The sequence below is a fragment of the Muntiacus reevesi genome, chromosome 7, assembly GCF_963930625.1.
Source record: "Muntiacus reevesi chromosome 7, mMunRee1.1, whole genome shotgun sequence".
NCBI classification, from domain to species: domain Eukaryota; kingdom Metazoa; phylum Chordata; class Mammalia; order Artiodactyla; family Cervidae; genus Muntiacus; species Muntiacus reevesi.
In genome coordinates this window covers 198262-270115 of record NC_089255.1, presented here as the reverse complement: position 1 = coordinate 270115, position 71854 = coordinate 198262, and the positions used below count along the sequence as shown (strand labels likewise).

Sequence of the window (71854 nt, the reverse complement as noted above, 5' to 3'; positions counted from 1 at the left end):
TTCTTCTTGTTTGTGTAAATCACAATCTGTTAATCCATCCTTCTACTCACGGGCACTTGGGTAGTCTTCACTTTGGGTTTATTGGAAATAATCATACTCAGTGAGTCCCACATTTTCCCAAGGGAGCACACAAGTGACAGGACCAGAGGGCGCAGTGTCTCCTGCTTGCCGCCTCCCCTGCGTCCCAGCCCTTCACGTTTCGCTGGTCGGACTCTTAAAGGAAAGGGAACCAGAGGACCCTTGGCATCCACCTTCTATCTGATTTTACACTGTGTGTTTTGGTATTTTTACTCCTTGGATACTCTGTATAGGTTTACCTTTTTGAGTATGCTGAATGTAGGAAGTCTAATTTTAATTTATTCTTTATATACAATATTAAAACAATTAATAAACATTTCAAAGTTGAAAATATCAATTTAGTATACAGAAAAGATCATTGGACTTTGAATTCTGGAAAAGTAGATTTAATTTCTATCTCAGGGACTTTGTTTCAAAAAAACCATCTTCAAGACTAAAATTTGCAATCTGCGTGATGGAGCTATATTCCTGCTGCAGAAACTTTTAATTGTGCAGATGTTACATTTGTGAATGCCTTTGGTAATCCTAAGGGGAGTACACAAATATTGGTCATTATTAGGGATAAACTTGCAAAGAAAGTGGGTGCTAAGTCTGAGTGTTCATAATAGCTGAAACAAATCTAAGGTCGAATTTGTTGAGATTTTCTTCATTTAATTTTCTTTTCTGTGTGTGTGTGTGTGTGTGTGTGTGTATGAATGTACTTTTAGGTCTACTTTTATTTACTTAGACAAGAGAGTGAAAGAAAAAGAGAGAAGGGAACGCTATCCAGGAAAAATGAAGCTTAAAATTCTTGCCACAAACTAGACAGGCTCCCCACAGAGTGAGGTGTTACGGTTATGGACATCCGTTGCCCCCTCTCTTGGGACTCATAAACTGGCTAGATGTCCTCCAATTTCTACCCCAGACATAAAACAGCTCGGGTGCATTGTCAGCAGTGATTACACCCTCCCCAAGGGACCTGAAGTTTCAAGCACCCACTCCTAATCTCCCTGCTACAACAGAAGTCCCCTGCAATCAGACAAATTTGTAGGTCAATGAGTTGAAAATTGGTTGTCTTTAACTTTCTGATTTTTAAATACATTTTGTACAAATTGGTTCCAAGGAAAAATACGATGGGATGGTGAAAAATAAGAGCTGCCACCTTGCATTAATATTCACAATATTGTCGTCTACTTACTTTTGGTTTCTGGATTAATGTAGCTCTGACTTGGCTCCTGTCTCTGTCAGTAATAAAAAGATAATAAAATGGGTAAATGGAAACCAGAGAATTTGCAAGCTGTATGATAAGTGTGGTTTTTCATGTTTAAAAAAAAATGTTCATCTGGGAACAAACTAACTTAAAGATTTTAAAAGCCAATTTCAGCTTAGCGGCTGGGGTTTGTTTGAAATCTTAACCACTGACTGAGGTGTGACACTTACATTTGATACAGTAAATCTTGTCGACTGTTATTTTAAAGGACTGAAATGTGCTTTTATTGCAAAATCGTCTCAGATAAAAAATGCATTTTTACAATCTCACTCTGTCATAAACTTTCATGTCAGGTTTTGGCTCCGCAATGCATGCGGGGGAAGCATTATACAGAAATAAGAAGGAGACATGTATAATATTTTATTTTCCATTTTAAGAGAGGAACAGAGATGGTCTTATACCATTCTTGTTATCAAAATACTAAATATTACATACTTGATCGGAAATGATCTGTAAGCATATCTCAAGTCATAAGACTATTGCTTATTGTTGCAGAATCGTTTTCTTAGTTTGATATACTATAATGTCATATATATAAGAAGTTCTGTGAAATGTGTTTATACTTTCTCTCACTTATCATATTTCCTGAAATAATTATTAAAAACTCCAGGCCAAAATTCTACAGGAGAGGGGAGCTTGATTTATATGATTCTCACACTAACATTTCAAAAAATTGAGTTTCTCAAAAAAAGTTTTCAATGAATTGTGTTGTAATTACTTAAACTGTAGATTTCTCACTATTATAAGTCCTATGATTTCAAGTTTAAAAGTACTTGAAAAGATTCCATTTATATGAATAAAACGTCTACTCAAGTCTGTGTTTGAGAATGGAAGGATACAAATTTGAAATGACATTGATTAGCACAACCATTGGCATATTTGTCAATAGATATCAATGATAGAAAACAAACTGGCAAGCAGTTTTTGTCTCAGGGCCATTTCTTTTTAGAATATATTATTTGTTTATTGACCTTAGAAATCTGGGCACACATTAAAGCTTTTAAACATAAAATAATGATGGTGGGAAAATTAATTACAAGGCATTGCTCACATGTTTCAAAACACCAAAATGCTATAATTCTCAAAGAGAAGTCCTCTGCCCTTAGCCTTAGGATTTTAGGGCTTCAGTGTATTTATATATAGGCATACCTCAGAGATTCTGTAGGTTCAGTTTCAGACCACTGCAGTAAAGCAAATATGATAAAGTGAGTCACATGAATTTTTTTGGTCTCTTGAGTGCACAAAAAAGTTATGCTTACACTATACTGTAGTCTAGTGTGCAACAGTATTATGTCTAAAAAAGTACATACCTCAGTTGAAAATACTTTATTGCTAAAAAATGCTAACCATCATTTGACAACGCAGTCTTGCCACAAACCTTCAATATGTGAAAACCACAATGTATGTGAAGCTTGATAAACTAAGCACAGTCAAATGAGGTATGCTTGTATCTGTATATTCACAAATAAAGAGGGTTGTTCATATTGTTCCTTCCCTTACACTGGCACTAGAAAATGCTCTTAGGGTAATTCAAACAGGATAAGGAATGTTAAAGTGCTTTGCAAGCTAAAAAAAAAAAAAAAAAGCTTTGACTCCTGTGCCACCCCCGTGAGTTTGGTATACTCTTCACATCTGTTGACTTTTAGAATGACTTTTGTGATTATTTTTGCTTGACATGAGAGTCTCAAGTGAGCTGTGATTTCCACTTGATATGTGGGTGTTGAGCGCTTCCTTGGTGGCCCAGCAGTGAAGAACCCACTGATAATGCAGGAGACACGGCAGGAGCTGAAGGTTCAGTCCCTGGGTCGGGAAGATCTCCTGGAGAAGGAAATGACAGCACAATCCAGTGTACTTGCCTGAAAAATCCCATGGGCAGAGGAACCTGGTGGTATCTCTAAACAGTTCAACATGACTTAGCGACTAAATAGCAACAACAGCAGCAGAGGCCAACTCGTTCATAAGATTTCTGACACCAGATGTCTGGGATTTTTCCCACGCTGAATCTCCAACACCAGCTTGATATCCTTTATTCAGTTCTGACACTAACCAGCGGTAGCATAGAGGCTGCTGGTTAAGGGTTGTGAGACTGCCCCTCCCCCAACCCCTAACTTCAGATACTAATCACTAGTAGTAGATCCTCGGGTTGCCTAAAATTTCTGACCAACTTGGCTGCAAATTGGAGGTTCCCACAGTACCCTCCCTGGATTCAGTAATTTGATCGAGCAGCTCATAGAGCTCAGGAAAACAGTTCACTGATTTTATATTTTATAAAGGTTACAAATGAAAAGCTGGATGAAGACATACGTAGGATGAGGTCTGGAAAGGTCTTGAGTGCAAGAGTCTACCTTTTATAATTGAAATGCGCTGTCCTCCACGCACGTAGGTGTGTTCACTAACGGGGAAATACTCTGAACCCAGTACTTTTAGGGTTTTTATGGAGGATTCCTAATGTTAGCATGATCACAAACTGCACTTCCAACCTTTTCCCCTCCTGGAGAATAGGAGATGGGACCAAAAGTCCCAAAGTTCTGCTCCCAGCTTGCTCTTTCTGGTGACCATCCTCCATCCAAGAGAACAGAAAGATATTCCTATCACCTAGGAAATCACAGAGGACTTAGGAGCTCTGTGTCAGATGGTCCCATCACTCAGTAAATTAACGAAAGTCTCAAGAGCTTTGTGTCAGGAACTTGGGTCAAAGAGTAATGATAGTATCTCCCTCTACAAGTCCAAGAGATCTGTGTCAGACACTGGGGCCCTGACCAATATATATGCATATATATAATGTTTGTTTCTTATTTTACAGAGGGTCTACACTGCTGAAGAATGAGACAGCTAGGCTTTTAATCTAGGCTTCCATGATAAACTCAGGGCACTGAGTTTTCTATCACATTAAAAATTCTAAGGAGATACTAGCATCATTAAAATCTTATTTAATTATACTTTTTATTAAGAAGTGTTAATGTGGTTACCGAGTGCTGCTGGATTGTTAATAAATAATCTTTCCAACAAGAATTTTATGATCATGATATACTAAATAGAAAAGCTCTTTAGATTTATCCATGTTATGATTTTGAAAAGTAGTCAAGTTAGGTATTTCTGATGTCAGAAACCCAGTAAGAGTAAGCTGCTGAATTCAAGTTAGTAAAGATATTGAGCCATTTCTTATCTGTATGAACAGCAAGAATCTGAAAGCATAATTCCAGCAAATACACTCTTTGAGAATCAGCCCATATGTCACTAGAAGTCTTAATATTTAAGGTGAACTAGAAAATAAGACCAGAAAGATTTCATTTACTTCCAATCTAATTCAACAAACACTTATTGAACTCTTATTAAAGGAAGGTTCTGTTTCAGAGACTGTGCATATATAGATGAATAAAACGAAAACAAACAGAAAAAGCCGACTCTTGCCGACCTCATCCGCAGCGTTTATGGTGGTTGAGCTTGCGCTACGTAAAGCCTGTTTCCTCTGGTCTGCCTTACTTAGACCAGGACAGAGACTCTGGGTACCTGCATGTTCCCAGTGAAGATTAAGACCTCTGCAGGAAGAGTCGAAAATGATTTGCAGACCTGCTCAATCATTTCCTGCTGATTGCTATTGAAATTCCTTGGAGACTGACACTGGCTTACACATAGCTATCGCTATAGTCCCTACACACTTGTTGCTCAAAGTATGGCCTGTGGGCTAACAGTGTTTGAGTCTACTTGAAAAGTATAGATGACAACTTTTCTCTGTTTGGTAGAATTCACCTGTAAAAGCTATCTAGTCTTGGCATTTTGTTTTGGGTGCAGTTTTTAAATTATCTGTTCTGTTTCATTACTGGCAATTGGCCTGTTCCTATTTTGTATTTCTTCCTGACTCAGACTTGGGAAAATGTGCTTTTCTAAGAATTAGTTCAGCACAGAGGGCCTTGAGACAACTCAAACTCTTTATTTAGTACTGAATTATGATTGGGTAAGTGTGTATGTTTCATGCTTAAGTGATTTTTATCCCACTTGTGTGTTCTTTTGGAGTTTAGATACCTAAATGTATTAATGCAGACCAGGTTATGTCCTGTACATTCTAGGTAAGCATTGTGATGTGTGTTTACTGAAAATGCCCAGTGCAGTCAGTGAGTTAGAATGCTGTCTCCTGCAGTAGCTGGTCTCTGTTAGGGTTCCATAACCAGTCCCAGCTGCAGCTTCTCTCAGAGTCACTCTGTCTGACGCTTCTGGAGACGCCGTGTGGAAACAGAGCTTCGGGCGCTGAGCTGTGTCTCCTGTGCGTCGTGGGCTCAGTTTTGTCCAGCTCTCTGTGGCCCCGTGGAGCGCTGAGTTTCACATGGTCTCAGTCCTTCCTCCTCAGATCGAGTGTGTTGTTTTATTTAAGATCGATGAAACATATCTCATTCCTGTCATCTATTATTTCCATTATGTAAGATACTTGAAATTTCACTTTTGTATTTCCTCCCGCAAGTGGTTAATTCTATATTTATGTATGCATTAACTTCTGAAAGATTTGCCTTCTTACAACTAGAATACAAGTCCCATGTATTTAGAGAACATTCGCTTTGTTAACCATTATGCACCAGTTCCAAAAACTTGACTCAACCTATAGTAGTTATTAAAACATATTTATTAAAAAAAATTTTTTTTAAACATATTTATTGAATAAATAAGTACATTCCCATACTGTCAAATACCTTTAAACCTCTTTTAGGAGTAGATTACTTATCATATTATGAATGATTTAGTTCAAAGCCCTTCTACATGTTCCTCTGTTTTTCTCTTTAAAATGCTGTCTTTATAAAATGTGGCAAATTTTACTGCTTCTCTAGGCTGATATGATCCTCTGAGTTTCATTTTTCCATTTTAGATAATTTCTACACTAATTAGAAAGCAATGAAAAACATACTATTATTTTTAGTCTCTAAAGCATGAGACTGTAGTGCATTTGTTCTTCCACTATAGTTATTTTTAAAATAAAAGGCAGTGTTTCAGTTTCATAGGTTTCTCTTAACTGCCTGGTGAATGCAGTCATTCTTTTGGGAGGTACTTTCTGACATATACTTGGAGAGTAGAGTATAAGAGCCTGTCTTTAAAAACTCACTGTCCAATAGAATATAAAAATCTTAAGGGGTGTGCCAACAGCCCCTAAAGATCAACAGAAAATCCTGAATCCAGTAAAGCTAAATTTATTTGACATATTGCAATAAGGGAAAATACACTATAGCTGTCACACTCTTGGTAACATCTCTGAAGGGGAAAACCGGGGAGGTGGGGAATAGTTGCATGGTTTTAGAATTTTAGAGAGTAATTTTCAGGTGAATCTTGCAAGAGAGGGAACCAGCTGGGACCGGGCAGAGTTTATGCTGTAACTGCTTTGGGTTGGCACGTACAGGGAAGTGAGGGTTTTGAAGTGCGGTGTGACAAGTAAGTCTCGTCTCCACAAGTCAACTGCTCTTATTTGCTCAGCCTTCTCTTCTAGGAGGGAGTATTCCCTGGAGCAAAAACCTAATTTTACTTTGCTTATTCTCAGTATTGTTTAACATAGTCAGAGGAAGTTTGCTCAGTCTCTGTATTGTTTAACACAGGAAGAGAAAATTATTTTGGCATCAGGTTTCAGTCCTTCGTTTTTGTGATTTATCAGCTTTGGCTGAAGAAGACTATTATCATCTGATCACATGATAAATTATATATGTATCACTGTTTGAGCTATCCAGCTCTTTGGGAAAGACCCTGATGCTGAGAAGGACTGAGTACCGGAGGAGTAGGAGACCAGAGAGGATGAGACAGTTGAACGGCGTCACCAGTTCAAGGAGTCTGAGCAGACTCTGGGCGATAGTGAAGAGCAGGGAAGCATTCTGCGGTCCTTCAGGGCACAAAGAGTAGGACATGATTGAACGACTAAACACCAGCAGCACTGTTTGATGTTATGGCTGCATATAAAGTTTCTGATAATAATCACTGCAGCTGTTTAAGATTTTCTTCTCTATTGGGGGGCAGGTAATTTATTATATACATATTGTTTGATGGAATTGCAGCCATGAAACAATATTTAAGACTGAAGATTAAACAATTGAGCACTACAACACAGACACATACTAATATGAATTATTATCATCAGAACTGTGGTTCACTTCTAAGCCAGAAATAGTCCTCATTCTTGAGAATAGATCAAATCCCACACCCACATTATCTCAAATTATGTATGGGTATTTCTTGTGTTTGTCCAGTTTTGGCATCAGGGTAAATTGAAATAATAGAATGAGTTGAGAAGTATTCTGTCCTCTTCTGTTTTTTAGAAGACTGTGTAAGGAATTGGTCGTGTTTTCATTAACTGTTTGACCATAAAATTCTTTGGAATTCAGCCTCAAAGCAATCTGTACACTGCATTTTTAAAAAATTGTTCATCAACTCACAAATCTACAAGTTATCTGAAAAGTTTATCTGTAAAACTCTACCTTTCCGTAGCTTCATCACATACTATGGATATTACCTTAGCACTTTATGGAGCAGTGTCACATACAAAACAAATCCCCTCTTCTTTTTCCTGAACGTAAAGTATTGTTGATTTGTTACATTGAACTCATAGTGAGCAGCACTATAAGTCATGCTTGAATGAAGCTTATCTAACACACATTTTTTCCTAAGAAGCACATCACAGCCGTCTTGTGCTTGTAGACAGCACTTCACTACACTTGAGGCCATTTAAAATAGCAAAATCACAAAAAAAAGCACGAGAACATGAAAAACTTGACACTAAGTATACGTCAGAAAAGAAACTTGTTCCGTGTGAGAGCTGAAATGACAGGGCAGTGTGTTGCCTGATTTGACCTCAGTTAGAACATGTTTTGGGTGACTCAGATGATTCATTACTTTTTATATAAGTTTGTAAATGACTGTGAACTTGCGCTGAGTGTCCGTTTGGGGGGTTACAAACACATTTTGCAAGTCGTCAAATTTGCAAATGCAGAATCCATGAAGAATGGATCCGTACGTTAGTATGCTCAATAGTGTCCTACATTTCTCCAAGGCTCTCTTCATTGTTCCTCATTCTTATTTTTTTTCTGCTCTCAGATTCTGTGATCTCTATCAGCCTGTCTTCGTGTTTACTGGTTTATTCTTCTCCTAACTCCCATTTCCTGTTGACCCCTGAAGCAGAATTTTTGTTTGGTTATTGGGCTTTTTGAACTCCAGAATTTCCTTTTGGTTCAACTTATCATTTCTATTTTTCATTGATCTTTTCTAATAGATGAGACATTATCATCATATCTTCCTTTAATTCTGTAAGTGTGACTTTCTTTAGTTCTTTGAAGGTATTTGTAATAGCTACTTTAGAGTTTCTCTCCTCAAAGTACATTTGGGCTCTCTAAAATGCAGTTTCCTTTGCCTGTTCTTTTAAATCCTGAAACTATGCTTTCTTGTTTATTTGCCTTTCTCATAGTTGGTACTTTTTTAGTTCCAAACTGGATATTTGATAATACATTGTAGCAGTTCTGATACTAACTCCCTATTTCTAGGGCTATCATTGTTAACTAGTCTACTTGTTTGTTGGCATTTATTTTCTAGTTAGTTGCTTGTTTTAGCTGAGTGAAATTAGTTTTTCCCCAAATGTGCAACCCTTAATGTTGAGCTTAGAGAGTGCAGGCTTGAGTATGACTCCTCCTACCCCACTGGGTTAAAATGGTTTTATCTCTGTCCTCTTTGATTATCTCTTTCAGTGAACTCCCTTTGAGGATACTGCTTTAGTTGCAGATGGCATATCTGCATTGGTATCAGATGCCACAGTTAGCCTATGCTAATTTCTAGCTGATTGCTCTATTGTTTTGACAACACCCTGGTAAATAAATTACTCTGAAGTCTGATCTGATTCTGCTTGAACAGAAACAATCTGATTCCAGTGCTTCTACAACTTCTGTAGGAGTTGTCTTTGAGGTCACATTTTAAGGCTTCCGCCACCCCCAGGAGGACCCTGCTACTTCTTTCCTCAGTTATTTCTACTAACCTTCTAGCTGTTCTGCCTTTTCTCGTATTGCTGTTACAGAGCTATAAGCCCCAACTAATTTACTTATCACCAAAATCACCACTGGTGATTCCAGTGTCCTTAGGCTTGAACTTCTCCACACTCCATTCAATATAAGATGAGTCCTCTTAAGGAGAAGTATGGAGTGCTCTGTGCTTTTAGGCTTCCTCTTCTTCCCGGGCAGAATGTACCTACTACTGCTTCAGAGTTTAAGGTGAGGACAGCACCCTGTTTCTCTTGCAGAGACACCCATGTTCTATGAGCAGAGTTCTAGGCAAAGATACTGTATGGTCGTCTTGGCTTTCTCCTCCTAACATGGAACCTCAGCTATACTCGTGAACTAAGACGAGGATGCTTAAGGTCTAGTATTCTCAGCCTGTCATGGCTGCTGTGGAACTTTTGTCCTACAACAAGGCCCAGGTAGAGGAAGAGAGCCTCTACCTTCTCAGTCATTTTTGCCTGAAATAGAGCTTTAGCCACATGAAGCTGGGAGAGGAAGGGATGAGAAATAGGTGGTCTGCTCCTCTTGGCAGATACCATAACCCTAGGCTTGGACTGTCATGAAAGACTTACTCCATCTTCTTAACTTCCCAAGCCTAGATTAGACCTCCTGTCACTATACCTGGGAAAGGAAGGGGGCAAGGCATGGTTCAGATGGCACTGACTCTGTTCTTCTAAAAGTTAGCAGATTTTCTTGAATAAGTATTTCTCCATTTGTTATATGACCTTAGGATGGCTTCCAGACATATTTAAATTGTTTTCCATACTTTGATCATTTGTTTTTTATTGGGAAGAGGATCCACAGAGTTCCTCACATCACTATTCTAGAAGTGCTTCTGACTTGACTTTTCTGGGATGTGTCACTGTTTATAACATCTTTGCATGAACAGTTCCCTTGATATCTCTAATTTTCTTGAAGAGATCTCTAGTCTTTCCCATTCTATTGTTTTCCTCTATTTATTTGCATTGATCACTGAGGAAGGTTTTCTTATCTCTCCTTGCTATTCTTTGGAATTCTGTATTCAAATGGGGATATCTTTCCTTTTCTCCTTTGTCTTTCACTTCTTTTCATAGCTGTTTGTAAGGCCTTCCTAGACAGCCATTTTGCCTTTTGCGTTTTTTTCTTGTTGATGTTCTTGATCACTGCCTTCCCTGCAATGTCACAGACCTCTATCCATAGTTCTACAGCCACTATCAGATCGAATCCCTTGAATCTATTTGTCACTTCCACTATATAATTCTAAGGGATTTTATTTAGGTCACACCTGGATGGTCTAGTGGTTTTTCCTACTTTGTCCAATTTCAGTCTGAACTTGGCAATAAGGAGTTCATGATCTGTGCCAGAGTCAGCTGCTGGTCTTGTTTTTGCTGACTGTATAGAGCTTCTCCATCTTTGGCTGTGAAGAATATAATCAGTCTGATTTTGGTATTGACCATCTGGTGAAGTCCATGGGTAGAGGCTTCTCTTGTGTTGTTTGAAGAGGGTGTTTGCTCTGACCAGTGTGTTCTCTTGGCAAAGCTCTGTTAGCCTTTGCCCTGTTTCATTCTGTACTCCAAGGCCAAATTAGCCCAGAGACTTTGAAAGATGGGGCCTGACTGTTCTCTAATTGTGATATACATCTATCATCACCGTGGTGGTTTGTGAACTTGATAACAGCTGTGAAGTTTGGCACTTCCTCACAGTTAATACATGCCGGTATCTGAAATTTGTTTGTTCTGTTGTGGGATAGGCATTATTTAATTAAATAACTGTAATGTATGGATGTGAGAGTTGGACTGTAAAGAAAGTTGAGTGCAGAAGAACTGATGCTTTTGAACTGTGGTGTTGGAGAAGACTCTTGAGAGTCCCTTGGACTGCAAGGAGATCCAACCAGTCCATCCTAAAGGAGATCAGTCCTGGGTGTCCTTTGGAAGGACTGATGTTGAAGCTGAAACGCCAATACTTTGGCCACCTCATGCGAAGAGCTGACTCATTTGAAAAGACCCTGATGCTGGGAAAGACTGAGGGCAGGAGGAGAAGGGGACGACAGAGGATGAGATGGTTGGATGGCATCACCAACTCGATGGACATGGGTTGGGGTGGACTCTGGGAGTTGGTGATGGACAGGGAGGCCTGGCGTGCTGCAGTCCATGGGATTGCAAAGAATCGGACATGACTGAGCGACTGAACTGAACTGAACTGAACTGAAATTCATGCATGAGCAAACTGTTCAGAGTGAGAACTGCCTGTATAGCATATGTTGAGTAATGTCCCATGGTAAGAAACAAATACCTAGAGGCCTGTAGGATGAGAATTTGTATCTTGTTATGAGGAAGTCTTTCTCTAAGCGGAGTGTGAAATTGAGATATAAAGGAAAAAGAGAGTTGCTTTGACTTCAGAAAAATGAAAGAATTCTGCATAGCAAAAGGCAACCCAAATAGAGTTAAAGATAACTGGCAAACTTGGAAACATAAACATTTGATGATGTCTTTGGCCAGCAATTCCCTTTTTTCACCGTAGAATGAGGGGGAAATCTCAGTGAGCCAAACCTCATGAATCAATAGATAAGAGGTTAGACTAAATTTCTCATATGGTGTGGATTTAATTTTATGTAATGCAAAGTATCTTCCTGTAGGAAACACGGAGTATTAGCAGTCTTATCCAAATCCTTAGCAGTGCACGCAGGTAAACCTTGCGTAACTGTGTGATGGGTGAGTCTCTTTTCTGTTCTATAAGAGAGAGAGAACAATGAGCAGAATGTGTGTTTCTCCAGGGCCGAATTCTAGTATTGTCTCTGGACCACTGAGCTTTTCAAAAAATCGAAACGCACAGTCTCTCGCCAATCACTCTGAAACAATCAAGAGGGAAAGAAATGGAAAGGTTGATGAACTTGCCAGTCACCGTTGTGGTCCTGACTCCTGAAAATAGTGATGATGGGGAGGATGAGATGTCACATATCTGAAACTTACAGGGCATGAAGATTCAGATGTCCAGGGTGTAGATTCACATGGAGTAGGGAAGAATGCCTCTCATAACCTACCTCAGCTGAATTACTTATTGGGAATTGTTGATTAAGAAATGAGAGGATACAGGCAGGAGCAACTCCTGAAATAGTGCCTAAATAACTCAAATATTCCTAAGGAATCCTGCGGACAACTGTGTCAGAGAGGAACTGACAAATGGAATATAATAAGCACAGAGATCATGCCCTTGTCAGCTAGCATACGGAGAGCATTACTGATCCTCAGCAAATTGCCGGGAGCCAACACACGAGACCCTACCCCTAAAGAGGCCATAGGGGAGAAAACCTGACGGGCAAGGCGAATCAGGTTTTCAGGGGTTTTGGAAAGCTGCCCCCGGCTCTCACCTTAAAGATGATATCTGTCTTTCTGATGCCTGCCTCAATGGACTACTCCCTAATTTCTCTGACACAGGCAGGAAGGCCTTCCCCGATCTCTTCCCAAATAAGAATCAATTTAGAATTTTAATCAATAAGTTTCCCAGGTGGTGGTATTTTATGAGATTATTTAGGGTGAAAGGAGTGTTTTAATTTAAACTCCTTTGCTGGTATTTTAGTTTGTTTGGCAAATGCGTTTAGGTCCTTGGTACTAATATGCATGATTGCTTATAATATCCTAATCATAAAACAGCATAAAGAACCTGATCACCTAAAGTCTTTAGTAGGCACAGAGCCCTTCGGGGGTGAGGAAGCCCTATGAGAGAACATAAAAATATTATTCTAAAAGTGGTTATAGTTAAAGATTTAGAAAAATAAGAGTTTAAATTTGTTAATTTTAACCAGGAATGCTAAACAGGGGCTGCCTCACTGGAGCTGCAGAGTCTTTGTGTGGTAAACCTTTTAGATAAATTTAACTGATAACTTCTGCAAAAGGATTGACCTTTGTGTTCATTAAAGAATAGATTACGGAAAACAGCTTTGCATTCACCTAGGTCATAAAATGTCAATAGGCCCCAAGGCCAGAAGATAATGTACAAGACCCTCATAAACAAAGAAGTATGCAGAAAACACCCTGGTTTCGTGAAGGACAAGCTGACGTAATGTTAAACTATCTTCCCCTTAGAAATGTACAAACTTAGGGTATAAAAGCTATGGTAAAAAATAAAGCATTGCCAGACTCTTCCAGACTCTCTGCACCCGCGTCTGGTCATATTCTCTCTCTCTCTCTCTCTCTCTCTCTCTCTCTCTCTCTCTCTCTCTCTCTCTCTCTCTCTCGCAGACTTGGCCCTATCAATGCTAGTCTCTCGTCTCTCTCTCTCTCTCTCTCTCTCTCTCTCTCTCTCTCTCGCCGACGCCGTTCATCCTGAGGGTATCCCCTGGATCCTGCCGAGGCTGGACCCCGGCAGCAAATCATTACTGATCCTCAGAAAAATGTAATGTGACTGGGCCTAAAACCTGGTTGGAATTTTCCATAGATGTGTGATATTGGAGATGTGTTTGCAGCTGCACTTGCCAAATCTCCTTTTCAAAGCACAGTAGGTCATGGCCAGAGGAGCAAGGGCAGCTCTGCTCGCTCTCAGGCAGAAAAGGATTTTAGAAATGTCAGGTTCTCTCCCACAAAGGAAGGGGTTAGCAGATTATGAATTGGTGATTAGTACAAGTGTCTGTGATCCCTCAACTAATTTCCATCTTGAAGCTGGGATATAAAGACTCAGGTGCTGGGTGGTGAGTCACAATCTCTGAATAGGTGCTTAGTCAGGACGGATGGGCTGAATCCGGGTCTCGGCATCTGGTACCCAGCTCTTTTTCCAGCAGGATGCCTTTAGACATGACCCTGACACCTTTGCATCCATAGCTTTTTGTTGTTGTTTGGTTGTTTGAGTATATAAAATGGTGATAACACTACTTGGCATATTCAATTAAAAAAAAATAGCAACCTTTCATTACTCAGTGCAAATCAAACAGGAAATGCTTTCTCTTAGTAACCCTGCTTAACAATTTTCTGGACTCTTCTGCGCTGGGCCAGATTCAGAAATACACAAGTGAAAGATGAGACAGTACATCATGTTTTATTCAATTGGGTCTTGATACCTGTGTGTGACTCTTAACCAAGTAGTATGCAGTAGTTAAGGACACAGATTGAAATTGTTTAGAGTGTGTCCTAAACTCTGACTGCCAGGATTTAAACCTCAACTCTGGAGATTGTAAAACCTGGGAAAAATTGCTCTCCTAAACTTCATTTCCTGCAACCGAGAAACATAACTGTATCTTCCTTGTTGTGTACTGAATAATACCCTTGTCCCTAAATATCCATATTCTAATGCCCAGAACCTGTGAATGTCACATTAAATGACAGAAGGGATTTTGCCAATGGGATTAAATTAAGGTTATTGATAGGAAGATTCTCCTGGGTTACCTGGATGGGCACTCAGTCATCACTGGTGTCCTCACGAGAGAGAGGTAGAGGGAGATTTGACTCCAAAGAGAAAGTGATGATGAAGCTAGGTTTGGATTGATGCAGCCAGAAACCAAGGAATGCTGACAAGAAAACAGATTCTGTCTTAGAGCCTCTAGAGGGGGCATGAATGGTCCTACCAACTCCTGATTTCAGTCCAGTGAAACTGGTTTTGGACCTCTGTCTTCCAGAACCGTAAGAAAATGTGTTTCGTTTTAAGCCACCAAGTTTGTAGTAATATTACAGCAACCGTACCGAACAAATGTGCACCTCTTAGGAACTATTACCCCAGTTAAGATGTGTGCCTGGAAGCACACTTAGTGGAATAGCGGCATGCAGCAGGTTTGCCATCATAAGCCATTCTTAAAAACCTGAATCCTTGGCTTTGCGGGATCATCAGATCCAGTACAGTGGTTGCCGTTTTTCTCCTTGTTCATCCTGGTAACATGTCTGGACAGCTAGTAGAGAGAGCTCTGTCCTTCTCCACAGGTCCTCTCACCTCTATTAATTAGAAGGAAAGTAAAAGTTGCTCGGTCATGTCCAACTCTTTGGAGACCCCATAGCCCCCCAGGCTCCTCTGTTCATGGGGAGGCTCCAGGCAAGAATACTGGAGTGGGTTGCCATACCTTGCTCCAGGGGATCTTCCCAACCAAGGGATCGAACCCAGGTCTCCTGCATTGCAGGCGGATTATTTGCCAACTGAGCCACGAGGGAAGCCCAAGAGTACTGGAGTGGGCAGTTTCCCTTCTTCAGGGGATCTTCCTGACCCGGGAATCGAACTGGGGTCTCCTGCATTGCAGGCAGACTGTTTCCCAACTGAGCTACCCAGGAAGTCCTAACGAGAGGGAAGAGGTTACTTAAGTAAGACGTTACTTAAGCCACCATCTTCTTTTCCTCTCCTTTATGACTCTTCATCCAACTGGTCTTTATAAATTTTAAAGAAAACAAAGTCATTTCTCAATGGATTCAGATACTACCCCAAATTAATATTCCCCAAAAGTTCTTATTCTTATTTCTAGACCTCATCACCAGAAATTCCTGAGCCTAAACCCTGCCTAGCTTCTAGGATCAGTCATTTTCTCATTTCTCCCTTTTCCTTTTAGTTGAGTCTTGTCATTTTTGTCCCTTCCCTAAACATAACTTGTAATAAGGTGACATAGCAAAGTGATGAAAGTATAGATGGTTTGTTTTAATCCTGGGTTTTTGCCATCTACTTACTGTGCGACATTGGACAGGCTCTTTAACCTCTCTGGGCCTCAGTTTCAAAAAAATAAGTCAGTATTATAAATAATACCTACCTAAGATTGCAATTGTGAGGATTAAATGGGCTTAAGCACTTGCTAAGCACTTAAAATAGTACTTGTTGTAGTGTAAGCACTGTAATTGTGCTTGCTAATAATCATAAGTGCAATTCCCAGCACATAACTTACTCAACTTTCTGTCATCACTTTGAGGTATGTATTTGATGAAATCAGTAAAATCATTCTGTTTCAAGGGGAACAGAAAAGTATTTTTGAGCAATTGTCCATGTGGCTATTTCACCACATTTAGTGTTTTCAGATTTCTGTACAACAGCCTGGGCTAGTCCAGCAGCAAATTAAAAATGGACAGAGCTTATGTTTTGCACCCTTTATCTCACTGTCCCCCCGCCTCCCCCACACACATCCCCATCTCTTTGGACATAAGCTTTCATTTTTCCTCCATGTTCTGAAAACCTACTTCTAAGAAAGTGTCTCGGTTCATCCATGTCGCCACAAAGTAGCATTGGCATATAGACACTATCACGTGTGAAATAGCTACTAGTGGGAAGCTGCCGGATAACCCGGAGAGCCCAGCCTGGTACTCTGTGATGGCCTGGAGGGGAGTGAGGGGAGGGCTGAGGTAGGCTCAAGAGGAAGGGGAGATACAGATATAGATAATTATATGTTTATATTATATATAATGTATATATTATATATGTATATATAATTATGACTGATTTGCTTTGTTGTATGGCATAAACCAACACAACATTGTAAAACAAGTATCTGCCAGTTTAAAAACCAAAGGTGTGTGATCTCCAACTTAGCGTGAATTTAAGACAAAAGTGCCACTTGTCTCAGAGAGAGAACTTTTCAAGCCTGGTTCTGTTTCTCAAGGTTGTTTTGTTTTTCTGTCTCTCCTAGCCTTTCCACCTTGGGCAAATACGGGAGGTCCACATTGTGGCTCCAACACTTAGCACCCGCGGCGTTCTCCAGGCCCGAGAGGAGCGTCTGAGGGCGGCACCCCTGTCCCGGGGCTGCTGAGGGACCGCGCCCGGCTCCGTCTCACGTGAGGCGTCAGCTGCTGCTCAGGCAGCCCCTCGCCTCTCGTCACCCTGGGTGACGGCAGCGCCCGGTCCAGGGAGGGCCTGGGTGGGCTCAGCATAGGCAAGGGTGTTTCTGGATCTCTGAGAAGAAAATATCGGCGACAAGAAAGACATGCATTCATGAGTCTGGGATTCTCAAATCTTCCACAAGCCGCCTGCTAATTCTTGAGAGGTATATGTGGGGAAAATGCCCTGCTTGATAATAACGAGAGTTTTAGCCTGAAGTTCCACACAAAATTTCTAATCTTAAGAAATGTAAGAGGCCCTAGGTGAGATCTCACTCGTGGCCTAGACCAGTATTGGGCACAGTATGGAATAAGGACTACCTGGCTCATAATGACCTGAAGTACTGGTTGAAATCCAGATTGTTAACTCTCCCACAAGGCAAGGAAATTAGGAGTGATGGGGCCAGAATTATGCCGTTTTCATGATCAGTAACTAGTGGTTCTTTCCAGTCTAACCTGAAAGCAATTTGGTCTCTTTTCTTTCAGGGTCTTATGCTTCCTTTGGTCTTAGAGCTTCAAACTGAGGAGGGGGAGGGGCAAGGGTTCTGAAAGAGGAGGGGATCCAGGCAAGGAAACAGTGTTGCCTTTGAACATTTTAAAAATAGTTTATTCTGGGGAAATGGTTCAAGAGAACAAAAGAAGGTGGGTCAGATTTTAGGAGAAGTGATGACATTTTGTGAGAAAATAGCAGTTGAAGGAAAAAGCAAACTGAAATACAGCATGAGTTTAAACAGTTGATGATAGAGACAGAAGTAGGAGCATCATGCCTACAGAGAGGGAAATACAGTTCTACCATTCTGTTGTCCCCAGGACCGAGCAGAACTTAGTTAATTTAACTTACTGGTTTTCAACCCATAGCATCAACCTGTAAATAAAACACAGGACACTTTGTTGTGTTTGCATAACAAATTATAAATATTATCATCACAGGTAAAGCAAACATGCTATTGCCCAAAGGTGAGCTGTACAAGGGGAAAGACAGAACTGGGGGCACAAGCAGTCTCAGGCATAAAGAAAATGATGAGATTAGAGTGAAAGTGAGTACTGTAGCTATGTCCTATAGCTAATATTTCTTGAGAGCTTCCGTGTGTTGGACATTGAAGGCTGCAGATGTGTTATTATTTGCATCATCACGAGCAACTCCACGCAGTGGTGGTTATCATCCAGTTCCTCATCATACAGGTGAGGAAACAGAGGCCCAGGAAGGTTGAGTAAATTGCTCAGGATTGCAGAGCTAATAATATACTGAAGAACAAAGCTTCCAAGCCAAGTGGTCCATCTCCAGAACCAAGGCTTTTAGCCACTAGACTACTACTTCTCCCTTCAATAAAAGCCAGCAAAAATTGCATGGCATTACAGAAGAGAGGCAGCAGAAGTGATGAAATGAATATGATGTATTGGAGGGAAGAGGGATGAGAAGTAGTGGGGGTAGGAGTTTATCTTCCTGCCTCATGCTAGGGTGCTAAAATGGATCTACAATGGATACAGCAGATAAACATAATGTCTAGAATTATGGGGGCAACATTCCTGTGGCCAAAAACTGTCTCTGGAGAGGGGAACTGGGGTTAGAAAAGTTGAATTTCTGTATTTGAGATGCTATCATGTCCACATAGTATTTTCATAACAATATTTCCATTTATTTAGATGAAGCTTCAACTGTGTAAATGCATTAAAACATGAAATTCAAAATCATCTTTATATCTCATACATTTGCTAAGTGCTTGCCTTATCAGAATTGTTGTTTTCAGCTTTGAAGGATTTTTGTTTTTTAATGAAAAGCATTATAAATTTTAAAAGTTAAAAATTGTCCCTGGTGATGTTGTCCTGCATGGCCGAGAGAAGGTGTGGAACTATTAGAAGCAAACTGTATTTCAACCCTGCTTCTGGTAGGGAAGGAGAGTGTCTGAAGTCAGGCAACAGGAGCTTTGATCCTCTGGAGTCGGAAGGAACAACTTGGAGTAAATGAATCAGGCGGCAGGGTGCCGGGAGGAGGCTGTCGGCCTCTCTGTGATGGTGTTCTTTGTTTTGCAGGACTAATCTCAGAAATGTTGCATTAGGCTCAGTGCTGTGCATTTTTAGGCTGCAGTATTTTTCCATCTGTATACTTCATGAAAGCAAGCACTTTTATGCTCCCTTTAAAATGGGAATCTCCTATTTGAATTGCCTGGTGAGGACATTTGAAGTAATTCATTAAGCATACATATGCATGCTCTATCTCCATCTATGTAGCTATCAGTTATCCTTTCCCTACTCACCTGCCTGTATTAGTCTGCTCAGGCTGCTATAACAGAATAGCATAGACTAAGTGGCTTAAACAAGAGACATTTCACACTTCTGGGAAGTCTTAAGAGCAAGGCAGAAACACTTCCAGGTGAGTCCTCCATTTTTGGCTTGTAGATGGCCATCTCCTTGCTGTGTCCTCCTCACATGGTGGAGAGAGAAAGCTTTCGTGTTTTTTCTGTTTCTTATAAGAGCTAATCCTATCATGACAGCTCTACCCTCATGGCCTCTTCTAAACCTAGTTACCTCCTAAAAACTCCATCTCCTAATTCCATCACACATAAGGGGATAGGGCTTCAATATATGAATCTGTGGAGGGGGACAAAAAAATTGTCTTAACTCTCTATATCTGTCTGTCTATCTGTCTTTATGTGTAGAATAATAACAGTGGCTTATAATTCATTTCCCTGTGTTATTTTATCCTTCCAAAACTCGTGTGAGGTAAATTGGCCATAGGAAAATCACTGATTTCACTGAAACGTTTGAAGGTTGGATTAACTTTGTGATCACACAATCAATAAATGATGATGCCACAATTCAATCCACATCTTCTCCACCCTCCTTTCCTCTTCTCTTCTCCCTTCCCACTTTCTGACTTTCTTCCAGCCGCATTATTTACTAGCTTTTCCCTTAGGACATTGATGTCCTTCTTCTGGGCCTTGCAGAGGTTATTCCCATTATCTGGAATGCTTTTTCCTCAGATATCTGACTCAGTTCCCTCCCGCTACACTGTTCAAACTCCACCTTCCCAGTAAGACTTATCCTGTTCTACTGTTTAACTGGAACACCTTGTTTCTCTGCCCATACACTGCTCAATCTCTGTTGCGTTTGTTACTAGGCTTCCCTGGAGGCTCAGTCAGTAAAGAATCCACCTGTAATGCAGGAGACCTGGCCCGATCTCTGGGTCAGGAAGACCCCCTGGAGAAGGAAATGGCAACCCACTCCAGTATCCTTGCCTGGAAAATCCTGTGGACAGAGGAGCCTACAGGTGGGCTACAGTCCCTGGGGTTGCAAAGAGTCTGACACAACTTAGCAACTAAACCACACCACCAGCTTGTCAGATAATTTACACTGATTTCTGTTCTCCCCTCTGACTACAGGATAGGCTACAGAGAGTCAGGAGTTTTGCCTTTATTGAACCTCCTGGAGGCCCAGCAAAACTCTAGGGTCTGCAAGAACTGGACACAGTTATACCTCTTATGTTTGGTATTTTAGCAGCCTATCTCAGAGCCAAGCCAGTTATTGAAGAGAATCTTTTCTGATACTTTAAGCAGTATGATCAACTTGAAGTAAACTTAAATTTTCAACAATTACAGAGCAGGCATGGACTCTTCCTTTGTTTCTCCAGACACATGAACCTGGATACAAAGTCCATCCTCTCTGGGTGAAGTGGGAACATACAGAGATGACTGGCCTAAGTTTCAATTGGATCAAAAGATGCACAAAAGAGACATTTAAACGTTTTCAAAAACGAAAACCATCAAGTGTGTTTCCTCTTCACACATCAGGGATTGTCTGGCCTCTGGTGTGGTTCGAGTGGTGCAGGGGGAGAGAGAGAGACATAGAGAAGTAAGGATGAGCTGCCCTGTCTCTCCCTCCTCTGGACCTTAGTTCTTCCTGGACTGTCACTCCTTACACTCAAAGCAGATTTCAGAAGTCAGCACACATGGTCATAATGTATGCCTAGCTCCACAACCCAGTCACTGGGACCCAGAAAATTTTGCAACCTTAAGTCTGCCTCAACACATCATGACTCATATATATCAATGGGTAAAGACACACAAACAGTAGTAGATTAACAGGAATAAGTTTTTACTTATATATAAATTACCTATATACATATTTGCCCATAAAGCTGGGAAAGATAAGTGTCCATTGAGGCAAATGGGTAGGGGGAGAGGAAGCAGCTAAAGACAGCTGTAGAACTTGCCAGTTCCAAGTGTAGGGAAAATATCCAGAAGTTTGGGTCGGCCAAGTTTACAGTCAAACCAGGGATGGCATAGTGGATGATACATGCAGATTACTTTCCATCCTCCACATGGAACTTCTCAATTCTGGTATGTAGTTCTGAACTGGGCTCAGATACTTCTCAGCCTGCACGACACACACACCCACCTTCCTCACCCATGCACATACAACACACACCTACTCGTGCATATCGCTGAGCGTGTGGTCCTTTGGCTCATTGCTGCTAAAGGCAACATCGTGCTCCTCCAAAGTCAGAGGGGTGCCCTGAGTTGGGGTCCCAGGAGTTCTGAGTGCAGACATTCCTCTCTAAATATATATGGTGCTATCCCCCATCGTACTACGTGGGTTTGGGCTGGGGAGGCCTGGGTGCTTTGTGTGAATGGGACAGCAGAAGTGTACCCAGTCACAGCGGGTGAGGTGCTGGCCCCCGTCACCCGCTCTGTGCTTTGCATATATGAGTTCCGAGCCCAGTGGCAGGTGCTGACACTGGGGCCTCCCATCCGAGATGAGATGTGGCTCCTTCCATGTGTTCACCCATGGTGTATTGGCCAGGTGGGTCCCAGTTGTACTGATGGGAAGTGTGGCTACCAGGTCCTCCATTCCTGGGAATGATGACGTTCCCTCCTATACCACCACCACTTGGATCTTGGACAGGTGGACCCCTTGTGTTTGGAAGTCAGGTGGAACTTCTAGTGGGTTTCAAGCCAGGGGTGGGTCTCACAGTTGCAAATCCAATGGATGCAGTGTTGTTCTAGTGAAAAGTTGAAATTGACTTGTCCCTTGACACAAATTTCTTCTTCATGGTGATGGGATTTGTAACTGTAGATTGTCTACACTCATGTGGGTCCTGGGTGCAGTGATGGGAAGTGGTAACACCCCGACCTCTAACCATAAGGATGGTGGTTTCCCCTGCCGTGACTCTACCACCTGGACTTGGCTGAAGGAGACCCCAGGCGTTTGGATTCAAGTTGGAACCAGATATGTGCCCGGATGCTGGGATGGGGGCTTGCTGTTCCTACTGCAGCAGCCAGCTGCAATGAGATGAGCCCAAGGTGATCTGGCCACAGTAGGAACACAGGTGGTGCTGGGTGTCCCACACAGTTCTGTGCAAAAGTGAGGTGGGCCAGATGCTTCTGAATAAGTGAGGCCTAGGGCATTCACACCAACCCAAAACTCCCACCAGCCATAGAGGCTGCAGCCCCATCAACAGTGGGCCTCATGTGGTACTAGCAAGACAGCAAGCTACTGTCTCCAGGACTGGGCACTGTGGTATCCATTCCAAAACCAGAAGTAGCAGATACATCCCTGGGGAAAATACCTGAGCTGTAGACAGAGGGCGGCTGCATGTTGATGGTGGTGGTGGAAGACAGGGGATCTGGTAAACCCGAATCCATTATCCTTCCTCTGGGTGGCTGGACTGCAGAAGAGGTTAGCTTTTCATCTTGTGCTAGGGCTAATGGGTTTCCCAGTGGAATAGACTTGTTAGGCTTCTTCCTGTTGTTGGCCCCAGATGTGGGTTCAATGGTGAGTTCTGGGTTTCAAGCTTCACTTGAAACATGGGTACCTCTGTTGACCACGTCCACAGGTAAATAAGTCGAGGCTCGGGTCCAGGCATCGCTGCCACTGGGTGCTGTGTTCTCAGAACCAGGAAGAGCCATGTGGTATGAGTAGTGGTTGTCCTTGGAGTCAGAGGTAGACTAGAAAGTAAAGTCTGAGGAGGAGGTGCATCCATAGCTTTGATGTCAAAGACTGGTTTGACATCTGTAGAGATGCTGACTGCTGAAGCATAGATAACTGCCGAAGCCATAGGTGGGGGGCTGGGGGAGGCAGGAGCCGAAGCCATAGATGGGGGTTTGGGGAAAACAGGAGCTGAAGCAATAGATGGGGGGCTGGGGGAGGCAGGACCTAAAGCCATAATTTGGGGACTGAGGGAAAGAGCCAAAGCCCTAGAGAGGGGGCCAGGGAAGACAGGACCAAAAGCTGTAGATGGGGGGCTAGGGGAGAGAGTGGGCAGAACCCTAGATGGAGGGATGGGGAAGACACTGGCTGGAGTCCTACACAGTGGGGCCGGGGAAGACAGGACCCAAGGCCGTAGATGGGGTTCCAAGGGAGACATTAACCAGAGTCCCAGGTGGGGGCCCGGGGAAGGCGCCAGCCGGAGCCCCAGATGAGGGCCCGGGAAAGGTAGCAGCCTGACCCCCAGGTGGGGGCCCGGGGAAGACGAGAGCCTGACCCCCAGGTGGGGGCCCGGGAAAGGCAGCAGCCTGATACCCAGGTGGTGGCCCGCGGAAGGCGGCAGCCGGAGCCCCAGGTGGGGGCCCGGGAAAGGCGGCAGCCTGACTCCGAGTGGGGGCCCGGGGAAGGCGACAGCCGGAGCCCCAGATGAGGGCCCGGGAAAGGCGGCAGCCTGACTCCGAGTGGGGGCCCGGGGAAGGCGCCAGCCGGAGCCCCAGATGAGGGCCCGGGAAAGGCAGCAGCCTGACCCCCAGGTGGGGGCCCGGGGAAGGCGGCAGCCGGAACCCCAGATGAGGGCCCGGGAAAGGCAGCAGCCTGACCCCCAGGTGGGGGCCCGGGGAAGGCGGCAGCCGGAACCCCAGATGAGGGCCCGGGAAAGGCGGCAGCCTGACTCCGAGTGGGGGCCCGGGGAAGGCGCCAGCCGGAGCCCCAGATGAGGGCCCGGGAAAGGCAGCAGCCTGACCCCCAGGTGGGGGCCCGGGGAAGGCGGCAGCCGGAACCCCAGATGAGGGCCCGGGAAAGGCAGCAGCCTGATACCCAGGTGGGGGCCCGGGGAAGCGGCAGCCGGAGCCCCAGGTGGGGGCCCGGGAAAGGCGGCAGCCTGACTCCGAGTGGGGGCCCCGGGAAGACGACAGCCTGACCCCCAGGTGGGGGCCCGGGGAAGGCGGCAGCCGGAACCCCAGATGAGGGCCTGGGAAAGGCAGCAGCCTGATACCCAGGTGGGGGCCCGGGGAAGCGGCAGCCGGAGCCCCAGGTGGGGGCCCGGGAAAGGCGGCAGCCTGACTCCGAGTGGGGGCCCGGGGAAGACGACAGCCTGACCCCCAGGTGGGGGCCCGGGGAAGGCGCCAGCCGGAGCCCCAGATGAGGGCCTGGGAAAGGCAGCAGCCTGACCCCCAGGTGGGGGCCCGGGGAATGCGGCAGCCGGAGCCCCAGGTGGGGGCCCGGGGAAGGCGGCAGCCGGAGCCCCAGATGGGGGCCCGGGAAAGGCGGCAGCCTGACCCCCAGGTGGGGGCCCGGGAAAGGTGGCAGCCTGACCTCCGGGTGTGGGCCCGCGGAAGACGACAGCCTGACCCCCAGGTGGGGGCCCGGGGAAGATGGCAGTCGGAGCCCCAGATGAGGGCCCCCGAAAGGCGGCAGCCTGATATCCAGGTGATGGCCCGGGGAAGACGGCAGCCGGAGCCCCAGATGAGGGCCTGGGAAAGGCGGCAGCCTGATAACCATGTGGAGGCCCAGGGAAGGCGGCAGCCGGAGCCCCAGATGAGGGCTCGGGAATGGCGGCAGCCTGACCTCCGGGTGGGGGCCCGCGGAAGACGACAGCCTGACCCCCAGGTGGGGGCCCGGGGAAGACAGCAGCCGGAGCCCCAGATGGGGGCTTGGGAAAAACAGAGGCTCTCTGCTGCCCATCAGTGGCTGCAGATGTAGGGTGAGGGTTGGTTTGGGAGTGAAAGGCATAGTTAAAGATTGAAGCAGGGCAGGAGACCGTCGGCACAAATGGCGCTGGTGGTGTCTGGTCTCCCTGCAGTGCGTGTCTGCTCCACCCCAATACCTGGGGGAGACCGAAAGGTTACAGCATGAGCCGGGGGAGTAGTGTCCATGTCAGTGACGTCCTGATCTGAAGGAGACAGGAAGGTTACACTTGGAGATGCTGTGACTGTGGTGGTAAAAGGGACTCCAGTAGAAGTTGTAGCAGGGGGAGCGATGGGGCGGTCTGGAAGAGGGGTGAGTAAGTATGAGGGAGGGGGAGAATCTACACACATGGGTGTTGGGGGTTCATTTTTGTCGGAGGGTGGCTGGAAGGGGAGGGTTGGGGTGCTCAGGGGTGTGGAGAGGTCAGAAATAGAAGGTGGTGTTGCTCTGACTGCACACGCAGTGCCCGCATCCTCCTTGAGGGCAGTTCCCACAGTGGGATTGGAAACTGGAGGCAGAGCATCTGCAGGACTAGCAGAATGAGAGTCCACGGGGGCTGTGTGTCTTGCCACCCGATCCACATAAGGTGTCAGGCAAGGTGGAAGGCCAGCCAGATTGGGGAATCTGGAGGACAGGTCGGCCAAGTTGGTGGTGGTAGGGAGGGACCTGCAACGTGTGACTGACCGGAGGCAGGGAGCCTGTGGTCCCTGGGGCAGGCGGGGCGGCGCTGCGGCGTCGCATGGCCTTCCTTGCATCCCTCAGGATTCTGTTCCTCTGACGGTCCCTGTTTTGTTTCAGGGTGCCCCGGGTTTTGGCGCGAGTCATGGCTGGAAGCTTCGGAGGCGGGGGAAGGTCACTGCGACCCCAGAGCAGCGGCAGCGGGGGCGGCAGTGGCGGCAGCGGGGGCGGCAGTGGCAGAAAAAGCGGCGGGGGCATCGTCCTCTTGCGGGGGCGCCCACTGCCGGCGGCTCCCAGGGGAGAAGAGCTTCTCCGCGGGGTGTCTGAAGGTGGCTCACGCTGCAGCGCCTTCCCGGACATCGGTGACTCTGGGCAGCCGGGTTGGTGGTCTTCACCCAGCACCACTTCTCCTGGCCTCTCGGGCAGCAGGCTGCAGCGCGGACTTGGGGCAGAGAGCACCGTGGCCAGGGGGCCAGGCTGCGAGGGAGGCCGGCCGTCTCCAGCAGTGCCGTCTGAGCAGATGGCGGGGCTTTGGGAGGAAGGCTTCGTCCGAGACACCTGGGCTTTCTCACTGAAGTTGCCTCCTGGGTGCCCCGGAAGGAGGTTTGGGAGGCTCGGGAGGGCAGTGGAGGGGCGGGAGGAGCCCGCCGGTCTCCTGGGGCCTAGGTGTCATTGTCATAGCCCCGCTGCGGTCCGGACTCATCTTTCCGTTGTCCTCTCCTTCGGCCTCTGTGTGACCTTCCTCCTCTGTCACGCCTTCCCTTTGATCTTCCTGGACCATGGCCTTACTCTCCTTTGCGCGAGGAAGTGGGCGGTGACTGGTTGGTACCGGCTTCCCAGCCTTGGCTACCTGAACAGGTAGCTCAGGGAGTGAACGCAGGAGAGTAATTTTGCGCCCCGGTGGAGGAATTCTGACGGTTCTCGAAGGTCCGAACATCATGGAATTACGAGTGGACAGGACGGGCTGCTGCTTCGGCCGCTCCCTCAAGTTCGCCAGGGGTAGCCCGCCCACACGGGAGTACCCAGCCTCCTGGATTGGGTACCACCTTTTCGGCATGCTGTAAAACCCGGACGATGAGGGCACTGGATCCTGGTTGAGCAGCCTGCGACCAGGTTGTAAAGCAGGAGCTGGGGCGGCGGGGTGACCCCGGCCAGATGTGGTGGCACCCCGAGGGCGCAAAACCAGCGAGCGCCGGCCCAGCGGGCGCCGGCGGCGGAGCCCAGAAAGAAGTTTACACAGTAAATTGCCCGTATAGGACAGATTGTGCGCCAAATAACCCGAGAATAGAATGTGAAACTGCGAGAGCGTCTCCCTAGCTTCTTACTCCTCTCGCGGTGAAACACGCCCTGGAGAGAGGAGGACTCAGCCTGGCAATTGTGACGCGTCCATGGTATACGTGTCACAGAGAAACTGCAAATTCCGGGGCAAAGGGCGGGGCCCAGTGCATGACCCCTCCCGGGCTCTCTAGCCGCTGAGACCTCCCACTGTGGGTGGCAGGTGTTTGGCACCAGATGGGCCACCGTGCAGAGACTCTTCAGGACCGTGGGGGCCTCCTTCTCCAGAGCTCATCCCATCTAGCTCCTCATCATGCAGCCCCCTTGGTGCCTGCGTGTGTATCTGCCGGCCCTTCCCTGCCTGGGTCTCAGAGACCTGTGCAAAGCTGACTGCAGGAGCCACCCACCCTCCCGGGGGTGGTCCAGCACCTGTGGGGACCTCTCCAGCTTCTCTGCGAGGCCAGGAGCAGCTTCTCCGCCGCGGCTCCTCTGCCATCATCACCAGCCGGAATGCAGAGCCCTCACCTGGCCAGGTGCTGCACCCCACCACGTCCTTTTCTGGCGGGTAAGCCTCTTTCTTCACTTCTTTTTAGAAATTTGGTACAACAGTTAAATCTTAGACTGTTCTTCAGGGTGTGCAGATGGTAATGGCTTAGCCAGGATGTGACCCAAACCTGCTCTGGGCTGTGGTGCCTCCCCGCCATACATGCTTCACGTGTTACTGTTCTTTTCTTGTCCTCCTTATGGCACTTAGCCCTAAGTGTCATACCTATAATGAGTCTATATCCTACCCTGTAGGTTTTCTTTTGCTCAATTCATGAATTGATCACCTGCTGCGTTGGGTTCTGATCTCAGAAGAGGCAGGTTAAGGACCACCAGTTGTCAGCATAGCACCAGCGGAGGTTTTCCCTTTGGGATAGTTTGAAGGATCCAGATATGTAAAGATGATAGTCTAGATAAATCATGGGCTTTCCTGAAAGAAATTTACCAGTGCATTATTCTGTATGGATTAGAAGCCTGTTTCTGTGGCCTTCCTGGAGTGTGTTCAGTAAGGCAGCTCATTCATGTTGAGAAAGCAAACACATCACTTATTGCAGCTTCATAGTGGAGCCCTGTGTCAGCTTCAGTCAGTCAGTACAGTTTGGTCACTGTGAGCATGTCAGCTGGGTCCACTCTTTACTACCATATATAATTCTAAAGATTCTTATGCCCAGGAGAGAAGTCACACTCTTGGGTGTCTAGGACAAGGGAGACATGTTATTATTCACAAGGTAGAAGCTTCAAAAGAATAGGATAGGACTGAAAACTCCTAGTCTAACATGGCTTTATCGAGTTTGAATCTTGTTTCTTTGGCTTACTTCATTGGAGTGTTTTCTTTCTCCTGGGCTGACATTGTGTGTTACACAGCAGGCATGTGACATGTAGAGGTTTCAGAACCCAGAATTGTATTGATCAGTGAAACTTTATTTATATATTTTAGTTTAAAATCTATTTAAAATAACACTGGACATAATTCATATATTATAAATTAGTTTGCCCTCTGCTCTTGAGATTCTTTTTATAGTATGTCAGAGTAAATTTGGACTTCCATCCCCAAGAAGATTTGAGATTGGAGGACACAAAAGGTTTTTCTCAGACCTAAATTATGTCTGAAAAAAGCGAGAAATATCATAAGCCCTATCTGACCTCTCTAGGAGCAGAAATGATTTACAGCTGTGGCATTTAACCATAATTCCTTGATCTCATTTGAGAAGAGTTCAGTAAGGAACAATCTCTTCATTTTTGTTTCTTCCTTATTTTCTTGTCTTGCTTACCAACAATCCATTGTAATCCATGGATTGATATGGCAGCAGGCTGAGTGGTCTCTGGAGCTCATACAATTAACTTTTTTCCCTAAAATAACTTTAATTTCCTTGTTTTTCAGCTCCTCTTCTTTCCTTGCCCTTTGCTATAACCAGAACTCACTGAAAGCTAACTGGCTTTGTGCAGACCCTCCCTAGGACAGTCTTTCCTTAGTTATTTTATTCATCACTCGGTTTCATTTTTTGCCTTCTCGAAATATGTTGAAATCTTTCTGTAGTTGATGACTTCCACAACCTCTTGGCTTTTACTGGCTTATTAATTTTGGTATTTCTACACTTTTATTTAAGTATGGTTTCAGAAGGAACAGAAAGTAAATGTGTCCTAGTCTGCCATCTTGAGCTGAAAATCCCTGTCAGTTTTAGCATCCAGCATTCCCATGGGGTGGGGCGGGGACCTTGGCATTAATAGGTGTAACACTCAAGATTTCAGCTTTTCTTGGGCAGTCACTAAGGACATAGTATGTGGTAATTTCTAATGGGAAAATAATAACTATTTCATGGAATTTATTTGAGGATTACATTAGATAATGAACATACAAATGCTTTCTAAAGTTTCAAAGTCCATAAAAATGTTTCTTGTTATTGATTTGGTGCTACTTCAGTTTTACTTGACAGTGATTCATGACCTTGCTTATGTGAGAAGATGCCTTCTGAAACAATTATGATCATTTAAAATATTTGTTTATTTTAAATGTTTACTTGTGTAAGGAGCTGTGCAGAATGAACTGGGCATCCCCTGCCCCCTAGTGGCTAAAAAGCTGCACACAAAACACTTTTAACATTTCCAGAGTGACTTGGAAAGGGCTGAGAGCTGGGAGACGCCGCTCTAGGGGACTTGCGTTTGTGTACTGCAGTCTGTAATTGCCTGTGCCGAAAGTTTTAGCCCCTCTTTTTTTTCTGGCATGTTATCTAAAGCTGGCTAATTAGCATTCTTAAGAGTAAATCATTTGTTACTTTGAATTAGGTGTGTTTTGTTCAAGGACAAGTTAACATATGTCAAGTCATGCTGAATGTAGATTCTCATTTTCATACAAAATAATGAATATCTAAAACACTTGGAATTTGTGTTTTAAAGCGTGTCCTGTGAATTGTTGAAAATCAGTAACTTTGTTTCGAGGTTTATTTAAGGGTAAAATTATTTTTTTCATTTTATCTCTCGATCTCAAGATTTATGTAAAATCCCATATGCTGAGTCTGTTCTTTCCAGAAAGTGAACTGAAACATTTATCTAGAAAGCATCTCAGTTCTGACCTCCTGGTCTTTTGTTTTGAAGCAGGAAGACAGCTGAAATTTTTGTAGTTTTACACAGCCATGATGTTGTTCTTACTATACAGATATTGAGAAAGTTTCTATTAGCTGATCCTTAGAAATTTTATAAACACATGTGAAAAATTTTTACAGAGAGAAATGGAAAGTTCAGTTAATATTTTCATTGCCCAAAATAAATTATGAATTGTAGATGCATTTTTAAAATTTCAATTGAAAGTTATTTGGAGGAAAACACAAAACATAACAAAGATAGAAAGAACAAAAATAACAGAAGAAGGTGTTACCTGGAAAAAAAAGGAAAGCAAATTGTTCCTCATGTGTCCTGAATTATAAGCATTATTGTATTAGAGCAACAGTTATCTCAGGTAGAGAAAAAAAAAGGTTAGGCTTGTACACGTGTTTCGTTTCCAGTTGTATATTTGTTTTATAGTTTAATTATGTTTTGGGAAAGTGTGACTAAGGCCTGTTTTAACACAAGTCAATAAATTAGACTGCATGCTTTTGTTATAATAGACATGTTAACATATGCGGTTCTTCATAAAATAAGTTTTTTTTCATATATTTTGAATCATTTTTTTCCTATTTTTCAGCCTCTAAATGTGACCTGTGCTTATAACTGACCTTACCTGTAAGTACAATGCTGTTGTCCTTCCTAGTTTTTTACTACTTTATTTTTAATTTTTACCCTCTTTTAAGAATCTGTTCCAAGTGGAGAAAATCAGAGTGTGACAGGAGGTGAGGAAGAGGCAGTGGATGAATGCCAAGAGTTAAATGCAAGAGAAGAGCGGGATATTGAGATAATGATGGAAGGCTGTGAATATGCAATTTCTAGCGCCGAGGCCTTTGCAGAAAGGTTGTCCAGAGAGCTGCAGGTGTTAGATGGGGTCAGCCTTTCTTGTAACGTGTGGCTAGTGATGTGTGGTAAGCTGAGGAGACTGGTGATGTTCATATTCTGCTGCCGCTGCCTTTGAGCCTAGACGGTGGGATCGTTGCTGTCTTTCCCTAGAAGCGCATCACCAGCTGCCTCCCTCTGTCTTTCACTGTTCTTGGTCCAGAGACAGAACCATTCCTATTAGGCCAGTGAAGGCAGTTGGCTGAGGTTCTGGATTTGGGGAGGTTCTTGATATGAAGTGATGGAAGTAGAAAGTAGCCAACCTGAAACCACCCTGGGGGTTGATTCCCCCAGCCTCTGGAACACTTCAGAATAGTTCAAGGCAAGAGAATAACATTTTTGTGGTTTGGGGGGAAAAAAATAGGTACAAGTTAGAAGGAGAGAGAGTGAGCTGAAAGAAGCGAATCCTTTACCCAAAGAGAGCAAAATAGTGTAGTGAAAACAGGAGAGCCAGGGCAAAAGGATGTTTGACGACTCCTCTGAACTGCTGTGGAATAGATGCTGTTTATTTGTATGCACATATCTGAGCTTGTACCTACATGTACATCTTTAGGAAGTAAAAAGCTACAAGTAGCACCTGTCTTATGAGAAAAATCTAAAATGAGAGTGTTTTGTGAGGGGGGTGTCGTTTTGTTAGGCAAAGTATGAATTTAAGAAAAACTCTGAGAATAAGGAATGTTTTTAAGACTTAAAAGAGTGTTGGCATTTTATACATGAAAGGTACAGAAGTTGTAAGGTTGAACTGAGGTCCAGAGATTACACCAATAGCCCAAGCTTACAAATTTGTAGAACTCTCTGGAAGTAAAGCCTAGAAGAGACTTCAAGATGTTGAAGTGAAAATTGTCCTGGATCAGTTCAAGTCACAGCTCTGCTGCTTAAGATTCAGTGGGTCAGAGCTCTGCTGCTTTACAGTTGGGCTGCACCTCCATGGGAGTTATTATGAATAGTATATAAAATAACATGTGAAATTTTAGCATCACCCATACAATGATATTATTTTAACTCTTTATCCAAATTTTTTCCTCATATCATGTTATCTGCCTTCTTAATGTGGCTTTGTGGTTTGTATTTTCTAGTTAATGTTGCCTCTGTGTTTCAAGTCATCATATTACTTTGCAGTTTAATTTTGGGTTTGAAAGCTTCCATATTTCAGGGAATTGAGAATCAATAGAGTCTTTAGAAAATATTAATAAGGGGTCGGTGGTTTGTTGCTACTTTGTCTGGGAAAAAAAAGTAGTTGCAAATGAAAGAGAAAAGAAAGAATATTGTAGAAGGAGCTATCTTATGGCAATAGACTCTTCCACATCCTATTAGTACAAATCATGCTACAGTTATAAATTAGTTCCATGTATCTGTTAAAGACTGGCATGCTACTGCTACCCTCTTAACTAAGGTATTAGCATAGGTGATTATTATGCTTTTGTTTAGGATTTTACATAAATGTTGCAGATTATAGAAAATGTCTATAGTTGATAGAGCTGGAAGCAGCGTCAGAGGTGGTATAACCTAACGGCACTAATGAGAGTCCACCATTGCTGATGATACATCATGGCGCATGCCCTAAATATGCGGTATTGAGATCTGGTCCCTAACCTCCACATAAGGGGACGTGTGCTTCCCTGAAATACTGTGTGAAAAAGTGGAGTGTAAACACAAAGCAGCCAATTAAAGTAGACGTGTCGATGTGTGTGTCAGCCTTTGTTGCCGCTGCTGCTGAGTCACGCTGCTGTCAAAGATTTATGGATATTTCATTTGAAGAATATGAAGTATTACTTCTCTTTTTAACTGTGTAGGCCAACATCCAGTCTATCATGGCCTCTGAAAAGCAAGTCAACATCCTAATGAAGTTACTGGATGAGGCTCTCAAGGAGGTGGATCAGATTGAATTGAAACTGAGCAGTTATGAGGAAATGCTCCAAAGTGTAAAAGAACAGATGGATCAGATCTCCGAAAGCAACCACCTCATTCATCTCAGTAACACTAATAACGTAAAACTCCTGTCTGAGATAGAGTTTCTTGTGGTAAGCATGGTTATAAACTACTAGCAACAATTAAAAAAAAAAAAACAAAACTAATGATCTCTAAAGCCCATTTGCAAGTATTTTCTAGTTTCCTTAGGAGAGCAAGATTTAAAAATACTGAAGTTTCAAACACCCAGTAATAGGATTGCGTAGCATCTTACCTGTAAACTTCCTAAGAGTACACAGACAAATGGTGTGTTTATTTACTTTCCAGAGCCACATGGACCTGGCCAAAGGTCATATAAAGGCACTTCAGGAAGGAGATCTTTCTTCTTCCAGGGGCATTGAGGCCTGCACCAATGCTGCAGATGCCCTGCTGCAGTGCGTGAATGTAGCTCTTCGACCAGGTATGACCATAAAATCTGCCCAAGAACCTGGGACTAAGCTTCTGACTTAGTGTAAAGCTTTTGACAAGAAGTCCATGAGGCAGGTGGTTTAGGGTTAGATTATTAGCTATTGAAACAAGTTTCACTTACTCTCAAACATAATTTATATCGGCACGAAGAACTTGTTCATTTCAGTACCTTCTGATTGACCATCAGTGACTCTGCGTTAACACCAGCATTTTTCTTCAGCGCTGTTCACAGGACCTAGCACAAAGTAGATGCTGTAAGGCTTTGCTAGACCAGCGGTTCCTAAACTTGAGCTTGCATCGGGATCACGGCTAGGGGCCAGCGCAGAAGCAGTAGGTCCGCTCTGAGGCCTTAGAATCCATGTTTCTGACCGTTCCCAGGTGAGGCTGAGGCAAGACCGCAGCGTGAGGATCGCTGAGTTACACTGTTTTTCCCCCTTACCTTTCTTTTATAAACACACGCATAAACCAGCAAAAGGTTGAGTTCTTCAGAACTGAAATACGGCTTCTGTTATGAATGCACTCCTTAGACATCCGGGAGCTCTCTAACCCGTTGAATAAGCTGTCACGATTTCAGGCCATGACGTGCTTCTGGCAGTTGAGCAGCAGCAGCAGCAGCAGCAGCAGCAGCAGCGTTTCAGTGATTTGCGAGAGAATTTTGCCCGGAGACTGGCCAGTCACCTCAACAATGTTTTTGTTCGACAGGTAATTTTATCTTATTATAGTACTGGCATGTTCCTGTAGCTTGAAATGAAATGGTCACAGAAAAAAAAATTTAATGTATTTAATTGGGAGCACAATATGTTCCTTTCTATATTTATTTGATTTTAATATTTTTAGATATGTATGTATTTGCTCATAGATGTTTTGGGGGCCTCAGTGGTCTCCTATGAAGACAGTTCCTTTTAGCCAAAATTCCCTAAGTTTTAAATAATTGTGCTTGCATGTTACATATACCCCATTTAGACAATCTTGTTTCTAAAAATAAGTCCAAACTTGTTACGTTTTTAATGTTTGGCCTGTTTTATTTTTCAGTATTTTCAAGTGAGAACAGGGACTTGATTCCATGTTTTCAGTATTTCATTGGCTCCATATACTTATAAATATGAGAAAAATGACTAACTCAATTGTAAATTCTAGTTGATTTAATCTTATAGAAAACCTTTATCTCTATTTCTATGTGGAAAGGGTGTTATAATTAAGGTTGTGGCAATGATATAAATGTTACTGTTAAGTATACCTTAGAGGGATTTGACTAGAAGGTGCTTTTTTTTTAATAAATAATAAATTAGACTTAATATTTCTTGAATAAATTAGGTGTCATAAATTAGATTTTGTGTATTTATGATCTCTTTAATAGGGATTTGGGGCCAAAAAAAAGTTGAGTGAAATTTTGTTCATCAAGAAATGCTGACTGATATTCCAGGTTCTTATTTTGTTTTCACTTTGTAGTATTCTGAAACAATTGTATTTACTCTATTTTATTTCTGATTAGTTTACTCAGGCCCTCCTTCAACTCTATAACAGGTCCTACTTTCTTTCCGTGCCTGTGAGTACATCAACTTTGGCTCCAGCTTCTCCGATTCTTTTTTTTCCCCTGTAAGGTTTACTAAGCTTAATAGCAGCAGAATCTTTATAGTTATAATTTACTGATTTGAGCTACCTGTTAACCATATTTGTGGCAGTTTTTTTAATGTCCCATAACAGAAAGTTTATTTAGATCCAAAGGCATTTAATCTCATTCTGCTTGCCTTTCTTTCTGTCATTTTCATTCACTCACTCACTCCTTTATTTGGAAGTCATTTGCCAAGTGATTAAAGATGCATTCCAGACGTTTCATTGGAATAGATGAGAGGCTGATTCTTTGCTCTAGTTGCTCACGATCTAGAGAAGGGCGACAAACAGACTGAGGGAGGGTCTATGTTATGGTAGTACCATGGGAGTAAAGGAAGACCAGCTAACTAACCGCGCAAGGGGGAACCAGGGGAAGACTCTCTTAACATTCCACTTGACTTGAAAAGCTTCAGGAAAAAAGTAAACCTAGGAATCACATAGGAAATACTAATGCACATTTTTCTTACACTATTATTTCAATAATATCTATTTTTACACAATTCCCTAGTTTTTTTAAATTATCCTGTTGACAGGCTATAGTCCACATTTGTAAATGGTATGGAAAATACCAGTCATTAAATGATAATCCTTTCTCCACCCTTAATTGTTTGTTATAACATGCTATTATTTGTGATTTTTGCTTCCTTGCCTTATAAACTAATGGCTTTGTTTAAAATGAATGCATCCCAGTTCTGAAAATCTAATATGCATTGTTACATGTGAGTAATGCATGTTAAAAACCAGAATGTTGCAACAACCTGGAATGTGCTGAAGAAGATGAAAGACAGTGTCCCAAGTGCAGAAAAGAGATTTTCTGTGTGTTAAATTGAATACTTCGTGTCACCTAGCAAAGAGTTGGGAAACAAGGGGATTTCTGTTCCTGGTTGTGGGACACACGGGGAAGATTCGATTACCGCACTGGGTTACATGTCTTTGTTCACCATCAAATTTTGATTGTGTGTCTGATTTGTGTGTTACATTGTGTGACAGGACTCACTGTCCTCCATATGTAAGAGTAAGAAATGGCTGCTACCCTCAAGATGCTTGTGAGGATGTGGTAAAGGTAATGTACTTAAAACTCTACAGCAGTGTATAGGGGCTACCTTAGGGACACCACAATGAAGTGAATGTGTCAGTAAAGCAAGTCACACAAATTTTTTGGTTTCCCAGTGCGTAAAAAAGCTATGTTTACACAGTATTGTAGCCTATTGTGTGCAATAGCATTATGTCTAACAGAAGAATGTACACATTTATTTTAAAAATACTTCATTGCTAAAAATTGCTAAGCACCCTCTGAGCCTACCATCTGAGTCATCATCTTTTTGCTGGTGGAGGGTCTTTCCTCAATGTTGAAGGTGCTGGAGGACCAAGGCAGTGATTGCTGAAGATTGGGGTAGCTATGTCAATTTTTAAAAATAAGACAGGAGTGAAGTTTGCTGTAATGATCAACTTTTCCTTTCTCAGACAATTTCTCTGTGGCATGCAATGCTGTTTGATAGCATTTTACCCACAGTAGAACTTCTTCCAAAATTGGAGTCAGTCTTCTCAAATCCTGCCACTTGTTTTATCAACTTAGTTTATGTATTAATTATAGTCTAAATCCTTTGTTGTCATTTCAGTAGCCTTCACAGCATCTTCATCAGGAGTAGATTCTCTTTCAAGAGACCAGTTTCTTTGTTCATCCGTAAGAAGCAACTTCTCATCCATTAAATATCTGTTAAATGAGATTATAACAGTTCAGTCACATCTTTAGACTCCACTTCTAATTCTAGTTCTGCTTTCTACCACATCTATAGTTACTTCCTGTACTGAAGTCATACCCCTCAAAGTCATTCATGAGGGTTGGAATCCGCTTCTTCCAAAACTCCTGTTAATGTTGATATTTTGACCTCTTCTCATGAATCATGGTGTTCTTAAAGGCATCTAGAATGGCCAGTCCTTTTCAAAAGGTTTTCAGTCATCATTACTAATTTATTTATCTCTAATAAGAAACTTTAAACAATGTCTTAATTTTTAAAGTATATAAAGAGTAAAATTCTTAGCACGATTGAATTCTAGATATGATAGTTATCTATATTATTGATTGAATTAAGCAATTTAAGTATTTTTTCTCCTTCCTATATATTTTGAAACCAGTTTCTCTTAAAATCTTTCTGTTAACACTAACAATATTTAATATATCCTAATAGTCTGAAGGTAATAATGTTTTTATATCAGTGAATTTTCACATGATGATGATCTGGAAATGCTACTTACAGTAGAAAGTTTTGAATAGTAATATATGTAGAAGAGCTTTGTAAACCGTAAAATTCTCTATAAATGTTGGTTCTTCCATTTTGCAGGAGAGATGAAGGTTTTTAATTGAAGAGTTTTCCTGACATTAAATTAAATAGTACAACTTAACATGCAGTGACCTGAGTAAACAGCTATAGAAGAACATAAACCATGATTTTGAGTCTTGAATTATTGAAAAAATTAATGAGGAAGGATAATGGAAATATATCTAATGTTATTATTAATAAGGGTAAAATATTTGGAAAACATTTATCAGCAATAACAAGTTTGTCAAATACTCCTTCCTTTTAGTTAGTGTAACTTAATTAAGGCACAATTTGGAGACATTAGCAGACTTAAAACTAATCTCTCTCTGTGTACAGTATCTAATATCTGTGAGTCAGTGGAATCTCAGTCATCCTTCTGATGTGGTAAACATTTCTGAAATGTAATGTTTGTAATGACCTTCAGCAGTTTTTGAGTCTGGTTAGAATGGTTTTGTTTGGCATGTTTTTAAAAGAAAACAGAAGTGAGACTCACATGGCTGAGGTTCAGATTCTAGCCTTCCGCCTGTGTGGCCTGTGTGGATCACTTAGCCCTTTGAATTTCAGTTTGTTCCGTTGGGTCAGCTGATCTACTGGATCCATATACTCTAGAACAAAAGTCAGGATGCATCGTCTGCCTCAGGCTGATTGAAAACGTGCTCATTTATATAAGTCATGTCAAGGATTAAAAACAAAATTATATAGTTGCTTCTGTAGAAAATTAATGGAAAAATTAAAATTACATTATTATTAGGGGTTATCCTGGAAAGGGCTTCCCAGGTGGCTCAGTGGTAAAGAATCCACCTGCAGTGCAGAAGACATAGGTTCAGTCCCTGGGTGGGGAAGATCCCCTGGAGGAGGAAATGGCAACCTACACCAGTACTCTTGCTGGGAACTCCCATGGACAGAGGAGCCCGGCAGGCTACAGACAATCTATTGGGTTGGCCAAGAATAGGATATGATCCAGCAACTGAGCACTGAGCGCTGTCCTGGAAAGCCCAGGAAGCAGTCATCTGCAGTCCTTCCTAGTTCTGACATTCTGTGTCCTGTGCATTTTCACCTGCTGTTTAAATATCGTAGACTCTAATGGAGATATCATAGATGGAGACAATTTGTTTTGAATGACTTCCCCTGTTCGGTGTGTGTTTCTTAGTAACAGTTTATATCATGATATTTATTTGCTTAGTCAATTGTAAAATGTTATGGGAGAGGTAAAGTTGATTAAACTATTCATTCTCAACTACTCTAAAAGATAAAATGAGTCGATTTATCAGAGAGTCATTCTTGTGTGTTTATGACTATTTTATGGTGGTGGTGTTCAGTTTGTATACACAGGATGATTAAAAAAAGACAAGTAAGTACTCAGTTCTTATATTTCTATGTTCTGTTGTTTTTGCTTGGCCATGCTTGATCATTATTAAGGATATTTAGTTACAACAATGTTTCTTTATACTGTCAGTGATAGTTATGTCCTTATTTATTCACTCTAGGGTCATGATCAGAGTTCAACTCTTGCTCAGCGCTCTATTGAACTGACTTTACCTAATCATCATGCATTTCATAGAGACTTACTCCGATATGCCAAGCTGATGGAGTGGCTAGAGAGTACGGATTATCGAAAATATGAGGGACTAACAAAGGTATGGATTTGACGTCAGTTACTCACTGAGTATAGAGCATTATCTTTTAGAATCGAGAGGTCGTGTGTTCAGTTCCGCAAGTGACATTTGAAGCACTGTTGTATGTTCTTAAAAAAGCAGCAAGTAGTTGAATTTCTTAGTGCTCATTAGCTATGGAGAACATTTTTTTTCTTTTTCATTTATTTTTATTCGTTGGAGGCTAATTACTTTACAATATTGTAGTGGTTTTTGCCGTACACTGACATGAATCAGCCATGGATTTACATGTGTTCCCCATCCTGATCCCCCCTCCCGCCTCCCTCTCCATCCCATCCCTCTGGGTCTTCCCAGTGCACCAGCCCTGAGCACCCGTCTCATGCATCCAGCCTGGGCTGGTGATCTCTTTCACCCTTGATAGTATACTTGTTTCAATGCTCTTCTCTCTGAACATCCCACCCTCGCCTTCTCCCACAGAGTCTAAAATTCTGGAGAACATTTATTTTATGTACTTAGATGGAGAACAGCTAAAATTTGAACTTCAGTATAGTATTAGGCCATACTGTAGCTTGAAGCATCATTTAGTTTAGTTAGTTAAATAATTATTTCCTGAGTTGCTTTATGTGCAATATAAAAACTAGAGAGTATGAAGTTATATTTTCAATGAGGCATTTGCTTTATAAGAACCTGTAATCTGTTCTTTTAAGCACATGCAGTGTGCCTCTTTATTAAGCAGACATTCCATTGTTCCAGGCACAGAGGAACATGGGTATTTCTGTTCCTGATTGTGGGACACACTAGCTGGAAAAATTGGATTATCATATTATGGTACATTTCTTTGTCACTCACCAGATTTTCACTGTGTGCCTCTTTTGTACTCACTAATCCATATGTAAGAATAAGAAGTGGCTCCCACACATGCTCCTACTTCCAGAGAGCGTCAGGTCTGCCCGGGAAGAGCAACTATCCTTAGCAGCCGGCCAGAGTTAAGTGCTGAACTGGATATGAGTTTAAATGTATAGCATGTTAGAGAAAGGAAATTCATGACCTGTAGCCACAGGAGAAAACTTCATAGAAAACATTGGACTTGACTCTTTTCCCGGGACTTTAAGAAGACCAGCCTGACTGAAGCTGAAATTCCATATTCTAGAAGAGTGAGAAGTTAGGTTGAAAAATCTGAGTCGTGAGTCCTAGCAGCATTCTTCAGACATAGGAAGAGACTTGATAGGGGAAACTAAGAACCTAATACAATAATGAACTGAAATGAAATCTTGGACGAAGAGGATGATAGTAGGAATAGAGATTATAAGTCACAAGAGAGAATCCCAAAACAAGGGACAGGATGGTGCCAGACTTGTGAGACGCAGAGATTAAAACAGTGATAAATACCACTTGGGCTTCCCAGGTGGCGCAATGATAAAAAAAAAATCCACCTGTCAATGTAGAAAATGCAGGCTTGATCCCTGGGTTGGAAAGATCCCCTGGAGAAGGAAATGGCAACCGACTGCAGTACCATTGCCTGGAGAATCCCGTGGAGAGAGGAGCCTGGTGGCCACAGTCCGTGGGGTCGCAGAGTGGGACACGACTGAGTGGCTGAGCACACACACACACGGATGGCCACAGCTGGACAAGAAAGAGCCATTCACACGTTCCCTTAGCAAACGCGCTGAGCATCTGCTGTGTGCTGACACTGTTGTATGCACGAAAGAGAACGGCGCTGAAGGAGACAGGCGAACACTTGCCTGTTCAGAGTACATATTCCAGTGGAGAAGGACCAACATAAAAGTCAACTTCATAGTCTGCTGGAAGGTACTGCTGAGAGCTCTAGAGAAAATAAAGCAGGGAATGCTAGGACATCAGAAAGGTTGCGGTTTCAAAAAGGGTGGTCCGAGAAGGCAACATTTGAGCACAAATTTTAAAGATAAGCAGGGGTGCGCAGTGGGAATTTCCGAGGAAAGCTTTCCCAGCACAGCACAAGTGCCCCAAGGCAAGAGCAACCTGGAGCACTGGAGGAGCAACCAGGCCGTGGTGGTGGGAGCACGGCGAGTCAGGTTCAGGATGGGAGGGCGGGCGTGAGAGGTGCGGTGGGGGGCGGGGGGCGGGGCAGGGCAGATCTGGAAGGGACTGGGCACCGGTGTTGGAATTTGGTTTTTACTTGCAGAGAGATGAGGGAGGGGTGTTGATGGGCTTTGAGTAGCAGAATGACATGCTCTCATTTAGTAAACGGCCATTGTAGCAGGAACCCTTGGGCTCAGGACTCTACTGTTGTGTTGTATTCTGATTAGTTTTGAGTCAGCAGAATTCTGATTTGGAGATAGTTTACAGAAGAATATTTGCATGACTGGAATCTTTGCCTTCTGAAGTTTTAAGAGGATTAATACTGTATTTTGAATGATTAAATATTGTTACATCTTAAGAGTTTTGTGCCAACAAGTGCTTTGTCCCCTAGTGAATATTCAAATGAGTAAAATAATCAATAAGCTTTTTGCCTGATTGTGTTCTCAGTGAGTATGATTGCCGTATCTTTATATATATGTAGCTTCATGAATGTAATTTAAAGTGAAGAAGCAAGCCAGTAGCCAGTCTAGTGCTGAAGTATGGAATCATTCTCTGCTCATGGTATATTTTCAATTGACAGTATTGATGTGCTTTTTTAAATGAAATTATCTTATTTCCAAAGAATCTTGCTTTGTCTTGTGTTTGAACTTGTGACAGACCATGCAGTTTTATGCCTGATAATCTAATTTGGTTGCTCAAGTGTTTTCAAAAATAGGAATCTTATTAATATGACAAAGAAAGGAATGAAAGGAAATGGAAGGAAAGGAATGAAAAAAGGAACCTGACAAATCAGTGTTTCTTTGGTAAGAAATAATAATTAAATCCAGATGCTATTTGTACTTGATCCTTTCCATGTAGTGTGTGCTAGTGGTAAAGAACCCGCCTGCCAATGCAGGAGACATAGGAGATTCAGCTTCAGTGTCTGGCTCAGGAAGGTCCCCTGGAGAAGGAAATGGCAACCCACTCCAGTATTCTTGCCTGGAGAATTCCATGGACAGAGGAGCCTGGTGAGCTCTAGTCCATAGGGCTGCAAAGAGTTGAACCTGATTGAAGTGACGTAGCACTCACCTTTGTACTTGGTTATTTGTACCCAGCTCACACTTTTTGGCAGGACCAGGAAAAGCTTGTCTTCATTTCTTTAGGGAAAAGAATAACTAGGCCCTGCCCCAACTCTACTTACGGCTGAATCTAAGCAAACCCCTGATTTGGGGTGTATGTAATTTAGAGCCTAAGGAAAATAGAGGTGCGTTGGGCATGTAATAAGCTCGGCTGCCCAGAATCCCTTCTGCCTAGCTGGGGCCGTAGAGCATGTAGAGCAGTTGAGCAGGGAGATGGTTTATCCTTGTTTAGGTAGGAACAATCTTTCCTCTCCCAATAGCCCCTTGAGGCCGACAGTCTTTAAGACTGCTCACACATTGTCTCAGCCTCAGTCCTATATTTGTAAATATAGAAAATAAAACATGGTGTTATCTGTAAGACTCTAAAGTGAGCACAAGAAAAAGTTGGAAATACTGCCTGAGATAACAGTATTTAAGCTCAAGATAGTTGGATTTTAAGTTAGGTGCTGTATACAGGATGCTAAGAGAAATAAATACTCCCAGTGAGAAGCTTCTCTCTGAATTCAGTAAGTGAATGAGCTGGGAGTCACGCCTGTCTGTGGGCTTCCCCACCTGTGGGTTCTGTTGAGAACTTGGGGGAAGGTGTTCAGTCATTTCAATTGTATTGAAAAAGAAGGTGATTTTCAGTAGTCTGCTCAAATCACTGTTTTAGAAATAGCGACTGTTTAAATTGCTTGGGTAGTAGTGTGCACTTAGTTTGGGTATTGGAATGCAGTCTGTTATATTGAGTGAGTTGAGTAGAAATCTAATGAAGATTTTATGAATTATAAGTTGGTCAGCCATTTACATTGATTTCCAGTGATAAGTGTTTTTGTGATAATTTAAAATTCAACGAATGAGATGCTGAAAAGTGAAATAGCTGAATGAAATAGGAATAATTTTAGTGTCTTTTTAGCTTTAGATTTGCTTTTAAAGTTACACACAAAGATCACAGGAAAAAATTTCCTATTTAACTTTCCTTACGGAGAATCTGTGGGAAATGTATGTGGCATGCAAATTGGAAAAAAGAGGCTCTATATTATGTTTCATCCAAAAATTTTTTATAAGGACATATCTATCAATAAAATATCTAAATATATATAAATATATCTAATATATTTTTATATACTTATAAAATAACTTAAAAAAATCAATAATGAACTATGAGTCAGTATACAAATAATTTAAGTGATATACCTTTGAAAGTTACATCTGATGTTTAAAGCAAAGTAAACTGTTCTAAAACTGGATGTGTTTGAAATTGAAGTGTAGATTTCATGATAAATTTAAAAGAATAACTAGGCATAGGAGTTTTTCTGCTGTGGATTTATTTAAATTTAGTGAAACTCTACATAAGGCATTTAACATAGGATTTGGAAAAATACATGGCCTCCCGCTGTTGACTCTTTCATCAGGGTATAAAATATTTTTGTATGATAATAAGCATAGATGATGAGGGAATGAGTTTGCATGTTAAATAATAGATGTTTTCATTTGAACTAGAATAAATTTTGTTTTTTAAAAAGAAATCATTTGATTATGAAAACTGTAAGATGTGGTAATTAAATTCTTATGAGAGTAACCTATTTGGGGCTAATTTACTACCCCATGCTGGCAAGGTATGGTAAAACTCAGTGTCCTGCTTCAGTGTCATTGATCCTGTCTGTTGGTATAATAATTTTTGAAACAGCATGGCATTATGGAAGAAGAGTTAAAAGATTCCCTTATTCTTTAGCACTGTAATTTTACCCTTAGGAAATTATTCCAAGAAAGCAGTTCATTAGAGATGAAAAGCTTGTTGTAACATTGTCTATCACAGCAAAACATCAAAACCAATTATGTAGTCTGTGTTAGGAGGTTGGTTTACTAAACTGAACATCAGCAGAGCATAATACTGTGCAGTCATTAGCATATGACCTGGAAAAGCGTGATTGTGCTGCCCCAAACACCCAGTATCGTATGAATGCAGCTATGTTTAAAATACATGAAAGGTAATGTGTAAATTACCATCGGATCATTGAAAAAGCAAGAGAGTTCCAGAAAAACATCTACTGCTGCTTTACTGACTACGCCAAAGCCTTTGACTGTGTGGATTACCAAACTGTGAAAAATTCTTCAAAAGATAGGAGTAGCAGACCACGTTATTTGCCTCTCAAGAAATCTGTATGCAGGTCAGGAAGCAACGGTTAGAACTGAACATGGAACAACAGACTGGTTCCAAATCAGGAAAGGAGTATATCAAGGTTGTATACTGTCACCCTGCTTATTTAACTTATATGCAGAGTACATCGTTTGAAATGCTGGGCTTCGTGAAGCACAAACTGGAATCAGGATTGCCAGGAGAAATATCAAAATCCTCAGATAAGCAGATGACACCAGCCTTATGGCAGAAAGTGAAGAACTAAAGAGCCTCTTGATGAAAGTGAAAGAGGAGAGTGAAAAAGTTGGCTTAAAACTCAACATTCAGAAAACTAAGATCATGGCATCTGGTCCCATCACTTCATGGCAAATAAATGGGGAGACAATGGAAGCAGTGAGAGACTTTATTTTGGGGGGCTCCAAAATCACTGCAGGTGGTGATTACAGCCATGAAATTAAAAGAGGCTTGCTCCTTGGGAGAAAAGCTATGACCAACCTAGACAGCATATTAAAAAACTGAGACATTACTTTGCCAACAAAGGTCCATTTAGTCAAGGCTATGACTTTTCCAGTAGTTATGTATGGGTGTGAGAGTTGGACTGTAAAGAAAGCTGAGCACCGAAGAATTGATGCTTTTGAACTGTGGTGTTGGAGAGGATTCTTGAGAGTCCCTCGTACAGCAAGGAGATACAACCAGTCAATCCTAAAGGAAATCAGTCCTGAATATTCATTGAAACAACTGATATTGAAGCTGAAACTCCAATACTTTGGCCACCTGATGCGTAGAAGTGACTCATTTGAAAAGACCCTGATGCTGGGAAAGATTGAAGACTGGAGGAGAAGGGGACAACAGAAGATGAGACGGCTGGATGGCATCACCGACTCAATGGACATGAGTTTGAGCAGGCTTCGGGAGTTGGTGAGATGGACAGGGAGGCCTGGCATGCTGCAGTCCATGGGGTTGCAAAGAGTCGTACTTGACTGAGCAACTGAACTGAACTGAAAGTATAAAAGTGAAAATGTGAGTGTGATTATTCAACTTCATATTTTTACAAACTGTTAATATTATGATGCCAGTTCAGTTTTTTTAAAAGATGGAAAATAGCCTTCTTGTGTCCTATGAAATGCATCAAATATTTTCAGACCACAAAATTGAAAACAAGCACAAAGGATATGGGGGGATTGAGAAATGGAAATTGTTATACTTGTTTTATTAATGAGTATGTGTTGTTTTCACTTTTAAGAATTGCATGGATTGTTTGTCATGACTCTGTGAGAGAGAAATTAAAGATGTCTTTGAAGTTGCAAAGATCAAGATGACTGGCACAACTAAAGAAAGCAAGAAGCTTGGTAAGCTTAGGCACCTCAGTCCCCTTGTTTTCTCTTCTACTAAAAATTATTTATCTGTGACACATAATTTTAAGACTTTTTAGGCAAGGTGGAAGGAGATACAATAGAATTAGTAAAAGAATAAATCTAATGCATTGGTTTGATTTATAGGTTTTTCATGGAACAAGTATGTCTCTAAAGCCTTATTTTTACTAATTAAAATTCTGCAGTATGTGAACTTGACAGCAATTGTATATACATGCCGTGTCTAATAAAAGTACAGCGCAGACGCGGAACCCGTGAATACGGAGGACCAACCATGGGACTTGAGCATCCATGGATTTTGGTGTCCACCACTGGTGCTGGAACCAACCCTGCACAGATACCAGGGACAGCTGTGTATAGTCACAGCAGCAGCAGTTGGCCAGAGAATGAAGTGCAGTCTGGAGAGAAAGTACTAGATTAAGAGACAGATGTTGGAAGTTCAGTTTCTGATTTCCTAAAAGACCTTTTGTACCAGTTGGAGGCAAGTCTGTGATCTCTTAAGTCATTGCACTCCACAGGGAAGTGAAGTGATGCCTGGCTTCTTACTTGTCACTGGCTATTTTGAATCAAAAAGAAAGTTGCTAAGTGTTTTCTCCCCTGTGAAGGGGCTGTAAAAATGTCACCAAAATTTCTCCTGTAATTATACTTTATTTTTCCAAAGAGTTATTTTTGAAACAAGAGGGGTTTTTGTTGCTTCTAAATATGTTAAATAAACAAAAAACTTGATTTAAAAGGATAACCAGTGAAAGTATCAAGTTGCAAGGAAATGATTTGCCGAGGCCACGTTCTGCTCTTGCATGTACCCATCTCTGGGCTTTTTGGATGGAGTTCTGTGCCTGTCGGAGTCAGAACCTGGCCTTAAATGGCTACAGTGTGTCCTCTGTGTCTGCATAGCTCCCCTTTAGAACCATGAGTGTAGCATTTGCTTGTTGAAAGGAGCCTGTGCCCTGATTGAAATTGATAGCTCGTCTTTCCATTCTTTTCTTTAGGACAAAGAAGACTATCTTTAGTAGTGGGTAATTATTTTGTGATTCACTGGTTTGTGGTTTGTTTTTGTTTTTAATACAACACTAATATATTGGTGATACTAGTTCCGATTTTTTAAATGGTTTGAATCTGTGTATTACACTTTGGTAAAGATACTGATAAAAATATTGGGACAATAGGCTTTTGGAAACAGAAATGCTAACTCATCCTAAAGGTTACTTGTTCTTAAACGGTGTGTTTATATCCTTGTTAATGTTTCACCATGGATATGTTAAATTGAAGAAGGAATTCATAGGGCCTGGACTCCATCTCAGGCCTGTCCGTGCTGATCGTGCTCGGCTGCCTCTCCAGTGGACTCTGAACTCTCTGCTTAGTGCCTGTGGGAACGACAATGGAAGGATAAGACCCCCTCCAGACAGGGGAATCTTGAAGATCACATCCAGGTTGCTCATTGCCTAAGAGGAAGCATACCGTAATCACCCCTGTCTCCGGACAGGTCATAAACTTTTCCTGTATCTATCAGGATGTAATCACAGGCTTATCGATTATTAACTGGTTGGAATGTAACTCCGGGCTTATTGACTATTGACTGTTTGAACACACAACACTTGAATGATGGGGTTATTGTAGTTGTATTTACCCTACCTTTGTTTATGTAAGTCTCAACGGAATTGAGGTGGTGGGTTTGGACACGTACACATGGGGTAGGTGGTGGGGTTTGGACACGTACACATGGGGTAGGTGGTGGATTTGGACACGTACACATGGGGTATAAAAGATTTTCACAAATGCTGGACGGGGTCCTTGGCTAAGAGGAGACTCTGCCTTGGGCCCGCCGGTGTAATAAACTGCACTCCACTATCTGCATTGTCCTTCTGAGTGAGTCTGTTTCCCGGAAAGCGTGGCTATAACAAAATCAGTTTTTCTTTTTAGTAAACAACATATTAATACAGTTACATGTTTAATGTTTTCATTTAGTATATTTGTCATCACTTGCTACTGCAGTAAAAGGGAAATCTTTCTAAAACTACCTCCTTGGGAGGTTATTAATGCCCCTGTCATAATATTAATTTATCAAGCTTAAGATTCTCATTGAGATAAATGACATAATTGGAATATAATTTAAATCAAATACAATACTATCTTAATGGTATCATTGCATTAACCTAAAACCTTAATTTTTTTTTCTTATTTTTTGAAGTTCTTAAATTATCTTGTTAAAAAATTTTTAATTAACCTAAGACAAGTTTAGAAGATACTTTTAAAACAGGGTTAAGATTACATCTCTCGTATGTATCCATTAAGTAGTAAGAAATAGGAGAGTAACCAAAAAATTATAGTTTCTATTACTTTGATGTTATCAGTTACAAGAAAGGAAAAACTAAATAATAAACAGAATTCAGAGGATAAAAACTATTTTGTTCATCTTTGAAAATGTAGCTTGTTGGTCAACATTTAAAAATAAATTTCAAGTTAAATACAAATGACTTCAGAAGTTCTAAATAGATAGAATGTAAACTTTTTAAAGATACCTTTTCAAGGATTCGAATTATGTTTAAATCAGTTCTTAATAGTAATTACAGTTAAAAGAGAAACCTAAAATTTGGGGAAGGTAAATTTTCAATGGCTCAAAATTAAGGAATTATGAATAAAATTTTAAATTTGTTTTGTCTTTTCCTTGCTCTGAAAATGCTGCATCCGAGATACTAATAAAAATAGAAAGTCAGCGGCGGGCGGTTAAAAAAAAAAAAAGAATAGAAAGTCAGATTGAATGTATTTTACAAAAGGAAATTGTGTATAGTCATAGAGATTCAGGGGAATTCTCTCTTTTTGAACCATTCTTTACTCAAGTCTTTAACATCTACTTAGTTTAGATAATTTAAAACAACGTTAAAATGCCAGTAAAGCACTTTTTCTTTGTGGTAAGGTTTTTATAAAACCTTTGCCTTTCTAAGGTCAGAAGGTTACCCTGATACTCTCAGAGGTGTGGGATTGTCCTCCCGAGATTGATACTTTGGTGTTTTGTTTTTCTTCTGTATTCCTCAGATGTACTGAATGAAAAGACAGGCAAAGGATATCTAGTAATAATTTTTTAAATTGCCCATTTTTTTTCTTTTTACTACTAAGATAAGACACACAAGTATTAGTTGAGTCCATTTACATAATAACTTCCTTATCTTTAGTAATCCAAAACTTAAAAAATGATATGCCAAGCACATTTTTTCCAGTGTTTGTCCACTGAAATTAAGAAATCTTGTTGACTCCAAAGGGAGTCTTGAACACAAGACTACATTCAGTCCTGAGTGGATGATTCATTCAGTAAATGTTTATTAATTACCTATTACATGATAATCGCTGCTCGATACTGAGAATGCAGCAATGAGCAAAGACCCTACCCTCTTGGTGCTTGTACTCTAGCAGAAGTTGTTTAAGGATATTTAAAATTTACCAGAATATTGTTACTTCTTGCTGATAAATAATATAGACTTTTTTATGAGCCCAAATAGGGCACTAGTAGTATTTATTAACTACTTTAAAAAAAGAAAACTATATGCAGAATTAGGCTTTGCTCTGAAACTGGTGAACTTAGTAGAGTGACACCTTAAGATCGCCAGCAGGTACTGTTCAGATTGACAAGCTAGTGGCTCCAGTGCATCCCCCGCTCCTGGTTGCTGTGTGTCCAGCCTTATCATTTCATATTCCTTTAAACTTCAGGCAGACAAGGCTGGGAAGATTGACATGTTTTTGGTGTGGCAAATTACTAGTTTATACTCGAGCTTTTGCCTAGCAATAGCAACTATCACTATCCCTGTTTGGCAGGAGTTGACACCTTGTTTTCCGTTTCTTAAATATTTCTAGAGTTATATTCATTAATTTTCTGTTTTATTCTATAATTTCTTTCTTTGCCATTCAAGTTAGATTCTCATTTGGGTTTAGAATGTTTCACAAAACGATCTCTACAATTGATCTAACAAATACTAAAGAGAGGTTTTAGATAAAGGAAATGCCAAATGACCCTGAAAGAACTCCAATTCCCACATTAGACCTGTCTCTCAGCTTTACCCTTCTACCTACCCATCTCCCAATAATTAGTGTTTTGATACATGTGTTTTATTCTCAGTGTTCACAGAGCCAGCTAAGTTACTAAACAGTTTAGCTTATTATTTCTAAAATGGTTTTAAAACTCCACTCATAATTTTTTTTATCAGAGGGAGTATAAAATTATTTAGTACAGTGGAGATTCCTTCCAAGAGCTTTCAGTGAATACAGGATTGTTAATGCATTTAATGTATAAATGTGCAAGTTCTTTCTATTAAATTTTCACTGTATTAAATTATTTACTTGAACTCTGTTTTCTTCAGAAATCAGAACTTGGAAGTGTAGTCTTTAAATTTAAGTACATCAGCTTAGGAGACTTAAAAGTGTGGGGGAGGTTTACAAATGTAGATATTTTTACCTGAATATTTGCATCAAATAGTACATTAAAAGACTAGTAAAGGTTTTTCTGTCATGTAATTTCTCAAGCAGTAGCTGACCAACTAAACATATGTTGCCTCTCTCGTTGCTTGGTGCTCCTGGTTCTTTGCATGTGTCTTTTCAACTAGAGCTTTAACTTCCTCTTGTGCGCGGTTTGTGCAGATTGCAGCTTGCTAACTTGTCTTTGTCTGTGACGCGTGCAGCCTAACCCGTCGCAGCCACACTGCCTGGAAAGGCAGTGCTGTCAGACGGGAAGCCGAGAGTGGGCGTGCTCGGCGTGTCAGCAGGTGCTCTCAGTGCGTGTGTGTGTCTAGGAGCCAGTCGTTCATCCTGGAGAAGCTGCGCCAGAAACACTGCTTGCTCTGGGTTGCCAGGGCTTGGCCAGAAAGAAAACCAACAGAAAGGAAGTGGGATGACTGCATCCAAGAAATGTGTGGCATGGTTAAACATGTATGGTGGGTAGTCAGAAACTTATAAAAAGTCTTAACCGTTATACTTTTGTTTTCAGGCTGTGTTTAGAAACTATAAAATTTCTTGTACGTATGGTCAGATTTTGCATAATGAAACCAAAGTTTGTCTCTAACTAACTGTATATCATATTTGTTGTTGTTATTTTTTACTTTACATATACAAATATGATTTGTATATCATATTTTTTATCACTTATTTTATTATTTGTCCCTTCTGACCATCAGTGAATAATACAGGTTTAGCTGAGAAATAGTCAAGAAGAATAAAAATGTTTTACTGTTTAAATTTAATTCTGAATAGAAACATCACATTTTCTTGTAAAAATAGAATCCTTTAATAGTTTGGTGTATGTAGGATATTGTGCAGACATATTGTTCTCATTTTTCCTCATAGCTATGATAGATACCTATGTTTATACCTAAACTCAGATGTCCCATATTAATATAGTTAACTATGTATGTGTTATGTTAGTTGTATTTTAAATACAACAAATATTCAGGGTTTTGTTTTTGTTGTTAGTTTTTCTCTTTTCGTTTTGTTTAGTTTTTAAAAGAACTTTAATCAATTCACTTGCTGAAAAAACAGGAATGTCTGAGTTCAGGAATGTATTAAGTTGAGTCATGTGTAATTGACGTTTTTAGTAGGACAAGATTAATTGAGTGTTGGTAGTTTCATTTGGTTCAGCCTAATATGTTGATTCAATGTAGAGGCAAATAATATTGGAATATGGCAGTTTTTTTCTAGAAATACAATCATTATGTTAGCTAGTATTCTAGGGGGTCAGTGACTTTCATCCATAGTCATGTCTTCTGAGTGGAACAGAACTCCTCATCTACTTTTGAAAAATCATCAGACAACTGTGATGAGACTGGGCAGGGCACAGTGTGATCTCTAAGATCCCTTTCAGTCTTATTCTGTGATTCTGTATGATTTCACCTGTCTTTACATAGGCTCAGAAGTAGAACACAAATCTTAATGAAAGAGGAAGACACTCTACATCCTCTTCATGTGGCAGAGTTGTGCCCTAACCCATATGAGCCCCAGAAGAGCAGGACAGCAGAAGGGAGCCCTGATGGATGCCATGAACCTTTCATTCGTGAAGGTCACAGCTTTTAAAGGTTTATCATTTCCCAGGTCTTCACGGGAGTTCCGGGAAATTAACCGGGTCTACTTCCAGTCTAAATAAGCTCAGTGTTCAGAGCTCCGGGAACCACCGGTCTCAGTCATCTTCCTTGCTGGACATGGGAAACATGTCGGCCTCTGATCTCGATGTCGCCGACAGAGCCAGGTTTGATAAGGTAAGATAAAATGACGCATGTTTCTTAAACATTACTGTCAGTTTTCTAGCACCAGTTTGTTACTGCTTTAATTGTGTTCAAAGATTTGGGCTCTATTGACTCTTTTAATTAACCGTGTCTTACTTTCCATTTCTGAATCTAAAAAAAAAAAAAAAAATAACTGGTCAAATGGCAACTGAAATGTGATTCATCAATTAAATGACATAACAGCTTTATTAAAATTTGTTATAAATCATAAAGAGCTTGCATTGTCAATCCAGTTATTTGAGTGACTACAAAGAGGAAACAACTTTTATGAAGCTAAATTGTTTAAATAAAGTTTTATCACTCTGTTCCTCTTTCCAGATTCCAAGTGAGTAATTGTTGTCAGTTTTGTTTTAGGTATGTTCTGACCCTGTTATGCCTCATCAATACTGCATTGTCTTGTCAATCTTGGAAGTATTTGTTTGGGGGATTCTATTAAGATTATAGATAAAGCTTCCCTGGTTGCTGCAGAAAAGTGATTAAATGTGGAATGTTATTTTAAGCGTTTTGTTCAGTTCTTTGTAGAATCATTTTGGTTTTCTTCAGATCTTTGAACAGGTACTGAGTGAACTGGAGCCCCTGTGTCTGGCAGAACAAGACTTCATAAGTAAATTTTTCAAACTACAGCGACATCAGAGTATGCCTGGAACTGTGGTATGGGTGACATTTATTTACTAGCTCATATTTGTGATCTATATCATAATTAGCCTAATCATTATGTTGTCATAATTTCAATATCAGAACAGAAAGAATTTACATTGTAAGGATTTTTTAAGTAATTTTTATCATATAAGATAATAAAAAAAAGGATAGTGTTTGGGCATCTAATCTAATATTCTAGACTATCTTAGGCCTAAACATTCTCCAAATTGATGAGTGGGGGAAATGTCTGAGTTTACTTGGCAAAAAATATTTTTAAAAAGCAAATTTATTGTTTTAGTGATCAAGAAAAAGTAAATAGAATTAAAAAATTACAATGATGTTTTAATGTATATTTGTTGTTATTTAGTCACTAAGTCGTGTCTGACTCTTTGCAACCCCGTGGACTGTAGCCCACCAGGTTTCTCTCTCCATGGGATTCCCCAGGCAAGAATACTGGAGTGGATTGCCAGTTCCTTCACCAGGGGATCTTCCCAACCCAGGGATTGAACCCGTGGCTCCTGCATTGGCAGGCAGATTTCTTTCCTGCTGAGCCACCAGGGAAGCCCCCATGGTCTTAAAAAATAAATGAAAGCAAGCAAGAGAAAAATGGAGAGCCTCAAATCAGAATCTTTCTTATGGCTTTCTTACTATGAGACTGAGAGAGTAACAGGCGGGAAGGCCAAGGGTCTCCAAATGGAGGAATGAGGCTGTAAGTGCCAGACATTTTTATCTCTCCTAACCGGCAGAAAATGAAGAAGGAATTCATAGGGCCTGGACTCCATCTCAGGCCTGTCCGTGCTGATCGTGCTCGGCTGCCTCTCCAGTGGACTCTGAACTCTCTGCTTAGTGCCTGTGGGAACGACAATGGAAGGATAAGACCCCCTCCGGACAGGGGAACCTTGAAGATCATATCCAGGTTACTCATCGCCTAAGAGAAAAGAGACACTAATCACCCCTGACACTATCTATCAGAATGTAAGCACAGGCTTATCGGTTATTAACTGTTTGGAATGTAACTGCAGGCTGATTGATTATTGACTGTTTGAACACATAACACGGGAATGATGGGGTTATTGTAGTTGTATTTACCCTGCCTTTGTTTATGTAAGTCTCAAGGGAATTGAGGTGGTGGGTTTGGACACGTACACATGGGGTATAAAAGATTTTCACAAATGCTGGACGGGGTCCTTGGCTAAGAGGTGACTCTGCCTTGGGCCCGTCGGTGTAATAAACTGCACTCCACTATCTGCATTGTCCTTCTGAGTGAGTCTGTTTCCCGGAAAGCGTGGCTATAACATTTGGTGCGTTGGCTGGGAAACTCCTCGCTTTGAGGAGACAGGTCTCATTTGAGGCCACCCCGAGGCTTTGTAGCTTGAATCTCCTAGAGGGGGGAAGGCGCCTCGCCCCTCTGGAAGGATTCTGCTTTTCAACGCCCGGACCTTTCACGTAAGCAGGTAGTGGACGGCAGCAGGGGAACTGAGCGCTCAGGTGAGGAGGAGCCCACCCAGCAGGGTGGAAGAGGGGGCCTGATCACCCCCCTGGGAGGGACTAGAAGGAGCGGGGACCCACAGGAGCCTGGAATAGGCAGGTGGCGATTGCTTGGTACACAGGTTGACGAGCGTGCTAGGGTTTAAGAAGGAAATTTGTGAAGGACATTTAGGAGGTGTGTCCACGCCGTCTCGGGGAAAATTATTACCAAGCGATCGCCAGGGGATTCTTAGGATAAGAAACTGGTCCGTGTATGCTCGTATTCTGCCCTCCCCCAGGAGGTGTCCCGTCTGCTGTGAAATTCTTGACCCCCTCGGAATTGTTAGGCTAGAAGGAGGGGGATACAGAAGTGAGTATGAATTGGCTTTTCCGGAGATGGCCTGGGACATGAGATATTTAACCCATCTGTGTTTTCATCCGCACCTGATCAAGCCCACCAAGGCAGAATGGACTTTAAGGGAGAAACAGTCTCGGACCATGTGATGTTCTGGTTCAGCTGTGCTGACCGGCAGGTGAAGACACGCCAAACCCCCTTCTCCCTCTGGGGTCTGGCAGGTAAGGCTCTTCTCTCCCCAATTAGAAAGGAGGCAGAATGGCAATTTAAGTGTCACTGAGTGGAAATATGAGAAGTACATAGGGTACTGAGAACTTCGTAGACAGAACGAAAAGGAAAAGTAGAAGAAGGTCCGAGAAGGTAAGCGAGATGGGGGAAAGTGAATCTAAGGCAACTGTATTGGAGTGCATGATTAAAAATTTAAAGAAGGGATTAGGAGGAGACTATGGGGTGAAGATGAAGCCTAACTGCCTCCACATACTCTGTGAGGTCGAATGGACCCCAATGGGAGCAGGATGGCCACCAGAGAACACCGTGAACTTAAAAATAATGGAAGCAGTCTACACAGTAGTCACAGGCGAGCCAGGACACCTGGATCAATATCCATCTATTGACTCATGGCTAGGGTTAGCTAAAGACCCTCCTACTTGGACAAGGTTCTGTATCCAGAAGGGAAAGGGAAAAATATTAATGGCACAAAAATTGACTGATGATAAAAAAGGAAATTCTACAGGATTTGGACGGGGATGACCTGACCCCTCCCCCATGCTGGATAATGACACGCCTGCCTCCCAGTGCTTCACCAGGACCGGAGGCTGCCTTAATGCCCGATCCAGGGCCAGGTGAAGTTTCTGCAACAGCCACTGCTCCTCCGCCAGCTTTCCCGGAGTTCGTAGAGCCTCCGTTTGGGCAGGCTCCGATCCCGGTGACAGAAGCCTCTGGCCAACACTGCCAGGATCCGGCTCCAACCGAACCGCCCAAGCTATACCTGCCTCTCCCGGTGAGTACTGACAAGAGGGGGAGGGAGACGTTGGAATTAAGCAGAGACTGCGCTCTGCCAGAGAGCCGGAGGGAATAAAAGAGAACAGACAAGAGACTTACAGTGCTAGCTGCTGCTCTGGGAAAGTCTATCTTGGGCCCTCCAGAAAACCTCATCTGCCCCAGGGACAGGACAGTCCTTCAACGGTCCCAAGGGAGGCCCCGGTCCCCGTTACAGCCAAACCAATGTGCCCGGTGCATGCTTTTGGCCACTGGAAGAATGAATGCCCTAAGGCAAGGAGGGAAGAGGAAGCTCCCGCAGTTGTGGGGCTTGCTGACTTGGAAATTAACTAGGGCTGCCAGGGCTCAGAGATATCAGGTCCCTGAGAGCCCATGGTAACCGTAAAAGTGGGGGACCAAAACATTGACTTCATGGTGGATACAGGAACAGAACTGTCGGTAGTAACAAAACCTGTGGCACCACTGTCCAAAAAGACTACCGCTGTAACTGGGGTGTCGGGAGAAGAGATGATTAAATCGTTTTGCCAGCCCAGAAAATGTCAGATGGAGGGGGGACACCAAGTGACATTCCTGAGTGCCCAGTACCCCTGTTGGGAGGAGAGCTCTCCAAACTAGGAGCACAGGTGACTTTCTCCCCTGAGAAGAGGCCCACCTTCTGGACGGACTCTATGACTTATTTGCCCTCTCTCTCAGTGCCAACCCAAGATGAGTGGAGGTTGCATGAGCCCCTGAAGGCAGAGCCGGGTGGGCCGGAAGAGCATGAGAGAGCTAACTCAATTGTTCCCTGAGGTCTGGGTGGAAGACAACCCCCCCTCCCCCCAGGCTGGCTGAACATCACGCCCCAGTGATAATGGGACTCAATCCAGGTACCATCCCAGTTAGAGGGCACCGGTACCCGATATGGATGGAGCCTGAGCTGGCATATTGCCCTACATCAATAGATTGAAACAAGCAGGCCTTCTAGTAGAGTGCCAGTCGGCTTGGAATACGCCAATCCTGCCAGTCAAAAGGGAAGGAGGACAGGACTATAGGCCTGTACAAGATCTCAGGCTAGTCAACCAGGCTACTGTGACTTTACAGCCCACTGTTCCAAACCCCTATACCTTGCTTAGCCTCCTTCCGCCGAGGACTAAAGTTTACACTTGCCTAGATCTCAAGGATGCCTTCTTCTGCGTACACCTCGCCCCAGCATCACAGCCCATAATTGCCTTTGAATGGGAAGATCCAGTCGGGAGCACCAGATAACAAAGGCTAACTCCACAGCCATCTTTGGGGAAGCCTTGGCTTCTGATCTGAACTCATTCCATCCGGAAGAGTATGGATGTCAGCTCCTACAATATGGAGATGACCTGCTGCTGGCTGCCTGAGACCAAGGAAAAATGCTAGAAAGGGACAAATGCACTGCTCCAGCTGTTGATGAAAGCAGATTACCGGGTGTTGAAAGAGAAGGCACAATCTACAAAGAGGAGGTAAGGTATCTGGGGTTTGTTTTAAAAAAGGGCTCAAGGTTCGAGACCCTAATTGGGTCTTATATACTGATGGCACTCGCATGATAAAACAAAGACAACAGCTGTTGGGTTAGCCAGAGCAGAAGGGGCCATCAAGACTGAAAAGAGATGGTGGGAATTGTCAGGTGACAAATTATTGGTACCAGAGGAGCTGGCACACACTCTGGTAAGCCAAACACACCAAGCGACCCACCTAGGCCATGCTGTCTGCTCACAGGTTAATGCTGCCTCTCGGGTATTCAGACAAAATCCTCTGGGTATTCACCTGAAAGGCATGCTGCCCCTTGAACACCTGGGAGTGGACTTCACTAAAATGAAACCTCACCGACACTACCATTATCTGCTGGTCATGGTATGTGCATTCTTGAGATAGGTAAAAACTTTTCCTACCTGGACTGAAAGAGCATCAGAAGTAGCCTGGTGGCTGCTTAGGAAAATGGTTCCCAGATTTGGATTTCCTACCAGCATTGGATCAGGCAATGGCCCGGCTTTTGCAGCTGATTTAGTACAAGTAAGCAAAACTTTAAACATCAAATGGAAACTGCACACTGCATATAGGCCCAGAGTTCTGAGATAGTGGAATGAACCAACCAGACACTTAAAGAGACTGACTGCTCCTGAGTGGACTTGCTTCTGACGGCTCTGCTCAGACTCAGGATGACCCCACAGTCCCAAGGCTATTCTCCATACGAAATTGTGTATGGGAGGCCTCCTCCCATAATAAAACAGGTGTCAACAAATTTGCCTCAGGTAAGGGGGGATAAGATTTCACAGCAGATGGAACTGGGTAAGGTAATAAATTGGGTAACTAAGTTTGTACAAGAAAGGGTGCCGTTCCCCCTTGGGGAACAGATTCATGAGTTTACACTTGGTGACCAAGCATGGGTCAAAGATTGGGAACATGATTTGCTAGCCCTTTGGTAAAAGGGCCCTTATGTTATTCTAACTACCCCTACTGCAGTTAAAGTTGCAGGTATTGTCCCTTGATCCATCACACCAGAGCAAAGAAGGCATACCACGCTGACCCGGAGGACGCCAAGTGTACCACCCAGAAGGACCCCACCGACCCACGGGAAACCAAGATCATTCTGAGGAGAAAGAAGAAAACGAGGTCCCGGACGAGCCCTCTACAGGATGGAGCTGGGTAAACGACTCCTGCTGCTCGGCCTCATCAACGCAATTCTGAACCTGACCACTGCTCCTGCACAGGACAACGTCTTCATCTCGTGGGCCACAACTCTGCCAACTGTTGGGTGTGTGGGGCTATGCCCCTGTCAGTAATGGACAGACTCCCCTGGTGGGTATCGCCACTCTGTTCCTCTCTCCAGCCATAACCTGTCTTTGCTCTCCTGGTGTAAAAAGAAGCCATCAATGGGCCAGGGACATAGGGTTACATTTAACATGAGCACCAGCCTTACAGAAGTAACAAAGGCTTATACCTCATATGTGAAAAATAAAAAGGAGAAGTGTTCTTTACAAAAGGGGGACAGGCCTCCCGGTACCTTGAGCAATACTACTAGGTCTGGGATGAACATTTCTGGATGACTCCTGAGAAAGGACAGTTGATTACCCCTGCTACTATTTGCTGGGAACAAAAAAAAAAAAGAAAGTTAGATTTGGAGACCACCCCCTAGACCCAAAAGAATTAAAATATATGGGTTATTTACCCCCTGAACAATGTAAACAAATCTTGGAAGTTACCTATCACCCCAATCAATCTGTTCAGTGACCTGTTTCCGACTGGAAATATAATCCTGGAATGTGCTGGGTAGCCCCCAATGGGACCCAGTGGCTCTGTGGGCTTAACTTATGGCCATGGTTACCAGTTGGCTGGGTGTGGCGTTGCACATTAAGATTTGCTTTCGCCCATGGCAGAATTAAGCCTAGCCTGCACCAGCCTCCAGTAAACCCGCCTTATCTGCATGTAAAATGGACACGATCTGTGTTCCAATGGTATGACTATCTTGCTGCCTTGTTTGTACCCTCTGTAGGGACAACGGATATCATGGTTAAAGTAGAGGCCTTAACTAATTTCACTAAACAGGCCCTCTTAGACAGTACAAAAGCCATTCAAGCTTTGAATGAGAAACAAATTCAGATGAGGAAGGCAGTAATTCAAAATAGGATGGCATTAGACATACTCACAGCAGCCCAAGGAGGGACTTGCACCGTAATTAAAGTTAAATGTTGTGTGTATATCCCTGACCTGTCTGAAAATGTATCTACTGCCTTGAAGGATATGAAAAATCAAGTGAAAGCCATGTCTAATGAAAATATTCCCTTTTGGACTTCAGTTCTCTCCTGGGTAAAGGGAGACTGGTAGAAAACCATTGTAACTGTTGTTATAGTAATCTTAATCATACTGCTCTGTGGGCCCTGCTTCCTATAATGTCTTGTGAATTTTGTAACCCAGAGGTTGATAGCATTCTCTCATATGGGTGGCAGGAGGGCTAAGGTACAATATATCTCAATAAATGATGCTCGTTATGGAAACTAAGAGCATCAAGAGGGGGGAATGAAGAAGGAATTCATAGGGCCTGGACTCCATCTCAGGCCTGTCCGTGCTGATCGTGCTCGGCTGCCTCTCCAGTGGACTCTGAACTCTCTGCTTAGTGCCTGTGGGAACGACAATGGAAGGATAAGACCCCCTCCGGACAGGGGAACCTTGAAGATCATATCCAGGTTACTCATCGCCTAAGAGAAAAGAGACACTAATCACCCCTGACACTATCTATCAGAATGTAAGCACAGGCTTATCGGTTATTAACTGTTTGGAATGTAACTGCAGGCTGATTGATTATTGACTGTTTGAACACATAACACGGGAATGATGGGGTTATTGTAGTTGTATTTACCCTGCCTTTGTTTATGTAAGTCTCAAGGGAATTGAGGTGGTGGGTTTGGACACGTACACATGGGGTATAAAAGATTTTCACAAATGCTGGACGGGGTCCTTGGCTAAGAGGTGACTCTGCCTTGGGCCCGCCGGTGTAATAAACTGCACTCCACTATCTGCATTGTCCTTCTGAGTGAGTCTGTTTCCCGGAAAGCGTGGCTATAACAAAAAGAACAAACCAGCGATCTGTTTTTCCTTCTCTATACAAAATTAAAAGGAGGTTTCTCCTAACATTCTGTGTGGCCATGACACCTGGTCTCACCTAAAGCTAACTACTCCCAAACCTTGAGTTAACCAATACATTTCTTTTTCGTATGGAAATGTTGTCTTAAGCTATGTTAATGAACCCCAGACTCCATCTTCAAGTTGGTTCCGCCAAAGGGCCTAACTTACTTGTTCAGGTATTGTTCCCCTAATCTATGTAAACGAAGCTATTTGTTGGTACAAGGTGCAAGTCAATAGTTTTATGGCCTGGGATGAATTATCTGGTGCCATTCTAGATTTTATGACATTCCTTTCTTTTCATTAACAGACTGTGAGTGACTATATACCATACAGCTAAAGACTAGGAGGGGGGTACTCTTTTGCCCCCTTCTGATGCCTATGTCAGAAGCTTTCTCTATCTCCTTTATACTTTAATAAAACTTTATTACACAAAAGCTCTGAGCGATCCAGCCTCGTCTCTGGCCCCGGATTGAATTCGTCTCCTCCGGAGGCCAAGAATCCCGCGTCTTATCGTTCAGCAACAACCTTTCATCTTGAGGGCTCGTCCGGGATCCTTCAGGACAAGGTAAGGATGCTTGGAGCTCTACTTCTTTGTTCTCCTAGCGAACACGTTTTCCGCTGTTCTTTACTAACTCTAAGGTGTGCTTGTGTGAATGAATGAAAGGCCCTGCTCTGCGCTTCCTCGGCGACCTCATAAGGCTTATGGCAGAAACTTGTCGGGGGTTTATACCGACCTGCCAATGCCAAGAGGCAACCAGTGTCCCCTTTGGGAGCCGGCCAGAAACGGGCAAAGCATGTGGACCGAACTCTTTTTTCTCGGTCAAACTTTTCGGTCTCTGACCATTTCATAACTCCTTGGGAATTAAAAGTACTAACCTTATCTCTCGGATCTTAGGCTTTCAAGAGACTTGTAACCTATGTTGCTACTCTACTGTGGTCTAGGTCTCAAACTTGGATTGGTAGTTAGGAAGCGCCTAGCCTCGCTAGGCATGGAAAGTTTGGAAGCTAGATGGAGCTCTAACTCCCAGAGCTTCTCTGATGTTAAAGGTTACTTGGATTGGAACTGCAATGGTTTTTTTCTTTTGGTAACACTGGCTCTTACTGGAGCAGAGGAGGCTCTTATACCGGTGTGGTGACTCTTGGAAGGAACATCTCAGTTTCATGTTTGTATCAGTCTTATTGTGGTCAGGAATATACTCCGGGTCGTGCACAGGCACTCAGGTGACGAATGTGTCCCCCAGAGGTCTTGGCTTGGGAGGCATTCCGGAAGGTTACTCTGATTGCACCCTGGGTGGCATCAGAGGCAAGTGAGGTGAAGAGCTGGACGTCAGTCAGGGATGCCATCAGGTCTACCCTGGGTGCATCCCCACCCCGTCTCGGTGGTAGAACCGGGAGGGACGAGTGTGACGCCTGCGTCGGTAAGGGACAGACTAAGTCCGACCAGGAAGGAAAAGCTTTTGGTGTAATGTCTGTCTACACCCCCATCTAGAGCAGGGAGGGACGCCTCCGGTAGAAAAATGGCGCTGGTCGCTTTTTTTCTCTCTCACAGATGGGAGCTAACAATTCCAGCCTCACTCCTTTGAACTGTATCCTGCAAAACTGGGATAGATGTGATCCCCAGGGCTTAAAGAAGACACACCTGGTCTTCCTATGTGATACTGCATGGCCGCGGTACCCACTGGAGGATGGCGAACGGTGGCCAGTTGGAGGGTCTCTTAAGTATAATACTGTTTTACAATTAAAACAGTTCTGTAAAAAGCAAGGGAATTGGGTAGAAGTAGTGTATATTAGAGTGTATTAGAGCTTTTAAAGGTGTTACTCTGCATTATGACCTTACTTGGAAGGATGTGATGTATATCTTGGGACAAACGTTGACTGCCGACTCAAAGCCTCGAGTTTTGGGTAAAGCGGTTGCTTATGGAGATGAATGGCTTGGTAATGAATCAGTGGGAAAGAGGGAGGACGAGATGACTGCCCTCCCCACTGGGAGTCAGGCGGTCCCAGCTACAGAACCAGACTGGGACTCTAACACTGCTAAAGGAAGATGGGATCAGAGTCATTTTGTCAGATGTATTCTTGAAGGACTCAGGCAGGCGCGTTCTAAGCCTTTAAACTATGGCAAACTGGCAGACATAGAACAAGAAGAGAAGGAAGCTCCTGGTAAATTCCTAGACAGACTGAGAGAAGCCCTTCGCAGATTCACTGAGATTGATCCCGAAAGTGAAGAGGGGAAAGTGATCTTAAAGGATAGATTTCTCACTCAGTCGGCTCCAGATATTCGCCGTAAGTTATCAAAACGGGCGTATGGACCAAATCAGTCTGTAGATAATCTGTTACAACTGGCTCAGACAGTCTATTATGGTAGGGAATATGAGGAAAAGAAAGAAAGGCAGAGAAAGACGAAGGAAAAGGCGGAAGCCCTCGCAATGGCTATGAAAACCGTTCTTAAACAGCCTGAGAAAAATGCCCAGAGGGACCCAGGTGAAAAGGGATGGGCTTGCTATGGCTGTGGAAAGGAGGGGCATCTCAAGCGGGATTGCCCTCAGGCGTCTGAGCCGCCCCCGGCTCCATGTCCGGTCTGCAAGGGACCACACTGGAGGAGAGACTGCCCCCAGAGGTGTAGGTCTCAGGGGTCTGACTCTCAAGACAATCAGGACTGAAGGTGCCCGGGGGTCCCCACACAAGCTCCCGTCCTAATTACACCTGAGGAACCCCGGGTATTGATAACGGTGGGAGGCCAATCCGTCAATTTCCTTTTAGATACTGGGGCAACTTACTCCGTGCTTACTGAAGCCCCTGGCCCACTTTCTTCCCGATCCGCTTCCGTAATGGGACTGTCTGGACGAGCCAAAAGGTATTACTTCAGTTATTCTCTATCGTGCAACTGGGATTCTGTGCTATTTTCACACGAGTTTCTTATCGTGCCAGAATCACCCTCACCCCTTTTGGGGAGAGATATACTGAGCAAGGTCCATGCCTCTGTTTTCATGAATATGGAGCCCTCCCTTTCTCTCCCTTTAGTTGAAGAAAATGTGAATCCTAGAGTATGGGCTGATGGAAAATCTGTGGGTCGAGCACAAAATGCTATTCCTGTAGTTGTCAAGCTCCAAAGACCCACACTTATTCCCACATAAGAAGCAGTATCCACTGAAACCTGAAGTTAAGGAAGGGTTAAAACCCATCATTGAAAATTTAAAGGAGCAGGGACTATTAGTTCCCTGTAACAGTCCATGCAACACTCCTATTTTGGGTGTAAAAAAATCAAATGATAAGTGGAGATTAGTTCAAGATTTACGAATAATAAATGAGGCTGTGGTTCCTTTACACCCCGTGGTGCCTAATCCTTATACGCTACTGTCTGAAATTCCTGAACGAGCCAAATATTTTTCAGTAATTGATTTAAAAGATGCCTTCTCTTCAGTGCCTTTGGCAGAGGAAAGTCAATTTCTATTTGCCTTTGAAGACCCTACTCAGCCAGCTTCTCAGTTAACCTGGACAGTTTTGCCCCAGGGATTTCGTGACAGTCCCCACTTATTTGGACAAAGTTTGTCACGGGATCTACAAAACTTTAATAGCTCTAAAGCAGTAGTGTTACAATATGTAGATGATATTTTGCTCTGTGCTGAGACAGAGGAAGCTTGTTCACGAGCCTCAGAAGATTTCTTAAACTTTCTGGCAGGCTGCGGTTACAAGGCATCAAGAGAAAAGGCTCAGCTTTGTCAACAATCTGTTAGATATCTGGGCCTAATCATATCAGAAGGGACTAGGGCCATAGGCCCCGAGAGAATTAAACCTATACTAAACCATCCCCTACCTATGACTTTAAGGCAATTGAGAGGATTTTTGGGAATCACAGGCTACTGTCGTATTTGGATTCCGGGTTATGGAGAACTTGCCCGGCCTTTATATAAACTTATAGCTGAAACTCAGCAGGCCCAAACTGACAAACTGGTTTGGTCTCCAGATACTCAAAAGGCTTTTAAGGTTCTTCAGACTGCTCTCCTGCAAGCTCCAGCTTTGAGTTTGCCCACAGGGTCAGAATTTAACTTGTTTGTCACTGAAAGGAAAGGTATGGCCTTGGGAGTTTTGACACAACCCCGGGGGCCTCACCAGCTACCTATTGCTTATCTAAGCAAAGAATTAGATGTAATTGCACGTGGGTGGCCCCACTGCCTAAGAGTAATTGGGGCAGCTGCTTTATTAGCACCTGAAGCTTTAAAAATAATTACTGGACGAAACCTTACTGTACTGACTTCTCATGATGTGAGTGGAATCTTAAATTCTAAGGTTAACATTTGGATGACAGACAGTAGGCTTCTTAAATATCAGTCACTGTTGTTAGAAGGACCAGTAACTAAGCTTTAAGTTTGTAGAAATTTAAATCCTGCTACTTTCCTTCCTGAGAAGGAAGATGAAACACCTGATCACGATTGTTCCCAATTTCTAACTTTAAACTATGCAGCTCGGGAAGATCTAATGGATACCCCATTAGACAATCCTGACATGGAAATATTTACAGATGGCAGTTCTTTTGTTCGGGATGGAAAGCGTAAAGCAGGTTATGCTGTGGTGACGGCTGAACAGGTTTTAGAAGCAAAATCTCTCCCCCAGGAAACCAGCGCCCAGTTAGCGGAGCTTGTGGCTCTGACCCGAGCTCTAGAGTTAAGCAAAGGGCAGCGAGTAAATGTCTACACTGATTCTAAGTATGCTTATTTGACTTTGCATGCTCATGCTGCAGTATGGAAAGAAAGACAGTTTCAAACAGCAACAGGGGAACCTATTAAGCATTTCAGAGAGATCCAGAGACTTTTAACTGCTATCTATTGTCCTAAAGAAGTAGCGGTTATGCATTGCAAAGGGCACAGCAGGGATGGGAGTAAAGTAGCCACCGGTAACCTGTTAGCAGACTCTCAAGCCAAAAAAGCGGCACTTTATGAAACCCCCTCCCGAAGACACGAGAGTTGCTGTAAACCAGTCTCCGGGCTCCCGGGCGTTTGCTCGGGAGCTGAGGGCCCCAGGCTCCCAGGCTCCCAGGCTCCCAGGCGCGGGTTAGGGTGGTGCGGACCCCAGGCTCCCAGGCTCCCAGGCGCGGGCTCATGTTCTGCGGACCCCAGGCTCCCAGGCTCCCAGGCTCCCAGGCGCCGGCTAGTGTGCTGCGGACCCCAGGCTCCCAGGCTCGCAGGCTCCCAGGCTCGGGCTTGGGTGCTGCGGACCCCAGGCTCCCAGGCTCCCAGGCTCCAGGATTGTGTGCTGCGGACCCCATGCTCCCAGGCTCCCAGGCTCCCAGGCGGGGGCTCGGGTGCTGCGGACCCCAGGCTCCCAGGCTCCCAGGCTCCCAGGTTACCAGGCGCGGGCTAGGGTGCTTCGGACCCCAGGCTCCCAGGCTCCCAGGCTCCCAGGTTACCAGGCGCGGGCTAGGGTGCTTCGGACCCCGGGATCCCAGGCTCCCAGGCTCCCAGGCGCGGGCTAGGGTCCTGCGGACCCCAGGCTCACAGGCTCCCAGGCTCCCAGCCTCCCAGGCGCGGGCTCGGTTACTGCGGACCCCAGGCTCCCAGGCGCGGGCTCGGGAGATGGGGCCCCAGACTCCCAGGCACCCAGCCAAAGTTTCCAGAGCTGCTGTAAACCAGTCTCCCGGCTCCCGGGCGATTGCTCGGGAGCTGAGGGCCCCAGGCTCCCAGGCTCCCAGGCTCCCAGGCGCGGGCTCGGGTGCTGCGGACCCCAGGCTCCCAGGCGCAGGATCATGAGCTGCATCTCCCAGGCTCCAGTGCAGGCACGGTAGCTGCCTCCCACAGGTTCAAAGGCAACCAGGCGCGGCTTCTGGAGCTGCGGGCCCAGGCTCACAGGCTCCCAGGCTCCCAGGCGCGGGCTAGGGTGCTGCGGACCCCAGGCTCCCAGGCTCCCAGGCTCCCAGGCTCCCAGGCGCGGTCTATGGTGCTGCGGACCCCAGACTCCCAGGCTCCCAGGCTCCCAGGCGCGGGCTAGGGTGCTGCGGACCCCAGGCCCCCAGCCTCCCAGGCTCCCAGGCTCCCAGGCGCGGTCTATGGTGCTGCAGACCCCAGACTCCCAGACTCCCAGGCTCCCAGGCTCCCAGGCTACCAGGCGCTGCTAGGGTGCTGCGGACCCCAGGCTCCCAGGCTCCCAGGTGCGGGCAAGGGTGCTGCGGACACCAGGCCCCCAGCCTCCCAGGCTCCCAGGATCCCAGCCGCGGTCTATGGTGCTGCGGACCCCAGACTCCCAAGCTCCCAGGCTCCCAGGCGCGGGCTCGTGTGCTGCGGACCCCAGGCTCCCAAGCGCGGGCTCGGGAGCAGAGGGCCCCAGGCCCCCAGCCTCCCAGGCTCCCAGGCGCCCAGGCGCGGGATAGGGTGCTGCGCACCCCAGCCTCCCAGGCTCCCAGGCTCCCAGGCGCGGGATAGGGTGCTGCGGACCCCAGGTCCCCAGGCTCCCAGGCTCCCAGGCGCGGGCTAGGGTGCTGCGGACCCCAGGCCCCCAGCCTCCCAGGCTCCCAGGCTCCCAGGCGCGGTCTATGGTGCTGCGGACCCCAGACTCCCAGGCTCCCAGGCCCCCAGGCGCTGCTAGGGTGCTGCGGACCCCAGGCTCCCAGGATCCCAGGCGCGGGCTAGGGTGCTGCGGACCCCAGGCCCCCAGCCTCCCAGGCTCCCAGGCTCCCAGGCGCGGTCTATGGTGCTGCGGACACCAAACTCCCAGGCTCCCAGGCTCCCAGGCGCGGGCTCGGGTGCTGCGGACCCCAGGCTCCCAGGCTCCCAGGCGCGGGCTCGGGAGCTGAGGGCCCCAGGCTCCCAGGCTCCCAGGCGCGGGCTAGGGTGCTGCGGACCCCAGGCCCCCAGCCTCCCAGGCTCCCAGGCTCCCAGGCTCCCAGGCGCGGGCTCGTGTGCTGCGGACCCCAGGCTCCCAAGCGCGGGCTCGGGAGCTGAGGGCCCCAAGCCCGCAGCCTCCCAGGCTCCCAGGCTCCCAGGCGCGGGATAGGGTGCTGCGGACCCCAGGTCCCCATGCTCCCAGGCTCCCAGGCTCGGGCTCGTGTGCTGCGGACCCCAGGCTCCCAAGCGCGGGCTCGGGAGCTGAGGGCCCCAGGCTCCCAGGCTCCCAGGCTCCCATGCGCGGGCTCACGTCCTGCGGACCCCAGGCTCCCACGCTCCCAGGCTCCCAGGCTCCCAGTCGCTGCTAGGGTGCTGCGGACCCCAGGCTCCCAGGCTCCCAGGCGCGGGCTAGTGTGCTGCGGACCCAAGGCCCCCAGCCTCCCAGGCTCCCAGGCTCCCAGGCGCGGTCTATGGTGCTGCGGACCCCAGACTCCCAGGCTCCCAGGCTCCCAGGCTCCCAGGCGCGGGCTCGGGTGCTGCGGACCCCAGGCTCCCAGGCTCCCAGGCTCCCAGGCTCCAAGGCGCGGGCTCGGGAGCTGAGGGCCCCAGGCTCCCAGGCTCGCAGGCGCTGGCTAGGGTGCTGCGGATCCCAGGCCCCCAGCCTCCCAGGCTCCCAGGCTCCCAGGCTCCCAGGCGCGGGCTCGTGTGCTGCGGACCCCAGGCTCCCAAGCGCGGGCTCGGGAGCTGAGGGCCCCAGGCTCCCAGGCTCCCAGGCTCCCAGGCTCCCAGGCTCCCAGGCGCGGGCTCAGGTCCTGCGGACCGCAGGCTCCCAAGCTCCCAGGTTCCCAGGTTCCCAGGCGCTGCTAGGGTGCTGCGGACCCCAGGCTCCCCGGCTCCCAGGCGCGGGCTAGGGTGCTGCGGACCCCAGGCCACCAGCCTCCCAGGCTCCCAGTCGCGGTCTATTGTGCTGCGGACCCCAGACTCCCAGGCTCCCAGGCTCCCAGGCTCCCAGGCGCGGGATAGGGTGCTGCGGACCCCAGGCCCCCAGGCTCCCAGGCTCCCAGGCTCCCAGGCGCGGGCTCGGGATCTGAGGGCCCCAGGCCCCCAGCCTCCCAGGCTCCCAGGCGCGGGATACGGTGCTGCGGACCCCAGGCCCCCAGACTCCCAGGCTCCCAGGCTCCCAGGCGCGGGCTCGGGAGCTGAGGGCCCCAGGCTCCCAGGCTCCCAGGCTCCTAGGCGCGGGGTAGGGTGGTGCAGACCCCAGGCTCCCAGGCTCCCAGGCTCCCAGGCGCCGGCTCAGGTGCTGCGGACCCCAGGCTCCCAGGCTCCCAGGCTCCCAGGCGCGGGCTAGGGTGCTGCGTACCCCAGGCTCCCAGGCTCCCAGGCGCGGGCTAGGGTGCTGCGGACCCCAGGGCCCCAGCCTCCCAAACTCCCAGGCTCCCAGGCGTGGTCTAGGGTGCTGCGGACCCCAGAACCCAGGCTCCCAGGCTCCCAGGCTCCCAGGCGCTGCTAGGGTGCTGCCGACCCCATGCTCCCAGGCTCCCAGGGTCCCAGGCGCGGGCTCGTGTGCTGAGGACCCGAGGCTCCCAGGCTCCCAGGCGAAGATCGAAAGCTGCTGAAAACCAGTATCCGGCCTCCCGTGCGTTTGCTCGGGAGATGCGTGCCCCAGGCTCCCAAGCGCGTGCTCGTGAGCTGGGACCCCAAGGCTCAAAGGCTAACAGGTGCGTTCTCGGGAGATTGTGCCCGCAGGCTCACAGGCTCCCAGGCGCGTGCTCGTGTGCTGCGCACCCCAGGCTCCCAGGCGCGTGCACGTGAGCTGGGAACCCAAGGCTCACAGGCTACCAGGCGCGGGATCGGGGGCTGGGCTTCACAGGCTCCCAGGCGCGGGCTCGTGTGCTGCGCACCCCAGGCTCCCAGGCGCTGGCTCGTGAGCTGCATCTCCCTGGCTTCGAGTGCAGGCCCGGGAGCTGCCTCCCCCAGGTTCAAAGGCAACCAGGCGCGGGTTCCGGAGCTGCGGCCCCAGGATCCCAGGCTCCCAGGCTCCCTGGCGCGGGCTAGGGTGCTGCGGACCCCAGGCCCCCAGCCTCCCAGGCTCCCAGGCTCCTAGGCGCGGGCTCGTGTGCTGCGGACCCCAGGCTCCCAAGCGCGGGCTCGGGAGCTGAGGGCCCCAGGCCCCCAGCCTCCCAGGCTCCCAGGCGCGGGATAGGGTGCTGCGGACCCCAGGTCCCCAGGCTCCCAGACTCCCAGGCGCGGGCTCGTGTGCTGCGGACCCCAGGCTCCCAAGCGCGGGCTCGGGAGCTGAGGGCCCCAGGCTCCCAAGCACCCAGGCTCCCAGGCTCCCAGGCGCGGGCTCAGGTCCTGCGGACCCCAGGCTCCCAAGCTCCCAGGCTCCCAGGCTCCCAGGCGCTGCTAGGGTGATGCGGACCCCAGGCTCCCAGGCTTCCAGGCGCGGGCTAGGGTGCTGCGGACCCAAGGCCCCCAGCCTCCCAGGCTCCCAGGCTCCCAGGCGCGGTCTATTGTGCTGCGGACCCCAGACTCCCAGGCTCCCAGGCTCCCAGGCTCCCAGGCGCTGCTAGGGTGCTGCGTACCCCAGGCTCCCAGGCTCCCAGGCGCGGGCTAGGGTGCTGCGGACCCCATGCCCCCAGCCTCCCAGGCTCCAGGCTCCCAGGCGCGGTCTATGGTGCTGCGGACCCCAGACTCCCAGGCTCCCAGGCTCCAAGGCGCGGGCTCATGTGCTGCGGACCCCAGGCTCCCAGGCTCCCAGGCTCCCAGGCTCCCAGGCGCGGGCTCGGGAGCTGAGGGCCCCAGGCTCCCAGGCTCCCAGGCGCTGGCTAGGGTGCTCCGGACCCCAGGCCTCCAGCCTCCCAGGCTCCCAGGCTCCCAGGCTCCCAGGCGCGGGCTCGTGTGCTGCGGACCCCAGGCTCCCAAGCGCGGGCTCGGGAGCTGAGGGCCCAAGGCTCCCAGGCTCCCAGGCTCCTAGGCGCGGGCTCAGGTCCTGCGGACCCCAGGCTCCCAAGCTCCCAGGCTCCCAGGCGCTGCTAGGGTGCTGCGGACCCCAGGCTCCCAGGCTCCCAGGCGCGGGCTAGGGTGCTGCGGACCCCAGGCTCCCAGGCTCCCAGGCGCGGGCTAGGGTGCTGCGGACCCCAGGCCCCCAGCCTCCCAGGCTCCCAGGATCCCAGGCGAGGTCTATGGTGCTGCGGACCCCAGACTCCCAGGCTCCCAGGCTCCCAGGCGCGGGCTCGTGTGCTGCGGACCCCAGGCTCCCAAGCGCGGGCTCGGGAGCTGAGGGCCCCAGGCTCCCAAGCACCCATGCTCCCAGGCTCCCAGGCGCGGGCTCAGGTCCTGCGGACCCCAGGCTCCCAAGCTCCCAGGCTCCCAGGCTCCCAGGCGCTGCTAGGGTGCTGCGGACCCCAGGCTCCCAGGCTCCCAGGCGCGGGCTAGGGTGCTGCGGACCCCATGCCCCCAGCCTCCCAGGCTCCAGGCTCCCAGGCGCGGTCTATGGTGCTGCGGACCCCAGACTCCCAGGCTCCCAGGCTCCCAGGCTCCCAGGCGCGGGCTCATGTGCTGCGGACCCCAGGCTCCCAGGCTCCCAGGCTCCCAGGCGCGGGCTCGGGAGCTGAGGGCCCCAGGCTCCCAGGCTCCCAGGCGCTGGCTAGGGTGCTCCGGACCCCAGGCCTCCAGCCTCCCAGGCTCCCAGGCTCCCAGGCGCGGGCTCGTGTGCTGCGGACCCCAGGCTCCCAAGCGCGGGCTCGGGAGCTGAGGGCCCCAGGCTCCCAGGCTCCCAGGCTCCTAGGCGCGGGCTCAGGTCCTGCGGACCCCAGGCTCCCAAGCTCCCAGGCTCCCAGGCTCCCAGGCGCTGCTAGGGTGCTGCGGACCCCAGGCTCCCAGGCTCCCAGGCGCGGGCTAGGGTGCTGCGGACCCCAGGCCCCCAGCCTCCCAGGCTCCCAGGCTCCCAGGCGCGGTCTATGGTGCTGCGGACCCCAGACTCCCAGGCTCCCAGGCTCCCAGGCCACCAGGCGCTGCTAGGGTGCTGCGGACCCCAGGCTCCCAGGTTCCCAGGCGCTGCTAGGGTGCTGCGGACCCCAGGCTCCCCGGCTCCCAGGCGCGGGCTAGGGTGCTGCGGACCCCAGGCCACCAGCCTCCCAGGCTCCCAGGCGCGGTCTATTGTGCTGCGGACACCAGACTCCCAGGCTCCCAGGCTCCCAGGCTCCCAGGCGCGGGATAGGGTGCTGCGGACCCCAATCCCCCAGGTTCCCAGGCTCCCAGGCTCCCAGGCGCGGGCTCGGGATCTGAGGGCCCCAGGCCCCCAGCCTCCCAGGCTCCCAGGCGCGGGATACGGTGCTGCGGACCCCAGGCCCCCAGGCTCCCAGGCTCCCAGGCTCCCAGGCGCGGGCCCGGGAGCTGAGGGCCCCAGGCTCCCAGGATCCCAGGCTCCTAGGTGCGGGGTAGGGTGGTGCGGACCCCAGGCTCCCAGGCTCCCAGGCTCCCAGGCGCCGGCTCAGGTGCTGCGGACCCCAGGCTCCCAGGCTCCCAGGCTCCCAGGCGCGGGCTAGGGTGCTGCGTACCCCAGGCTCCCAGGCTCCCAGGCGCGGGCTAGGGTGCTGCGGACCCCAGGGCCCCAGCCTCCCAAACTCCCAGGCTCCCAGGCGTGGTCTAGGGTGCTGCGGACCCCAGAACCCAGGCTCCCAGGCTCCCAGGCGCTGCTAGGGTGCTGCCGACCCCATGCTCCCAGGCTCCCAGGCTCCCAGGCGCGGGCTCGTGTGCTGAGGACCCCAGGCTCCCAGGCTCCCAGGCGAAGATCGAAAGCTGCTGAAAACCAGTATCCGGCCTCCCGTGCGTTTGCTCGGGAGATGCGTGCCCCAGGCTCCCAAGCGCGTGCTCGTGAGCTGGGACCCCAAGGCTCATAGGCTAACAGGTGCGTTCTCGGGAGATTGTGCCCGCAGGCTCACAGGCTCCCAGGCGCGTGCTCGTGTGCTGCGCACCCCAGGCTCCCAGGCGCGTGCACGTGAGCTGGGAACCCAAGGCTCACAGGCTACCAGGCGCGGGATCGGGGGCTGGGCTTCACAGGCTCCCAGGCGCGGGCTCGTGTGCTGCGCACCCAAGGCTCCCAGGCGCTGGCTCGTGAGCTGCATCTCCCTGGCTTCGAGTGCAGGCCCG

The 71854-nt window shown here is 45.8% G+C and overlaps 1 protein-coding gene across 1 annotated transcript; it reads left to right on the top strand.

The window, feature by feature from the left end:
* Nucleotides 1-27431: 27431 nt before the first annotated feature.
* On the top strand, nucleotides 27432-60155 carry LOC136172090 (exocyst complex component 1-like). The gene is given in 12 exon segments (XM_065941206.1): nucleotides 27432-27486; nucleotides 30749-30936; nucleotides 32738-32965; nucleotides 33180-33312; nucleotides 33895-34022; nucleotides 34813-34866; nucleotides 38740-38889; nucleotides 45404-45509; nucleotides 51603-51766; nucleotides 52337-52444; nucleotides 53179-53407; nucleotides 57723-60155. Coding segments are annotated over 11 exon segments (1500 nt in total). The 3' UTR covers nucleotides 53365-53407; nucleotides 57723-60155.
* The last annotated feature ends 11699 nt before the right edge of the window (nucleotides 60156-71854 follow it).